At 41.0% G+C, this 72089-nt stretch overlaps 2 protein-coding genes across 2 annotated transcripts; one reads left to right on the top strand and one right to left on the bottom strand.

Annotated features, from left to right (window-relative positions):
* Positions 1 to 20235: 20235 nt before the first annotated feature.
* On the bottom strand, positions 20236 to 53745 carry Mcee (methylmalonyl-CoA epimerase). Its single transcript, XM_051206474.1, has 3 exons — positions 53663 to 53745; positions 31781 to 32118; positions 20236 to 20512 (listed from the first exon to the last, which is right to left on the bottom strand). Exons 1-3 carry the CDS (start codon positions 53718 to 53720, stop codon positions 20360 to 20362), a joined length of 549 nt encoding a protein of 182 aa, XP_051062431.1. The 5' UTR covers positions 53721 to 53745; the 3' UTR covers positions 20236 to 20359.
* A 477-nt stretch (positions 53746 to 54222) lies between these two features.
* LOC127238006 (U3 small nucleolar ribonucleoprotein protein MPP10) lies at positions 54223 to 69809 on the top strand. Its single transcript, XM_051206450.1, has 11 exons — positions 54223 to 54385; positions 56092 to 56770; positions 57560 to 57705; positions 58951 to 59119; positions 60660 to 60801; positions 62081 to 62148; positions 63375 to 63512; positions 65307 to 65417; positions 67504 to 67611; positions 68992 to 69222; positions 69590 to 69809. The coding sequence occupies exons 1-11, from the start codon at positions 54297 to 54299 to the stop codon at positions 69737 to 69739; spliced, it is 2031 nt and encodes a 676-aa protein (XP_051062407.1). The 5' UTR covers positions 54223 to 54296; the 3' UTR covers positions 69740 to 69809.
* The last annotated feature ends 2280 nt before the right edge of the window (positions 69810 to 72089 follow it).

Raw genomic sequence — 72089 nt, 5'->3', positions numbered from 1 at the left:
GAGTTTTGTGACCTCAGTTTCTTCAAAGACACAGAATTGTTCTTGGATCATGCTTTTGTGCTCCACCCAGGTGCAGTGGGCAGGAGTGTCTTTACTTCACATTACTCATTACAGCTGGCTATTGTTGTTTGTGTATATGCCTCTATGGACAAAACGTTTTTGCCATGTGCATCTCACCCTTGTGACTGGACACTTTACTCATGTGACTCTCTTAACCCTCAATGTATAAATTATCTGATGCTCTGAATAAAGGTGACTATTGCATGAGACCACCTCACTTATCAGCTCCTTTCTCCCAGGTCCCACAGCCTCAAGAGTGATAAACAGTATTAGCTTTGAGCAGGGATGTAGGCGCCTCCCAGGACACAAATACAGCATGAATCTAACCAAAACCCTAGCAACTTCCTTGAAGAAATTCACAAGCAGACTCTAGAATTGTAATAAGCCAGTACAGCTCTGAAATACAAAGCTTGGTACCTTACATTTCCTTATTTCAAGTAGTGTTTTTGCCAGGTGTGGTGGCCTACTCCCTTAACTAGTATTTGAAAGGCAGAGGAAGGCAGTGAATTTGAGGTCAGCCTGGCCTACACAGTGAGTTCCAAGCCAGCCAAGGGTACACAGTGAGAATCTGTCACAAAATAACAGAAAAAAAAGGAAAGTAAAAAGAATGTTTTAAAAACACATCACAAACGTTACAAAAATAATGCAGGCCATATGCACAGAAAGACAGATAGACCAACAAACTTGAATAGAATCCCAAAATGGAATCACCTATCTATAGGCAATTCTCTCTCTCTCTCTGTAAGTGTATCTATCTGTCCATCTTGCTGTCTCCATCTCTCTATGTGTCTGTCTTGATCTGTGTTTGTGTGCGTGTGTCTGTCTGTTTTGAGGTGTGTGTGTGTTGCACATGCTCATTGATGAACATATGGAGGCTAGCTATCTTCACCTTACTTTTTGAGACAGGGTCTCCCACTTTCAACCTGTAGCTTGCTATTTCAGCTAAGCTGGCTGGCCAACAAGTCCCCAGGATCCATAAGTGTCCGCTTCCCCTAGAAAACTCTTTACAAGTTTGAAAAACAATAAAAGATTGTTTGAATAAAGTGTGTCTCTACACAAAAAGATAGACTTTAAGTCATATCCTGTACTGTACATGACAAATAATTCCAAGGAACCATGGATCTAAATGTAAAGCCTGAACTCATAAAATTTCTTGACTCCTAGGAGGAAATTGTGACCTTGGCTCAGCAGAGATTTCTGGCAATAGACTAATGCATGAGTCATAGAAGAAGTAGCCGGTAAACAGGCTCCATAAAAATGAGAAACTCTGTGACATAGTAGATACCGTTAAGAGGATTAAAAGACAAGCCATGGAAATGGAAGAGAAATACATAACAATCGTATATCTGATGGGACATTTGGTTCTAGAAGGAAAAATACTTAAGAAATTATGCATATTATGTATGTACTGTTTATGATCAGCCCATACCAGTGATGCTGTGTTTAAAATGAATGTTGTAGTTTGTGACCTGATGTTGAAATCAGTGTGGTTGGAAAAGCCAGCACTATTGTGATAATAAATTTGAAACCCCTACGTAATGCAGGGTTGGGGGCTGCACAGCAAATAAAATTTCTCTCACCAAATCACTACACAAGCAGCAAAGAGTGTGAAAGGGCCATGGGAAGAAATGCCAGGAAACTGAGGTCAGCAGAGAGCCAAGCACCAGAACCCAGATGATGCAGAAGCTGTGGTCCCAGCACTATTTTCTCAGGGAACATGCAAGCATTTGTCATTAGGACTGGCTTTTGTTAGGCGGTATGTCTACAAACAGCATCTTCACTTAAACTTTAGGAAGTAGGGTGTGAATAGTTATTTAAGTACAAAAACCCTGAACATCCATTGTTTTAAAAAACTATAAATGGAGAAATAAGCCAGGCCACAAGAAGGTTTCAGAGGTCTCTGCTGACCCAGGGACAGATAGATACCTGTAGGTCCAACATCAGGCTGAAAGTGATCTGATGGGAGATGTCATTCTGTATATGTTTCTCATACTGGTTAATGAATAAAGCACTGTTGGCCAATAGGAAAGTAAGATAGGCGGGACTAGGAGACAAGGAGGAAACAGGAAGTAGTAAGGAGGAGTCAAGATGGAGAGCCTGGAGAGAACAAAACTGCCATTCCTCTGCTCCCGGTAAGACCACGTGGAAATACATAGAAATGGGTTAATAATTAAGACAGAGCTAGCCGATAAAAAACTAACACCTGGCCAATAACATAATATCAAATACAGAGTCTCTGTGTATTATTTGGGGCTGGCACGGCGGTGGCGGGAGGAAAAAACAGTACTACTTACAGTGATCTACTTTAAAAGGCAGAGAGTAGAGGGACTGATGATGGCAGAGTGTCTCCCCATCCCACTTGAGCCTGGATGAGGCTTTTAACCTAGCAAGAGGAACTCTCTCATACTGCAAAATAGTTTAACTATCAATAAATTTTCCAGTCTCCGCCACTTTGCAATGCCCAAGATGGCCCTAACAGAACAACAGGTAAAAATTTCATCCAGAAACCAAACAAGCAGCTGGGGGACAGCACCACTGGTAAAGTGTTCACAGCATAAGCATGAGAACCTGTGTTCCACCCTCAGGATCCATGCAAAAAGCTAGATCTGTAGGTGGAGGCAGATAGACCACTGAGGTTCTCTGGCCAATCAGATCTGTGTAATCAGCAAGCTCTAGGTCTCAATGAGTCAACCAGTAAAACAAAGGGGGTAACTCCTGAGGAACAACGCGGAGGTTAGCCTCTGACCTTTGCAAAAGCACACACACAGTATAAAAACTGAACCAAAGATGGTGATGACACTCAGGCAGGGGAGACAAGAATCCCCAGGAAATAATCTGGAGGAAGCTGAAAAATAGTGGGCACCCAAATAGCTGAACTGGAGCTCTTACCCAGGTCAGCAGCAGTGATAAGAGACGAGAAGCCAGAATTTCTTCCCCTGAGCACTGGGTGCTTGGCACTGACAACTGGCACAGACACAGTCAGGCCAGTCTGTTTCCACAGCTTGCACACCCACTCAGCTTTCTCTCTACTTCTAACCCATCTGAACTCAACACTCAAGGCCATCTCGGCCCTGCTCTATTCTCGCCAATTTTTATTTTATTGTTTTGTTTCCCTCTTCCACTTTTCTCCTTAAATCTTTTCTTTTGACTTTTCCTCTCCCCAAAAAAGCATAGTCTGACTATGTTTTCACGGTCCCTGTGTTTCAACCTCCCAAGAGATGCTCCACATTATTTGATAGTCTTTTTCTCTGTCTCCGTCTCTCTCTCTTTCTCTTTCTCATCTCCAGTCTGATTTCTCTCACCCCAGCCCCCTGTTTTGTCCCTACAGTTCTGCTTCCTATCCACACCTCCTCTACTTTAATCACTAGACTTTCATTGTATTTATTTCTTCTATTTCCTTTTTAGTTCCACTTATATACACAATAACTAATATGTTAGTGCACATAATACTATTAATTTTCTTTCCTCCTTAATCTGGTTGGCACTTTAGGTGTTACTGTTGTGTAATAAGCTATTATTCTGTTTTCAGAGTGGATATATCCCCTGGTAGTGACTGTTGTAACAAAGGAACTTAGGAGGTAGAAATAAGTCCTCTGAACTCTTGGCTTACAAAGGAAATTAATACCCCAACCATACTATGGCCTACTCCCTACAGAACATCACAATATGCCACAAATACTTCCAACTGAAAGAAGAAAGGTAACCTAAATACTTTTTAAGAATTGAAAGAGTGGTCTAGCTCCTGACACATGCTCCCAAAGCAAAAACACAATCAACATGAAAAATGAAGACATGTTCCCTCTAAGACCTACAGATTTCAGAGTAAACACCCCCAATGAGAGCTACTAAGATGAAATTGCTGATGAAGAATTCAGAAGATGAATGGCAAATATGTTCACAGAAATGAAAGAGGACATGAATAAATGCTTGATTTAGTTTTTGTTTGTTTGATTGTTTTTTGTTTTTTGTTTTTTTAAAGAAAACAGAGGAATGAAATATAGAAGCCAGTGGAGGATATGAAGATAAATCCAAATTAAAATGATGCTGAAAATGAAAATTTCAGTAAGTCCCAGCAATCAATGCATCAAGGGGAGGAATGCCAGGACCTGAAGATAAGGTGGATAAACTGGAACATTTAGTTAGGGGAAATATGCTCAAAGAAACATATGAATGGAATATGCAAGATCTCTGGGACAAAAAAAAAAACCAAATCTATGAATTATGGGCATGGAAGGAGACCTCTATGCAAAAGGCATACAAAATGTTTTTCAATATAATCATAGCAGAAATTTCCTGAGTCTAGGTAAAGACTCATCCATGTATTAAGAAACATACAGAATACCAAGTAGGCAGGACCAGAAGAGAAATCCCTTGTCATATTATAGTATGTATACAGAGCAAAGAAAGTGGTTTGAGAGCTACTTAAGAGAAACATAAACTCACATATTAAGGCAAACCCATCAAAATAACAGTTTGGTTCTCTCCACAGAAACTTCAAAAGCCATACAGGTAATGAAAGATGTATTTCAAGTCCTAATAGACCACAGTTGCCATCCCAAGCTACAATACCCAGCAAACTATCAATAAAAATATTCCATGATAAAATACCAAAGGAGGTTATGACCACTAAGCTAGCTCTCCAAGGGAATTGGTAGGAATTCTTCAGATCAAAGAGATTAAAAACAAACATCCAAGAGGCTACAAGGAAGAAATGAAAGATGCTAAAATTATCTTTAAGCAAAAGAGGATTAGGAAAATGCCAAAAGCTACAAAGTCAACAAACTGATAGGAATTAATACATTTTTTTTAATGATAGCTCTAAATATTAATGGTCTTGGTTCCTGCAATCAAAAGACACAGACTAGAAAATTGGATTTTAAACCAGGGTCTATCTATTAGCTGCCTTCAAGAAACACACCTTGCCTTCAGAGACAAATGACACTTTGGGGTGAAAGGATGGAAAGGGGCATTCCAAGCAAATGGAATAGAAAAGAGGCAGATGTCACTGTTCTAACATCTGACAAGATAGACTTCAATCTGAAACTACTAAGATGAGATGAAAAAGGTCACTTCATGCCAATTAAAGGGAAAACCCACAAAGTTCTAAACATCTCCACATCAAATTCAGGCCACTCAATTTCATAAAGCCACTGCTGTAAGATGTAATGCCACAGGTTAACACAGCACAAAAGAAGTGTGTAGCTACATCAGTAGCCCACTCAGATGAGCCTGACCAAAACTAAACAGAAAGGTTGTCTTTAAATGATACCATTGCTCAAAAGGACTTAACAGACATCCACAGAACACTCTGTCCAAGCACCATAGAACACATTTTAATCCGCATCTCACAGAACCTTCTCCAAAACAGATCAAGTGATGAGATTGAAGCAGTAATTTAAAACGTTCCATCTCAGAAAAAAATCCAGCCCCATGGATTTGTTGCAGCATTCTGGGGGTGGAGGTGGGGTGCTTTACAGAGCACACACAAATCCTTGACAAAGCATTTCATAAATTGGGAAAGAAAAGGTTTCCTATCTCTTCTCACCCTATACCACCAGGTGCAGCACATTCCCCAGTCCAGCTGCTACAGATGAGAGCCTCGAAGAGTTACATATAGACATGTGCCTTCTTAAAGATCCCAACCACCCTAGGACACTTCCTGTCTTGTTTGTTCTCTCTATCTATTCCTCGGATCTCTCTCATGTCCCTACTCAGAGAGGTCCTTTCACTCTCTCCCTCTACCCCCAATAAACCTCTGGTATTAGATCTATTATGTGGTGTGATCTCTTAGCAGCTCACCTTGGACCATCAGCCAAAGATACCTTTTTAGCTACTTTATCCTAACAACAACAACAACAAAACAAAAAACAAAACAATCCCTCCACACAACAAAAAAACAAAAAACAAAAAAAAATTATAGACTAATCTTTCTGATGAACAGAGACATGAAAGTTCTTAATAAAATACTTGCAAATCAAATTCAAGAACAAATCCAAAAGATAATTTATAATGGTCAAGTTGGCTTAATTCCAGAGGTGTAGGTCTGGCTAAAGTAAGGAAATCAATAAATATAACCAATCACATAAATTGACTCAAGGACAGAAGTCACATGATCACATCAATAAATGTAGAAAAGGCTTTTTACAATATCCAGCACCTTTTGTGATTAAAAACCCTGAAGAGACTGGACACAGAGGGACAGTGCCTCCATAGAGCAAAGGGTACACACGATAAACCTATAGTCAATGTTACAGGCACAAGGGCAAATTCCTGGTTCTTGACAAAGATTGTTTATGGTCTTTTTAAGGTAGATGAAAAGAGGGTTTTGCTCATAGATCACATTGTTGTTGAGGGCCCAAGCATAGCAAACATGGCACCTGCAGGCATTGCCCTCTCCGATTCCCTCTCCCTAGTTAAGCCATTGGATTCCTTTATTTAGGCATTTCCACATTCCTAAAGCTGGCCATCAAGTCCATTTCCTTATTTGGCCCCTTCCTTAAAGCTGACCCATTCCTGAGTCTGAACACCAAGGTCCAACTATCAAAATTCCCTATTTGGCTATCCTTACTACCATATCCAATCAGAACCTACCAATGTATCCTAGCACATCTTAATATGGACCCTACCTTTTTCCCCTTTAAAAATCACCCCTGCAAAGCCATTTGCTACTGTTTCTAAGCGATTCAGATTCAGCCACCTTACCTCTCTAATTTGCTTAATAAAAAATCCCTTTGTGTTGGAAACTGGTGTTTGGGTGTGGTCTGTGCCTAGTCCAGTGTCCAGAAAGGAGCACCCCTCTTTGCAGGTCCCTTAAGTTGTTCCTATAATAGGCCACCAGAAGCAAGCTAACTTTATATAGTAAAGAGGTTTGTTTAGCTCCGAGCTTTATGCAGGAGTTCAAATAGTATGGCACAGTCTTCATCAAGGTCTTTCTGGAAGCCTGACTCCCGGTGGATGATATTGACAGGAAATGGCTATGGTGTGGAAGGAAGTGATCCCATTTAGGGTCCTGCCATTCTTTCTGAGAGCATACCCAGATCACCCTTCCCCTGCCCAGAGGACCAAGCCTCAACACAGGACCCTATATGGGGCAAGCTTAAGCCATCTCCACACCATAACAGTTTCCTGTCTATTAAAGTTACATCGATATGTGCAAAAAGACAAATTCACTTTGGTTTTAAAAGGCAGTGTATATGGTTTTCCAGGAATCATAGACTTTACAGTTGTTTGACCATATAATATAATGAGAAGTTTACATGCCAGCCACTGCATACAAGGTTAGAGGACAACTCTCCGACTCCCTTCTCTCCTGCCATCTTGTGGGATCTGGATGGAAGTCAGGTCACCAGGCCTGCACAAAGGGCCTCTACCTGCTGAACCATGTGGCCAGCCTTTTTCCCTGGTGGTTTTATGGCGTATGTAAGCATTTCATTTGGAGGCTGCTGTTCCAAACCATATTTTGCTGCAGGCTTTCTGAAGGGTCTGTCTTATCTGTCTTTGTGGTCTGCAGAACAGACACTCCCACCTCTCCACACAGCCCTGAGCTGTGTATCTGACTTCTGTGCTTCTCTCCCTGAGGAACCCCCACCAGTGGAGGAGCCTGGCCTCCCAAATGGCAGTTCTTCTCCAGGGGGAGTAACCCTGGGTCCTGGAGTATGACGTTCTCATATGTTTTCTGGTGGATCAGGACCCATGGTACCTTGAACAACTGCTTTATCATGGCTTGTTCTGGTATACACCATGAGCATGTAGGGAGACATTTGCAGGGAAGATGTTTGAGCACCCAGAGCTTTCCTGAAGAGGAAATTTTCTTTTAGGTTTCTCCACCAGGCAAGGTTGTACTATGTGGCTGTGAGTTAGCTTTAGTTTTGAAGAGCTACATATCTGTAACCATTGCTCACTGATGTCTGGAAGTTGGCTAGGTCATGCATCCATAAACATACATAGGCTGCCCTGAAACGAGGCAATGTATATAACACATTCCAAGTCAAATAAAAAGAAATTGTCAACTTTTGAACTTGTTTGACACAGTAGACTGTTATTAACCAAACTCATGGAGACTGATAGATAAGCAGAATTTCATATCATCAATTATGGTGAAAAATACACCATAGGTAATCTCAGGATAGTGGCATTGACATGTTTGACGCATGTAAAACTGTGACAAAGAGCAAAGGAAATACATGAACTCCACAACCTGACAGCCACACCGCAGCTAGGCGGGCATGTAATCAGAATCTTCCCCTTGAGTGGAGGAGCATCAGCTGTCACGGCTCCCATGAGCAGATTCCACACAGCTTCCTCAGTCTCCAGGAGTCAAGTCTCTTCTCTGTTCATATGCAGTGCCCATGGAGGCATGGAACTTCCTATGCTCCCAAATGTCTCCTTCCTGCACCAATGCTGAGGGACCAATGGAAAGAGTGGCCACATTCTTGGCCTTCCCCATCTGTGCAGCCTGGAATGTTCATGAGCAATAGAGGAAGACATCACCAGGTCTTACTATGTAGCCCTGTAAGAGAAATGGCCTTGAATATTTAAATAACTTACAGTGTACAGTATGAAACAAAACGGAAAACACAAACTGTCGACAGGAATACACCTAATGCAGATAGACACTACATCAGTAGACAGATCCCCTCATTTGTAGAAGGGATGCTGCAAGACCTCAGTGGACATCTGGAACTGAAGATAACACTAGGTCTGTGGATGCTGTGCTCTCTCAGTAACAAGTGCAGGTGATAAATCATAATTCATAAATTAGGTCTGGTGAGAGATTACCCACAGCTAAAATTAAGAGAACAGTTGCAACACTATACTTTTGTAAAAGATGTTTTTAAAATTAGAATAGTTTACTTCTGGAATATTCCATTTAATATTTTCAGATCATGTTTGGCGTTGGGTAGTTAAAACCTCAGCTAATTTCAACCAGTTGTCTTTTTTTTTTTAATTAAATTTTTTTATTTTACATATCGATCCCAGTTCCCTCTCTCTTCCTCCTTTCTCTCTCACCCCTTCCACCCTCCCATCTCACCCACTCTCACTCCATATGTAGGGTGATGCCATCAAGGAGGGGTCAACTAATTCTGTCAAGTCATTTGAAGTAGGGACTAGGCCTTCTCTCCTGTCTCTAGGTTAAGGCAGTATCCCTCCATGGGGAATGTGTTTGCAAGGTCCTTTTGTGCACCAGGAATACATCCTGGTTCCACTGTCTGAGGTCCCTTAGACTGCTCAGGCCTTCTAGCTAAGACACATGTTCAGGGGGTCTGAGTCAGTCCCATTCTGGATTCCCAGCTATCAGTCTGGGGGCCCGTTAGCTCCTCCTTGTTCAGGTCGGTTGTCTCTATGTGTTTCTGAAGCATGGTCTTGTCCTCCCTCTCTACATCTAGATTCTTGTTCAGCTCAGAGTTTAGTTGTGGGTGTTTGCTTCTGTTTCCAACATGTACTAGATAAGGGCTCCATGATGGTGGATAAGTTAGTCATTGATCTCATTATCAGGGAAGGACATTGCTCAAATTGTTAGTTGGAGTCAGTCTTGTAGGTTCTTTAGGTTCAATTTTCTCTTCAATCCTATAATGGCTCCCTCTTTTATGTCTCTCTCTCTCTCTCTCATTCTTTTCTATCTTCTATTCCTCCCCTGACTCAATCTTCCTAGTCCCACGGGCTTTCCTCTCCTCCCCTTCTCTTTCTCCTAGTTCCCTCTCCACTCACTGCCCCCCCCCACTCCCCATGTGCTCTGGAGAACTTGTCCCTTCCCTCTTCTGTGAGGGACCTTATATGAATCTCTTAGAATCCACCTTGTATCCTGATTCCTCTGGCGGTGTGAATTATAGGCTGGTGGTCCTTTGCTCTGGGTCTAAAGTCCATATATGAGCAAGTACATACCATGTTCCTCTTTTTTGTGACTGGGTTACCTCATTCAGGATTTTTTCTTCAAGTTTCATCCTCTTGCCTGTGAATTTCAAGATTCCATTGTTTTTTCCCACAGAGTAGTATTCCATTGTGTAAATGTGCCACATCTTCTTTATTCATTCTTCAGTTGAGGGGCATCTAGGTTGCTTCCAGGTTCTTGCTATTATAAATAGTGCTGCTATGAACATAGTTGAATAGATGTCTTTGTTGCATGGATATGAATCTTTTGGGTATATGCCTAAGAGGGGGATTGCTGGGTCCTGTGGTAGACTGATTCCCATTTTTCCTGAGTAACCACCATACTGATCTCCAAAATGGCTGTATGAGTTTGCATTCCCACCAGCAGTGGATGAGTGTTCCCCTATCTCCACATCCTCTCCAGCATGAGTTGTCATTGGTGTTTCTAATTTTAGCCATTCTGGCAGGAGTAAGATGGTATCTCAAAGTTGTTTTGATTTACATTTCCCTGATAGCTAAGGATGTTGAGCACTTTCTTAAGTGTCTTTCAGCCTTTTTGATTTCCTCTATTGAGAATTCTCTCTTCAGTTCTGTACCCCATTTTTTAATAGGGTTATTTGGTGTTTTGTTGACCAGTTTCTTAAGTTCTTTCTATATTTTGGAGATCATCCCTTTGTCGGATATAGGATTGGTGAAAATCTTTTCCCAGTCTGTGGGCTGCCGTTTGGTCTTGTCAAGTGTGTCCTTTGCCTTACAGAAGCTTCTAAGTTTGAGGAGGTCCCATTTATTAATTGTCGATCTCAGTGTCTGTGCTACTGGAGTTATGTTCAGGAAGCGGTCTCCTATATACCAACCAGCTGTCTTATGCAGTTTGAAACCCTGCTGCTGGGCTGGAGAGATAGCTCAGCAGTTAAGAGCACTGGCTGCTTTTTCAGAGGTATTGAGTTCAATTCCCAGCAACTACATGATGGCTCACTACTATCTGTAACGCTAATGCCCTCTTCTGGCCTGCAGTCATGCACACAGGCAGAACACTGTGTACATAATAAATAAATAAATCTTAAAACAAACGAAAAAACCCTGCTGCCTCTCCGTCCTTAACCTCACGTTAAAGAGGAATTTGGGCAACCTGAACCAGGACATGTGATTCATACACGATTCACACATGCACACGGAGCACCTGCATGTGACTGCTTCATACATCTCTATCCCTAAACTTTCCTAGCTTCACACAACTTGTGAGAAACTTTTTTTCCCCTATCAGCTCAACCTCCCTTTCCACTTCCCACCCATTGTCCAATCACTGCAGGGTATGAAACTGAGTTCTCATCAGTGGGACAAGACACCCACTTGTAGATCATGGATAAATGCCAGAGGCCATTTGGGTGAGTTCCTTTGAGTCTTGGGTCTGCTGTTCCCTGTTTGTAAAAGGAGAAATAGCCTTGGTGGATTCTTTGTCATGTGTTCCTTTGTGGGACACAGATTATTCTTTCCCCAGCTATCAGAATTCTGCAAAAGGATGAGCTGAATAGCAGCATGCAGATTTAGAGAAGCCAGTGCACACACAGCTGCCTAGTCCATCCCAGAGTCGCTAACTCACATTTCTGACCTGTCCCACTTGTCAACTTGTCTAATCGTGGTATTATGTCCTGGATCTTTGATCCTGGTGGGTTTCTCTAGAGATGTAGCACCTAATGGCAAAGAAGAGAAAGCTTTCTTTTAGTAATTCTAGAACAGGATGCTTTAAAACACCTTTCAAAACTGCCACAAATGGCCAGGTATGCTGTGTTTCTTTAGTCTCAGCACCCAGGAGGCAGAGACAAGCAGTTCTCTGAGTTCAAGCTAAGCCTGGTCTATATTGCAAGTTCCAGCCCATACCATATTGTACTGTATTGCCCAGCATTGATGCATTCCCTCAAAGAAGGAAACAGTCACTAAGAAGAAAAGGAATTGCTTGCAGCTCTCCTGGGAAAGACTTGGGTCTGAATTAGATCCCCATAATCCATGAGTTTAGTGCCTATGCCTTGACTTCCAGGAGGTGTGTATACTTGTTATGATAATACGATGTCCAGCAAGTAAAGTAAATGACCTACTTGTCTTGGCCTTAAGTAAGTGAGCACCAATAGCACAGTTTTCTGAAGTGACACCCCGAAGCTCTCCTGTGGATGTCAACTGGCATATGCCTTTAATCCCAGCACTTGGTAGATCTCTGTGAATTCTAGGCCAGCCTGGTCTACAAAGTGAGTTCCTGGACAGCCAGAGCTGTTACACAGAGAAACCCTGTCTCAAAAAACAAAACAAAGCAAGCAAACACACAAACAAAAAAACCTGAATAAAACTGGAAATAAAAAACTTAGCATTTAGGATGCCAACAGATTAAAGGATACGGAAGAAAGAATCTAAGGTACTGAAGATAAGAAAGAAGAAACTGATCCCCCAGTCAAAGAAAATGACAAATATTAAAAAACAAAAAAACAAACAAAAACAGACATGAAACAATCAGGAAATCTGGAAGACTATGAAAAGACCAAACCTATAAATAATAGGTATAAAGGAAGGAAAAGAAACCCAGTTCAAAGGTATGGAAAATACCTTTTGATGGGAGATGCCATTATGTATATATGTTTCTCATAATAAAGCACTGTTGGCCAATAGGAAAGGAAGATAGGAGGGACTAGGAGACAAGGAGGAAATAGGAAGTAGAAAGGGAGCCAATTCTTAGAGGTAAAGAGGTCTTTTCAGAATGCTAAATAATAGGGCAATTCTCTAAGAATACACAACAGTCTCTGTTGTGTGCCTGGTTAACAGCAGAACATCTAAGTACGTCAGCAAATCTGAGTTTTTAAAATCAAGGTCCAAATAACTATGATAGTCAAAGAATTCAACTCCAGTGGTGAGAGAATCGACGGAGACAAAGCACTCATCAGCTGCCAGTAACTGACATCCGTTACCCCTCATCCAAGAGCAGAGTCCACATTCTTCCACAAGCAGCATGAAATTGTCACCAAACAGAGCACACTCTGGCTCAGGACACACAGTTGGCAAGTTTAAAGAGAGGGGAATCATACAGCTGATACTCTCAGGTCATCACAGGCTAGAAAGCGGTGACAGAAATGATTAGTAAGCACCAAAATGCTTAATGATTAAACATGGCACTTCTACATATCACAGATGGGCAAAGAAATAGCAAATTTAAAAATATTCAGAACTAATAAAAAATGCTGCAATCAGGTGGGAGTTTATGGCACTGAATGAATATGTTAAAAAAAAAATTCTAAAACCAACTGTCTATGCTTCCATCATAGGACCCGGGCAAGGAAGCAGTAACTAAACACAAAGCAAGCTACAACAAAGTAGCACTAAACATTCAGCAGAGGGGGCAAAGAAGTGGGTCAGTGGTAGGACACTTGTCAGGCACGTATGAGGCGCTGGGTTCAAATCCTATGTGGAAAAACAGAAAACAACCAAACAAGTAAATCCTAGAGCAGAACAGAGTGACATCACAAACAGGAAATGGAAAGAAAGTTGATGAAGTTAAAAGCTTCTTTGAAAATGAGCAACAAAAGTGGTGAGCTCTACTCAGACTCATTAAGAGACATGGCCAATGTAATTAATATCAGAAATGAAAGAGAGGCCACCATTAAAGATCCTCTGAACATTAAAACTATTTAAAAAGAGGTGACTCATCTCATGAGAAGACCTTACCCACATCAAGTACATGTATCTGCCATTTTCTTAAGCAGCCTGGGCTACATAGTGAATTTAGGCCAACCTGGGCTACAGTATCATATCCTGTCTGAAATAAAAAGTAAGGAGGGAAGGAAGGATGGGTGGAAGGGGAGGGAAGGAGGGAGAGAGGGAGGGAGGGAGAGAGGGAAGGAGGTAGAAAGGAAGGAAGGGAACATGCAATCGAGGAAGGAAAAGGAAGGAGAGAGGAAAGGGAGGGAGAGGAGGGAGGAGAGGAAGGAAGGTGGGGGGAGGAAGGAAGGAAGGAAGAGAGGGAAGGCAGGAGGGAAGGAAGGGAAAGCTATGGAGATATGAAACAGCCAGCTCAGAGGCATTTCAGGTATAAGCGTTTCTGTATACCTCAGTGGCAGGTGTATTCACCATACATATGTCCCAAGTATACAGCATGCACTACACAGAGCCTAATGGACACTGCTAGTGTGGCTGCTGCAGCAGAGCAGGTTTATCCATTGTAGGGAACATACACCTCACGGGGAAGAGGCAATCATGTCAAGTACAGGCTGGTACTGTCCTTTCTGCCCAATGTTGCTGTAAACAACAACACTGCCATAGAATGTGGAGTCTATTTGAAAAGAAAAAGTATATGGTATATATAGGAGAGTTAATTAGATGTCAACAATTTTCAATCTATTAACTATAAACTGTCTTTAAAAACAAAAGTATATCCAGGTAGTGGTGGTGAACACCTTTAATCCTAGCACTTGGGAGGCAGAGGCAGGCAGATCTCACTGAGTTCAAGGCCAGCCTGGTCTACAAAGTGAGTTCCAGGATAGACTCCAAAGCTACAGAGAAACCCTGTCTAGAAAAAAACAAACCAAAAAGACTAAACCATTTTATTTTAAAATTATATGACTATATTGAGAAAATTTTTCAAAAAAATGTAAGAATGAGTGAACACAGAGCTTAGGTACTTTTATTACATTGTAATTATTTTATTCATCTTAATTTTAATGTTCAAAGAATTCTAATCAAGCTTTTTAAAATTATGTAAATGTATTAGATAATGAGAATTTTAAGAAATAATATTACTATAAATTTTTTCTTAAATTTAAACATCCCATAAATATAACAAAATTAATTTTCTATTTAATATTAAATACACTTTTAAAGGTAAGCATTTTCTCATTACCCTGCCATCAAGGACCAATACTCTGAAGGCATTTTTTTCATAGATGTCTGTTTCCCTGTTTATTTCTGATATGAGGCTAACTTCCTCTAGCTCTGACCTTACTAATGAGTAGAAGAGAACATTATAGATGCTTGGGAACCTTTCTTTCCTGCTTTACCTAAGTATGGATGGTCTGTCCTTAAACCCAGTGCTGGCAAGAATTATGGAATTAAAGTCCAACTGGGAGAATTTCCTGAGGCTTGCATATGTGCATGGGGTTAAGAATGTGAATCTAGCAAAACCAGAGTGATGGATCTGGGAGGCTATACAACCTGTACATGCTCTGTTTTCTACATATTGTTACTAAATTCTAATTGATCTATAAATTTTATAAAATAGTTGTTGTATTTCCATTTTCATTTCCCCATGTGACTTGATTCATCCCAACGTGTAAGCTAATGGAGTGTTGCTGTTGTCTGCTAATGATACGATTTGACTCAGTTGTGACTAGAACATAGTCTTCATGCCTTCACTAACTCTGCATGTGTTTGATGACGATACCAGGTATGTTCCTCACATGAACAAAGTGAAGCATGTTCAGCATCAGTAGGTGGTAACCAGGCAATTCTTTATAGGGTTGTTTACTTGGCTTGGCATTTTTACTCATTGTTAGAAAGGAGCATTGAAGTTACAAATGGTTACTACATTCCTCTTTTTACTTCATTAGTTTTGAGTTCTGTTTCTGGTTGTATCATTTGATGTAAATTTTACTATTGTCTTCTTGTGCTTGGAGCATTCTTTACCATTACATGATGTGTGCCTTTCTCTTCCTGGCATTTCATTTGTTCTAAGTTTACTCACCCTACAGAAATACTGCCAGTCCAGTTTTTTTTGGACACATGTTTGTATGAAAGCTGTTCTGATCTTCCACTGTTAGCAAGTTTCTTAGGGTGGTGTTGGTTGGGTCATTTGTTGAAGATGCTTCCTTTTCTCCTGCTTATGTTTGTGGCATGGCTGAAGTTATGTGTTCTCATGTTTGGGCCTTTGATTTTATTCCATTGGTCTACATGATGCTTTTTGTGTCAATATATTATTTTTATTCCTGTGGCTGCTGGGTGTTAGTGGCACACGCCTTTAATCCCAGTACTCGGGAGGCAGAGGCAGGAAGATCTCTGAGTTCGAGGCCAGTCTGGTCTACAGAGGGAGTTCCAGGACAGGTTCCAAAACAATACAGAGAAACCCTGTCTCAAAAAAGAAAAAACAAAAACAAAAACTTTATTCCTGTGGTTCTGTAATATATCTTCAGATCAGGAATGATAACTCCTCCAGCATTGTTCTTTTTGCTCAGGACTGTTATGTCTCTCTGGGATCTTTTGTGGTTCTATATGAATCTTAAGATAGGTTTTTCTGTTTTTGTGATGAATGAGATATGGGTTTTGATTGGGATTTCATTGAATCTGTAAATAACTTTTGGTAAGATGATCATTTTCACATTAATTTTACCAATCCATGAACATAGGATGTCTCCCCATTTCTTAGTGTCTTTCTCTACATTCTTCATTGGTTTAACATTTTCATTATTAGACTCTTCACTTCCTTCATTAGGTTTGTTCCTAAATATTGTATTATCTTTGAGGCAACTGTGAATTGGTGTGTGTCTATGACCTCCCTTCACTGTACATTTATTGTTGGTGTGTAGAAAAGCTATTGATTAGTGTAAGTTGATTCTGTATTCTGTCACATGGCTGAATATGTTTAGCATTACAAGAAGTTTTCTGGTAGAATTTGGGGGATCTCTAATGTATAGTATCATGTTATCTGCAAGTAGAGATGGTATGAATTCTTTTCCTAGTTCTATCCCTTTAATTTTCCTCTCTTGTCTTATTGCTCCAGGTAGGACTCAGCAAAATATTGAAAAGGAGTTGGGACACTGGACAGCCCCACCTCATTCCCAACATTGGTGGAATTGCTTTGAGCTTTTTCCATTTATGATGATTTTGGCTGTTGGTTTCCTGTATAAAACTTTCATCATATTTAGGTATGTTCCCTCTAGTCCTTCATGCTCTAGAACTTTTATCATAGAGGTGTGTTGGATTTTGTCAAATGCTTTTTCTCCATCTATTAAGATGGTCATGTTTTTAAGTCTATTTGTGTGATTTATTAAATTGTCTTGTAGATATTAAACCATTTCTGCATTCAAGGATAGAGTCTACTTGGTCATGGTATGTAATAATTTTTTTTTGTTTTTGATTTTTTGAGACAGGGTTTCTCTGTATTGCTTTGGAACCTGTCCTGGAACTAGCTCTGTAGACCAGGCTGGCCTTGAACTCACAGAGATCTGCCTGCCTCTGCCTCCTGAGCACTGGGATTAAAGGTGTGTGCCACCAACACCCAGCATGTGTAATAATTTTGGTGTATTCTGTTTGTAAGTATTTTATTGAACATTTTTACTCTATGTTCATCAGGGATGTTGGCCTGTAGTTTTTTGTTTGTTTTTGTCTTTGCTTGGTTTGTGTATTAGCATGTTACTGGCTTTGTAGAAGGAGTTTGAGGCGCTCATGCTACTTCCTTCCATCTTCCCTCCCTTCCTTTCTTCTTCTTCTTCTTCTTCTTCTTCTTCTTCTTCTTCTTCTTCTTCTTCTTCTTCTCCTTCTTCTTCTTCTTCTCCCTACCTCTCTCTCTCTCTCTCTTCTTTTATAGTTTAAGAAGGAATGGTTGTAGATCTTCTTTGAAAGCCTGGTAGAAATCTGCTGCGAATATATCTGGTCCTGAAATTTCAGTTGAATGTTTTATTACTATTTCAATCCCTTCATTTGTTATGGGTTTATGTTGTTGGCATCTTCCAGTTTTATTTTGATGGCTTGGCTGAATCTAGAAATTCATCCATTTCTTTTAGATTTCCAGCTTGATGGAGTACAAGATTTTATAGTATCTCCTGTTAATTTGGATCCTCTCTTTCTCTTCGTTAGTTGGGCCAAGGGTCTGTCAAACACTTTATCTTCTCAAAGCACTATTCCAGAAATTCATTTTTGTTTGTTTTGTATTATTTCATTTCTATTTCACTGGTTTCTGTTCTGATTTTTATTATTTGGATTTCATTTGTTCTTGTGTTTCCAACTTTTTGAGTTGCATTATTAAGCCATCTGTTTGATCTATTTCTGATTTTTTTAATGTATGCACTTAGACAGAGCTATACATTGCCCTCTAGGACTGCTTCAACAAGTCCCAGAAGTTTTGTCATTTTGTGTTTTCATCTTCATGTAATTCCAGGAAGTTTTAATTTTTTTCTTGATTTTTCTCTTTGACCCATTCACCATTCACTAATGAGTAATATTTAAGAGTTTGTATATTTACTAGAGGTTTGTTTGCTGTCAATTCTGTTACATTGTGATCAGATAGAATACAAGGAGTGATGTTAATCTTTCTGAATTTGTAAAATATTGTTTTGTGTTCCATGATGTGGTCTATTTTAGAAAAGCATCCATGTATCACAGAGAAGATTGTGTATTCTTTGTTGTTTAGGTAGGATATTCTGTAGATATTTGTCAAGTCCTTTCAATGTATGATGCCAATTAATTCTGATATTTCTGTTTATTTTTTTGTTCAGATGACCTGACTATTGGAGAAAGTGAATTATTAAAATCACCTACTACTAATGGACTGATGTTAATTTGTGTCCTTAAATCCAGTAGTTATTTTTTTTTAAGTGATATTGGGCACCCAACATATACAATGATGTATATGTTTAGGATAGTCACATCCTTTTGGTTAACTGTTCCCTTTATTAGAATGAGGTGTCCTTCTTTATCTCTTATTAGTTTTAGTTTAAAGTCTATTTTGTCAGATATTAGGTTAATAGGGTCTGCTTGCTTCCTGGTCCCATTTAATTGGAGTACTTTTGTCTATCCTTTTACTCTGAGGCAGAGTCTATCTTTAAACCTAAGAGGTTTTTTGTTCTGTTGTAGACAATAGTTGATTTTGTTTCATGATCCATCCAGTCAGCCTGTGTCTTTTGATTGGAGAATTGAGGCCATTGATATTTAAAACTGTTATTGAAACATGTGTGTTAACTCTGTTCATTGTGTTGATTTTTTTGTTCTCAGTGCTACCTTGTATTTCAATAATTATGCTTTCCTGTTTCCTTCCATAGTCTCTCTGTTATGGTCCTTCCTCTCCTCATCCTTAAATATTGTTTCCTATATTTTCTTTTGGTTTGGTGTGTTAGATATAATTTTTTAAATCTGTTTATATTTTGGAAAGTTTTTCTTTCTCTTTCAATTTGACAGATAGTTTTGCCTGGCATATTACTCTAGGTTGGCAGTCATAGTCTTTTAGGACTTGGGATGTACTGTACATCCAGGCTCTCTGGCTTTCAAAGTTTCCATTGAGGAATCATCTGTTATTCTGATGAGGTTTGTTTGTTTGTTTTTTCAGTTTTCAATACACTTTCTATGTTATGTATACTTAATGTTTTAACTATGCTATAATGTGAGGACCTCCTTGTCTTGTGTATTTGATACTCTGTATGCTTCTTTTATCTGTATGGATGTATCTTTCCTTAGATTGGAAGATGTTTTCTATGATCTTGTTGAAGATCTAGTGTATGACTTAGAATTGTTTTCTCTTGTCTGTGCATACAATTCAAAAGCTGTTCTTGATCTCCTATTTTCTGTGTGCTCCTTTCTTGTTTGTTTGTTTGTAAAGTACTCATATTCCTTATTTATTTGCTCTAGATCTTCTACTTTGACTCCTGATAATCTATCTTCTACTTGATTCATTCTACTTGTATGGCTTTCCTTTGCACTTTTTAGTTAACTTATTGGGTTTTTCACTTCCATCCTCATTTCAATTTGAGTCCTCTTCAATGATTCTATTTCCTTGTTGGATTCTATTCTCAAGTCCTGGATTGTCTTTGCCATTTCCATCAGCCTTGTGTTTGTGTTTTCTTGAGCATCACTCGAGTTTTAGTTTCCTTAAGTTCTTTCTCTTTAATTTTATGTTTTCTTTAAACGTCCTAAATTCTTTGATGAGGTTTATAATTGTTCTTTTAAATTGTGTCTTATAGTTCATCTAGGAAATTCTCCTTGGCATATATTTCTACAGGGCTGGCAGGCTCTAGAGAGAAGGCACTGGCTAGTTCTTTCATATTGTTGTTGGTATTTTGCAATGGGATGTGGACATGCGGGTTTCTTTGGTTAGTTAAAAGTCTGATGTGGACAAAGCAGGTTGGGGAAGAAGAGATGGTGTTGGGGGTGATTCATCTTAGAGTTTGAAAGTGGATTGGGTGTAACAAAGTCAGATGGACTAAGGGGACTGGGGTAAGGATATACTTTCTGGTCTAAGCCAGAGGTGTAGAGGTAGATCTGGTTGGGTAGAAACGTTGGATATAGTGTGAGAGGGTCCTTGAGTTGTTAGATATGTAGGAGGGTACTAGAAGAAACCTAGAGATCAGTTGTCCATATATTTTAATCTTTCTGTAATTAATTTGAAGTTTTAAGTAGTGGAAGCAATAGCATAATACATGTGATAGTGTTGATAAGGGTTGTTCAGGTCAATTAAGAGTCTCACAATTATAAATTATGCTTGCTCCAGTTCTACAAGGACACCGCCACAGTCTTTGGGATGGAGGAAAATCACGGGTTTCCCATGAGCTCCTATTTTGGCTTCATCACTCAGACTTCGAATCTTCTTTTTCTTCAAATCCATCACAGCTGCATTTATATTGTCCACCTGGAAAAAGAAGAAAAATATGGGTACACCTGAGATGATGAAAATACCAAATGCCATCTGTTTCCTCTGCCTTTGGACAGGATTGTTCCTAAAGCATCGCATAGGCTGGGGTGGGGTAGCTCAGTCCTAGAGCACTCTCATAGAGTGTAAGCAGCCCTGAGTTCCACCCTTAGCACCAAAACAAAACAAAAGCACCCCACAAAATAAGCCTAACTTTTTCAGGGAAAAAAAAATAGATGAAAACTGCAACACCAAACTCCTTTCATATTAGTGCATACTGTAGTGCAACCTACACTGTGTATACTATACTTTAGACTTTCTTTTAACATTGAACAAACATTTTCTGAGGGAGTTGGGTTTCCCATCCATAATGGCAAGGGGAAGGGGGAGAGTTGTTATATGTGGATCTTAAGTTCCCCAAGGGTTCATTAGTAAACACTTGCTCCCCTGGTGATGCTGTTGGGAGATGGTGAGCCTTTAGTATGCAGGGCTTAGAGGGAGGTCTCATGGCATAAGAGCTATGCCTCTGAAGGAGACAGTGGAGCCACAGCTGGTCCTCTTGGTATCTTTTGCTTCTTGCCATGATGTGCTGCCTTATGACAATAGGGCATGGACTAGAAGCCAAGCCAGTAAGCCAGAATATACTTTTCATCTTTGCAAATGCATTATCTCTGCTATTTCTTGCAGTAGAGGAAATCTACCATCACAAACATCTACCATGTGAGTAATTAAAATAAGGTGGCCCGTAAGTTCTTAACAGTTTGCACTTAATAGGTACTCAGCAAATGTGTTTCCCTGATCCCAAGCTCCCCTGGCTCCCCTCAAAATCCTACCTGGTTATGACCTTTGAGATTAAAACTGGAAATGAAAACCACTACAAAGCTGTTATCAAAATGTTACTTCCATCTTAAGACCACAAACTTGTGATTTCAATTCTCAGCTGAGTCTCTTCCAGGGGTCCTGTGTATCTGCAGTGCTGGAGAGAAGAATCAGACAAATGATGGGGACATTGGGAGCTCCATGTGATAATGGCTTAGGCTGCAGGGGCTGGTTAAGAATATATGGAATTTTGAGTAACAACCCATGTATCTCCAGGGTTACATACAGATACATGTATTAGTCAAAGGGCTTAGAACCAATGGCACCCTAAAAGCTACAAGCAATTCAGAAATCTAGTCATTATTTTCTGACTCTGTTCTCTAGTTATGGGATGAGGGCTTTTTAGGAAAATATTTGATTCTAGGGTTATAGTGGGGAATATGGGATATGGGCTTTTAGTTATAGGAAATAAGGAAGCTTTGACGTTTTTGTAGTTATTTGTACACATATGAATGTTTTGTCTGCATGTATGTCTGTGCACCATGTGTGTGCCCAGTGCCTGCAGAGGCCAGAAGAGGGTTTGATCCCCTAGAACTGGAGTTATAGTCATGAGCTGCCATGTGAATACTAGGACCTGGAGTCCCCCAAAGAGCAACAAGTGCTCTTAACTGCTGAGTCACCTCTCCCACCGCAGATAATAAAGAGTATTTTTCTAATTCTATGGTATATCAACACACAGAGATTCAAATAGCTACTAAGAGCTGAAGCTACAGATGTTAAGTGTAGGCTAATGCAACTTTCCATTTATTATTATTTGGAAGGTAGTGAGGCTATCTTCCAAAGAGAGAGTATGGAGGGAAAAAAAGAATGATAAAAATGGCAGTTACCTTCCCAATTCAAGAATCTCAGTTCAACTAGGAGAAAAACATCAGGCAGCTCCACCAATGACAGCTTAAAAGGAACCAGAAAAGGTTCCAATGTGTCAAAGTCACCAACACAAGGAAAGCCTGAGAAACTGTCATGGGTAAGGGGAACCCAAGGAGACATGACAGCTGAATCTGGCATGAAATTCTGGCACAACAACAACAAAAGGATGCCAGATAAGAAGTATGGAAATCTGAAAAGAATCTGTTTTAGTTACTAACAGTGGCTTAACCTTGGCTCATCAACTGTGACAAATGTATCACACTAACAATAAGATGTTCTTTAACACAAATAATTTGAAGAAGACAGTCACATTTGTAATGACTGGGTCTTGTTAAATACTGGTTAGAGGAAGTAAAATGACATCTGTATCTCAATTTTGTAAGTTTGATTTATGGACTATGTATAGATACTCATTTCAGAGAGCTGCCTTTAATTCTGATTGGCATAATATCATCTATTGAGTACCTTTGATTGGTAAGGACAAAATGACATGTTGGAAATTATTTTAAGATAGTTTAACAAAGAAAAAGGATGTGAAAAAATCATGAAAACCGTTAAATCTGGGTGGTGGGAGTTTAGGGGATCATAATTTTTCTACTCCTCATGTTGAACTTTTATAAATGTATATATTTATAAGTATGATGCCTTTTGATAACCTCAAATGATGGCAAAAATTTATAGAACATTTTACCCAAGCATAACCAAGTTTAGATGTTACATCTTGTATTTTAGTGTATTGTTTAATAGTTTATAATTTAAGAAGTAATACTAAGCTAAATGCCTTAGCTTTGTTCAGTTGAGATAAAGCATAATGACCAAAATCAACTTCCGGAGGAAAGGGTTTATTTCACCTTATGGCAGGAACACTGCTTACTGGCTTGTTCCTCCTGGCTTGTTCTCTTGTTGAGAACCAGACTGACCCAAGGCTTTCTAGAGGTCCTGATGAGAGGACAGAGGGAGCATTAGTCTGGTGTCCTCAACCAGGGGCAGATTTGGCAAGGTCCAGACCTCAAAGGAGTAGAGGTTATAGTTTCTGAGGCTCATTCTCTTCCCCTGGGGCTATTCTTATCAGTCCTAATGCTGTGTCTGAGATATCTTGTGTTCTCTTTGCCTACACTGATTTAGCTCTCTGCTGACCTTGGCCACTTCCCCCCTGTAAACAGTATATAAGAAGCTGTGTAAGATTTCCCCATCCCAGCTTTTGCCTTTGTCTTCTTTATTCATCATCCCTTAACCTGGCCTCATTTGGAACTCTTACTCTTGAGGGTTTGGGTCATTTTCTTATACACCTTGAGTGTATAAGTGGCAACACTCACAATGGATCAGGCCCTCCCACATCAATCACTTAACCAAGAAATCCTCCACGGGACAGCAAACAGATTGACCTTAGGGAGACATTTGGCAGTTGGGATTTCTTCCTCTTAGGTGACTAGTTGAGGAAAACATAGCAAGCACGCTAACAAACACTCCTAAAATGTAACAAGTCACTTTTCAAAATCTTTCATTAATATTGGACCATTATCTATTTCTACTACTATTTCTTTCACTGACTCATTTGATTTTAAAGATTTTGCGCTATACCGACCCTTCTGTTAGTGTCATTGTGAAATTTACAATTCTTTAATATTAATTTATTTTTATATGTGTCTGAGTGTGGGTATATACAAGTGAGTACAGCTGCCTGGAGGCTAGAGGTATCAGGTCTTCTGGAACTATAGTTATAGGAGATTGTAAATGCCTGACATAGTTCTCTTAACCACTGAACCATTGCTCTAGCTCAGTAGTTCTCAATCTTCCTAAGGCCATGACCCTTTCATACAATTCCTCATGCAATTGTGACAATCATAAAATTATTTTCATTGCTACTTCATAACTATAATTTAGCTACTAGTATGAATTTGTAATGCAAATATCTGGTATTTCCAATGGTCCAAGGCCACCCCTATGAAAAGGTCATTTGACATCAGGGGTTATGACCACTGCTCTAGCTCCAAATGTACTATTCTTTAAGTATATTCTGAGTTGGTCTGTGATGGCTCATGCCTTTAATCCCAGCGCTCAGGAGGCAGAGGCATACAGATCTCTGTGAGTTCAAGGCCAGCCTGGTCTTCAGAATGAGTTCTAGAACAGACTCCAAAGCTACACAGAGAAAACCTGTCTTGAACCCACCCCCCATACACAAGATTATTTTGAATACTTTGCTTGATGATTACAAAAAGAATTAAATAAAACTATTTTTTTAATTAAAAAATACATGTAATAGCTATTAAGAAATGCAAAAACAAACAAAAACCCCAACAACTTGCTTTGGGAAATGAATTTTGACCCCCCCAAGTAATAAAAACAACACAGTCAGTAACACCCATCTTTAAAAATGCCTCCACTATCCTGCATACTTGAAGTAGGCTGCAGATAGCTCTCCGGGGTCCTGAATGACATTAGTGTAAATCTGGGTGTCTGATCCCCTCTTTAACTTCTTGCCAGCCACTGAGTGTGCCAGTGTGAGTCTGGAGCTGAGGTTGATTGTCCCTTTTTATGGTGAGTTAAGAAAGACAGTTATCAAAAATTGAAAATGGATTGTCAGAATTCGGCAGATTCAGGTAAGTTTTTTTTTTTTTTTTTTTTTTTTTTTTTTTAATCACCTTAAGCACTCAGTGGCTCCATTTAAAAATGACAACGTGGGGCTGGAGAGATGGCTCAGTGGTTAAGAGCACTTGTTCTAACAGGACCTAGTTTTAGTTCCCAACACCCACATGGTGATTCACTACCATCTGCGACTCCAGCTCCAGAGGACCTAATGCCTTCTTCTGACCTCTGTGGCATCAGGTAAGAAAGTGATACATGTACACACATACTGGAGAACACACACATATAAAATAGATCTAAAAAAATTAAAATGCAATGAAATTTTCTTTGCCGGCAGGCAAGTTTTCACCTCTCACCCTTAAAGTACATAATTCTCAGTTAAACAAACAATCAAACTGTTATGAACAAGTAATAATGTACACTTTTAATAGTACATGAGAATTTGATTGATTTAACAAAGACTTCATTCTACATAAAAATGTAATGTTGTTAATTGATAACGATAATGAATGAATTCAATCCTCAAACTGATTTAAATCTATTAACGCTTACTGAAAAGTCTAGATTAAATATTTATGTTTCAATCCTACCCTAAGGGCTAAATCTAAGTGAACTGTATAAACATAACATTACTGTGAGTAGGGCAGGACTGATTGCTCTGCAGTTAAGAGTGTTTGCTGCTGCTTTTCTACAACATCCAAATCTGTCCAGACTTCAGTTCCCAACATTCATGCTGGGTGGCTCACTACCATCTGTAACTCCAGTTCCATGAAACCCAGTGTTCCATTCTGGCCTCTACAGGCATGCCATAATAATAAATCTTTAAACAACTGTCTCTCTTCAGGGGCTTCCTGTGTGTTCCTAGGTATGCTTCAGGTGATACTTGTTCCTTAGTGTTGTGCCCAGAGTCAGGACCCCCCAAATACAACCAAGAGACCAAGTCCAATGTAAAAGCACACTGGGGCTGACCATCCTCCACAAAGGCAAGAGATGTTGACAACCCTGAGAAGGAGGTGGGGGCTTCTTTTTAAGCCTTACTGAGGGGAGTGTCTAAGAAAGTTAGGTCATTTTAGATATGATTGGCTTAAGCAAGTGGCAATTATATTAGTACGTTTTAATTGGTTGGGGCTAGTCAGGGGCTGGTCAGGGCTACAGTTTTCCAGTTTGGGGCAGCCCTGGGACTTGTCCTTGAGCTGCTGTGGCAGCTGGCTCAAGCCTGGCCTGTTCTAGTACTACATGTACCAGCTCTCCTCCTTGCTGTTGGGGGTGTTGGAGATTGACTGTCCTTTTTTTAGTGGTTTTTCCTCAGAAACTGCTTGTACAGTCTCAAGAAACTGAAATAGAGGCCTGATCTTTGAGAAAAGACTGAGCATTCTCTTATGGCATCTGCTTGGTTCTTTCACTAGGTTTCTCTATTTGCTACAAAGCCTAGTAGTGGCTGTGTCCAGCATTTCCCACTGAAATGTTCACCAGTTGACAGTAAAAACACATTTAAAGTCTGATTTTAATGATAGGTGCTACAGTTTCGCTCAAGTATCCCCCAGAGGCATGATCTCTAGAACATAGCTCTATTAGGAAGTGGTGGAACCTTATGGAAGGGAGATAGGTCACTGCAGATATGCTCTTGAGGGTTGTGGTGGTTTGGAAGCAACAGCCCCCATAGGGAGTGGCACTATTAGGAAGCTTGGCCTTGTTGGAGAAAGTGTGTCACTGTGGGGGTGGATCAAAAATGTTAAACATTAAGCTCCTTCTCCAGCACCACATCTGCCTACAAGCCACAATGTTCCCCACCATGATGATCATGGACTAAACCTCTGAAACTGTAAGCCAGCCACAATTAAATGTTTTTTTCCTTTATAAGAGTTGTTGTGGTCATGTTGTGGCTTCACAGCAATAGGAACCCTAAATAAGACAAGGGGGATGGTGGCATACTGTACTTTCATGTTTCTCTGTAATAAAATACACTTATAAAACAAGTTAGTATGTAGTGAGATATTCACCTTGTCCGCACCTGTGGCATAGACCATGCCCATTGGGGGTGGAGACAGGGCTGGATGTGTGGTGTGGGGGGGTGCTGGCTAAGGCTGAAGAGGGGGCTCGGAGAGCTCTCTTGCTTGCAGCACGGGGGCAGGAGTTCATCTGGAGGCATCCTTGGAACCAGGAACCTGCTGGTATTCATCTGTCTATGTTGTAAGTTATTTCTCCCTGAATAAACATCTATTCGGCCTATTTGTTTCTCCTAATCCTTATTAAACATCATTATTAGTATGTAATGAAATCTCATCAAACTGACCACCTGTTTTGCTTTGCCTTGTTCTCTGTAAATTTTGCCATCCCATGAAATCCCCACATCTAGGAGATGATGGGACAGTTACCATTAGCAGAAGGATTTCCTAAGGAGGGTTATTAGAGGCCAAAAAGAAAAAGGGACTTTTTAAAGGTTGTTTCACTATGTTGCCCAGACAGGCACAGTAACACAGCTTCGCAGAGTTAAACATAAGTAACATACCTTAACAAGATATTCCCCCAACAACTTTACAGATGTGTAGTTCTCTAAATCCTACCCAGAGTGCCTCCATTTTGCAGCCAGCTGCACCAAGCTGCCTATCTTCCAGAGTGCAGAAAAACAAAGCCACCCTTCCAAGGGATAGTGTTTTCTGAGGCCAACAGAATCCCCAGTAAGAGCAAGGACAGAGTGAACATAAACATAACTTTGCTGGGTCCAAGTTTGCTCATGCCCTGCTATCCAAGCCTTTGCCACTTCTGCTGTTTTCATAACAGGTGGTACTCTAAGTATATGGTGTTAATTCTGCTGTAGAATGGGAGACATGTAAAATAAAGGATTGGTAGGCAGGGTGCTGGCAACTTTGCAATTAGGCATCTACCACCTGGTAAGTTAAACCCATTCTATCCATCAAAGTGGAGTTTGATGAGTTGGTTACTCTTTGGGTTGTGGGTGTCTTTGAGTTTAGAGAGACATTTCTTTCATTTTTGCCTAGAAAAGTCATGCAACAAAAAAAAAATAATTTAATGATGTATATGACTAAACTGCTGGAGAAAGCTGAGAAAAGCCAGTGTGTGTGTGTGTGTGTGTGTGTGTGTGTGTGTGTGTGTGTGTCTGTGTGTCTGTGTGTCTGTGTGTGATGTGGTGCTTAGGAACCTTCTACCTTGTCAAATTTCAACAGTCTTGAGTCTTATGTTCACAAAGGCTAGACCACATTGTTGCTTCTTGCATACGTGAATGCTGCTGGTCCCAACGTCCCCATTACTGGTAATTAGGAACTCAAATCATTTTATAGTTTAAAAATATCCACACTGGCCTTTTTCTCAGAACACATTCATGATTACAGCACTTTGGAAATCATGGCTCTTTCCATTAAGAGTCAGGATCTAGGAGCTAGAAAGATGACTAAGCAGTTAAAGAGCAAAGCCACTCTTCCAGAAGTTCAGTTCCTGGCACCCACATGGTAGCTCACAATCACCTGTAACTGAAGTTCTAAGGGATCCAGTGCCCTCTTCTACCCTCTTTAGATACCAGGAGCATATTTATATGCAGGAAAAACCACTCACATGCTCTCTAAAAAGGCCTTCTTCAAACCTGCCTGTTACCAAGAGGCAAGGGTTAGCCCTTCTATTAAAAGTTCAGTTGAGCCATAAGAGCCCACTCAGTTCTAGTCACATGGGTGAGGTATCTGGGGAGGCACTGTGGTTACTGTTGACATGTGTCACAAGAAACCTTGAGCAGCAACTGTGCAGTAGTGTTCCAGCTCCCCAACACATGCTCCTGAGCAAACAAACTGGTGCTATTGATGTCACTCTACTACACAGTCATAGGAATTGGAACGCTGACCATGGAGAGGATTTCTGATCAGTTTTACCATGTTCTGTACTTTAGAAACCAGTTGAAGACCCAAGTCCTTCAGCCAGAACAGAATATTTCAGCTACAGTCCTGTAATACACTGAGGCTGACATCTCATTATTTACACTGACAAATATGTTTTCTGTTCAAAGAAAGGCAAGAAATTTTGTTCCACCTACTCTGAGGAACTAAGCCCATTCCATCTTGTGACATAACTATCTGACAATGCCATAGCTCTGAGAGAAATAATGACTATAGTATCTCTCCATTCAGAAAGAAGGTAAGGCTATCTTGGCAATACCTGTTTTTAAAAATTGTTAAGTTGGGGCTGGAGAGATGGCTCAGTGGTTAAGAGCACTTGCTGCTCTTCCAGAGGATCTGGAGTTCAGTTCTCAGTACTCAAATGTGATTCACAACTATTTGCAACCCCACTTCCAATGGGTCCTAGGCCCCTTGCTGGCCTCCACAGGCACTGGCTGCATGCATGGGTTGCACAGACATACATGCAGGCAAAACACCCAAACACATAAAATAAATCCTAAGAAATAAATAAGCCCTTAGTTGCTCTCTGATTTCTCTGCCTTTTGGCTATTGAACAGCAGTGCCTGAGGCAGTCCCATAAACCACATGTGACAGTTCAGGACAAGAAAGAGAAATCCATGAAATTAAGCCATTTTTGTGTGTGGCAACTTCAGGGCAACAGATGTGTATCAGACAAGTAGACTGAGCACTCTCCACACTGTCACATGTCACCCCTGCTTCATTTTATACTCATAGCATTTCTATTTCCCTCTTCTGATCTCTACTTCTGAATTTGCTGTTACTTTCCTGGACTTGCACTCTTCTTTACTTAACTGAACTTCTGACTCACAGCTGGCCTCCTTTGATGGCATGAGCTCTCTTGATGTGGAACCTAGACCACACAGTGGAGGAGAAAGGAGAGTAGACTCAAAGGCAGATGATCCAGCTTTTTTTTTTTTTTTTTTTTTTTTTTTTTCATCTTGGGGGGCTTACACAAACCCTCTGTCCACTGATAAAACCTGCAGCCAAAGCAACCTCCAAGGATGAAAGAAAGGATAAACAGAAGGCACTGTACACAGTGCCCCTGGCCTAATGCTGGATAGCTTTTCCAACCTCACATTTTAAGGTTTTGATAATACAATGAAGGCAACTGGCTAAGAGTTTATACCTTGGAAACAGAACAAATCTGGTTTGAACCTGAGCCCTGCCATATATACCTAGTGTTACTGCAGGAAAATTAATCAATTCTCAGTTTTTTTCCCCCTCCTGTCATATGAGTCATAGTAGCATCCTAATAGAGCAGCTATGAGAGTTAAAGAAAACAATGTACATAACATATTTCATTTATGCCAAAGGGTATGCATGTATTTGTTAGGTATTGTGATAGCCTTTACACATGCTACTCCCTCTGCTGTAGTGGCTCTCTCTCCCTATTCTCTGGAGGAATTCCTTCACAGTCATTATAGCCAATGCCCCATGATACCCTCCAACTCCTTGACACAAGCAATCAACTTCTACCTCATTATATTACTGATAAGACACACATCTTAATTCTATTATCCTAGTAGAGTCCACTTGACTGTTTAAATATCCCTGCCTCACTGAGAACATGGTCCAAAAATTCTGCTTAATTCCAGGTACTTAGCAGAAAGTAGGTTCTCATTGACTTCATTCTGGTCAACCTAGCTCTCTTCTGGATTAGGACTGCAACTTTGCCATTAATTTTGCCATTATGTCTTGCTCATCAATTGTCCTATCAAGTTAATTTAAACTGAAGCCTAACTGGCATTGCTGGTAGCCTTAAAGTCAGTTATCTCAACATGATCATCTGCAGATAAATTTTCTCTCTTGAGAATGCTTTTGTCAAACATTTCTTCATGCTTTTTCAGACACTGATAGCAAAATGCAATTTAGGCAATATTGGAAATCAGAGCCCAGAGAGATGGCTCAGTGAGTAAATGTGCTTGCCGCCAATCCTGATGGCTTGAGTTTCATCCCCAGAACACAGAGTTAAAAATAGAACCGGCTGCTTATGAAAGTCACCCTTTGAGTGCCACATGCATGGTGTGGTATGGGGGGGGGATGATTTTTTTTACAACTTCAGTAATTGAAAATAAATTGGTTTTGTAATAAGGAACAAGTTGTTCAGTTGTTTATTTATCTATTTGTTTCTTTCTTTTGGTTTTTCAAGACAAGGTTTCTCTGTATATCTCTGGCTGTCCTGGAACCCATTCTGTAAAGTAGACTGGCCTTAAACTCACAGAGATCCACCTACCTCTGCCTCCTAAGTGCTGAGATTAAAGGTATGCACCACTATTGCCTGGCAAGTTATTCGGTTTTTAAAGGACAGATCAAAACTATAAGAATACTTTGGCTGGGATGTAGACCAGTGTCTGGTACAAGTTTAGCTTGCATGAGGCCCTCAGTTCAATCCCTGGCATTGCAACTAAAACCTCAGCATGTTAATGAAATTCTTATTTCATAAACTTTCTTCATGTGCCTAATTGTCTCATAGTGACAGTGGAAAGTACATTCCTATTACAGAGTCCACATTTAATCAGTACATCCACTTTGGTGGCCTTTTTTAAGTCTATTGGATCTAGTTGTCCTCAAAGTACAATAATATTATTGTTATAGTTTCCTAAAAGGAAGGAGTGAATGATTGCACACTGGTACATGCACACACACACACATACACACACACACACACACACACACACACACACACACACACACACACACTCCTTTAAAAAAGAATAATAGTACCATTTAAAACTTAAAGACTGGAGGTGGAGAAATGGCTCAGCTGTTAAGAGTACTGGCTGTTCTTCCAGAGGTCCTGGGTTCAATTCCCAGCACCCATATGGTAGCTTACAACTGTCTGTAACTACAGTTCCAGAGTATCTGACACATTCATATCAATGCACATAAAATAAAGTTAAATAATTTTTTTTTTTAAAAACTTACTGAAAGTGTCTGGCCATAGGTAGCCTTATCAAGCACAAAGCATTTATGAGAGAGATCTCAAACAACAGATATTAAGCTGACAAAATACCTCGATGCAGACATGATGCATTCCTCCAGCCTTGTTCTTCTGCAGGAAGCCTGTGATTGGACTGTCACTCCCCAGTGGGTGAAGCAGTTCCATCTTGGTGTTTCCAAGGTTGACAAAAACAACAGATACTCCATGTTCTTGAAGAGGGACCGCCTCACTTACCTGGGCCCCCAGAACATCCCTATAAAACGCCGAGGCCTTTTCCAAATCTGGCACTGCTATGGCCACATGATTGAGCCGACCCAGGTTCCACACAGGATCTGACACTTGCTGCAGGGACTGTGACATGGAAAAACTTCTCCCTGAGGCAACTGGAGTTTGGATTCTGGAGAAAGGCCCTGAAATCAAACAGCCATTGATATTTCTCTTTTAAGAAGTCATGTACTTCTAAATTTAATTTTAAAAACTAAACAAGAGCTGTATACTGCACACACTGATATTCACAGCAGCAATATTCCCACAGGAAAACAAAGGGCTATCAGTCAGCCTACTGACACTATAACACAGAAGAACCCTGCACACATCATGCAGTTTCAAAGACTCAGTCTACTATCATCATGGCAGGGAGCACAATGGCACACAGGAAGACACAGTATTGGAGCTATAGCTGATAGTCTTACATCTTGCAGGCAACAGAAAATGGACTGAGACACTGGGCAGTATCCTGAGCATAGGAAACCTCAAAGCTCACCCCACAATGATACACTTCCTCCAAAGAGGCTATACCTATTCCATCAAAGCCATACCTCCTAATAGTGCCACTACCTATGAAATTATGGGGACCAATTACATTCAAACTATAGTTGCAGACAATGCAGACAAGAGTCTGTGGATAAAATCTTGTAGAGCAAGCAATTTGGAATAAAGAGTTTAAAATAATGTAATTTTCCCCAGGTTTTATTGAGGTAAGACTGACAAGTATATACTTAGAATTTATAACTTACAATTTATATTTTATAATTCTAAATAAAAGGATAAATTTACAATGTGATATTTTGATATATATGTATGTATGTATACATACATACATATATATAGATATATATATATCTTATGGATTACCACATCAATTCAAGTGTGTGTGTGTGTATGTGTGTGTGTGCGCGTGTGTACAAGTTCACAAAGGTCAGAGGACAAAATCAGGTGTCCTCCACTGTACTCTTGTATGTTTGCTTTTGAGTCAGGTCTTGCTCACTGATTGGCTAGATGCGGGTCAGTGAGCTCTGGAAATCTGCCTGTGCTCCTTCCCCAGAGCCACAATTAGGACCAATATGTGCAATCATGCCTAACTTTAAAATTTAAATAAAAAACAATCTTATTTTACATACCAATCCCAGTTTCCTCCCTCCAGTCCTCCCATTCTCTTACCATCTCCCCAACCGGCCCCCCATCCACTTCTTAGAGAGGGTGAGGCCTCCCGTGAGGGATATCATTTGGGGGAGGATCTGGATCTGGGCCCTCCCCCCTGCATCTAGATTGAGAGAGTATCCCTCCATAGGGAGGAAGGAGAGAGAGGAGGAGAACATGAGGGATCAGGAAGGCTGAGTTGTGGAGAGAAGAGCAAGGAAGGTGTTACCTTGATAGAGGAAGCTGTTATGGACTTAATGAGAAACCTGGCACTTGGGAAATACTAAGGAATCCACAAGGATCTAATTAATGGAAGAGAGGCCCTTCCCCTTAATGCCCTTCCCCTATAATGAGATTGATGATTACTTAAATGTCATCATAGAGCCTTCATCCAGTAGCTGATGGATGCAGAAGCAGAGATTCACAGCTAAGCACTGAGCCAAACTCCTGGAATCCAGTTGCAGAGAGGGAGGAGTGATGAGCAAAGGGGTCAAGACCAGGCCTAACTTTCTTACCTGTGTGCTGGGGTCAGCACTCAGGTCCTCATGCTTGCAGGCACTTTACTGGCTGCACTATCTCCTCAGCCTCAAGTTAACTTTGTAAAGATGTGTTTATTCTGACTCGAAAAGTCACAACTCTCTTTCTCTGCCCCAGCTCAGAAGGTATAACAGTGTTTCAGTCCTCAGACCTCCAGAATGTTTAATTTGTCATTATTCCATTAAGGAAGGATTACTTTGCTTGAATAAACTACAATGCACAATTATCTATTAATAAACTTGTAAGACACCAATAAAACAAGAGGGTTAAAATCAGGAGTGTAAAAAACAGGAGATATAATATGGTAGTATAAAGGGTTAAAGGGGAGTAATGGAACAGGAAGGGTTAAATTGAGTGGGGATAAGAGAATATGGGGAGGGATAATTAACACTAAAGATCATATGGAAACCTACTCCTCTAGGCGCGCGCACACACACACACAGACACACCATTTAAATGGAGTTACCCTATAATGGGGCAACAATGCCTCTATTTGATACACGAGATAACAAATAAAAAGCCCAGTGCCCACTGCCAAGAATGGGTTACCTCTTTTGAAGTAATTAGCCTAATGGGTATCATAGAGTCCCCAAACAACATGCTATTGTCAATGCTCTTGGTTACCCTCCAGAACTCTTATTGCTGATGACACCACATACTTAAGTCACAGGACATAAAAAAACCAAAGCTGGTACTCACTGGAAGCTTCATCATGGCTGACTATCTTTCACATGGTTAGGGGCTATGCACATTGCTGGAGGAGTAAAGTAATCATCAGTCTTACCTAACTGTGAACCATTACAGCTAAAATCACCAGCCTGACAAGGCACGCCCATGTTGCAACTGTGGCACAAATATCATGAGAATAACCAACAGCTTTCTGATGGGATTTAAGGGCCCACTTCACAAGTTGATACCATACCTGACAATGAATAAAACTGTGACTAGGGGAGCCAACAGTCCACACAACTTCAAGGAACTTCTTGGAGTGGCTCTGAACACAGGAGACCTGCCTATCCACTTATACACGTGGGACCACCCGAAATTTCCACCTGCTTGGTATGTGTCCCCACCGCCAGTCCTCTACTGGAGTCCCAGGCCCCTCCCAGAGATCCGCCTGTCTCTGCGGATCCACTCTAAGTTCCTGCTGGGAAGATCCTTGACTCCCAAAGCAGGGCCTCTGCTAAAGAGGCCTCAGACAGAGAGTGCCAGGTCCCAGTGAGATCCACCTATGGGTGCAGAAACATCCTGAGTATCAGCCCAGCCTTTGTCCTCTTATGCCAGCCTTTGGCTAGAGGTGAGTCTGGGCTCAATTTGGGTGGATTCTCCCCTACACTCTCCCCCAGGAACTCCCTGGGTTGACCCCGGATCCCCCTGCTCCTGTGTCCTGTCCCCATTGAGAGCACTCTTGGAGCTCTGATACACCCCTACCCACTCCCACCGCGAGCCTGCCCTCCTCCTACCCTGTGCCCCACCCTGCCCACTGTCCCACTGCTCTAGTTGAGCACTGGGACAGAGGGTGGAGCCAACAGTCCACACAACTTCGGGGAACTTCTCGGAGAGGCTCTGAGCACAGGAGACCTGCCTATACACACGGGACCACCCGTAATTATCATATACTTGGTCTCTGACCCCCACCGCTGGTCCTCTACAGGAGTCCCAGGCCCCTCCCAGAGATCCGCCTATCTCTGCAGGACCACTCTGAGTTCCTACCTGCAGGATCCTTGACCCCCATAGCTGGGCCTCTGCTAAAGAAGCGTCAGCTGGAGAGTACTAGGCCCAGGCTAGATCAGCTTATAGACACAAGGAACATCCAGAGTCATGGCCTTCGGGACCTTTGAGCCCCAGCACCAGTCTTCTACTGGAGTCTGATCGCTGACACCATCCCCAGGCTCCTGCCTGTGGAGAGACCTCCTAGAGAGCTTGGACTACCCAGAGCTACAGACATTGAACCTCTGACCCACATAAGCCCACCGGGGAAGTACCATAGAGAAAGGGAGAGACCCCACCAACTGGGAGAAGCTATGGGAAGACGGCAATACAAGAAAACACCTAACAACATGACACCACCAGAATCTAGGGAATCTACACCAACTAGACCGGAACACAACAACAAAGTAGATGAAGCAGAAGGGAACAACTTAAAAATTACCGTCATAAAAATGATACAGGCCCTCAAAGAAGATGTGAGAAAATCCCTTAATGAAATGGAAGAAAAAACAAACAAAAAAAGTGGAAGAAATAAACAAATTTCTTAAGGAAAGTAAAGAAAGTACAGAAAGCAGGTGAAGGAAACAGTTTAAGACTTGAAAACTGAAATAGAGAAAATAAAGGCAACACAAACAGAAGGAATGCTGGAAATAGAAAAACTGGCCAAAAGTTCGGGAACTACAGACGCAAGGATAACCAACAGAATTCAAGAGATGGAAGAGAGAATCTCAGGTGCAGAAGATAAACTAGAAGAAATAGATTCCTCGACCAAAGAAAATCATAAATCCAACAAATCCTTAACACAAAACATCCAGGAAATGTGGGACACTGTGAAAAGGGCAAACCTAAGAATAATAGGCATAGAAGAAGGTGAGGAAGCCCAGCTCAAAGGTGCCAAAACATATTCAACAAAATCATCGAGGAAAACTGTCCCAATCTGAAGAAGAACCCATGAAAGTACAAGAAGCATACCGAACACCAAATAGGTTGGACCAAAGAAAAAAGACCCCTTGACACATAATAATCAAAACACCTACATACAGAATAAAGAAAGAATATTAAGAGCAGAGAAGGAAAAAGGACAGGTAACATATAAAGGCAGACCTATCAAAATTACACCTGACTTCTCCATGGAAAGCCTCAAGGCCTGAAGGTCCTGGATAGATGTTCTATAAGCACTAAGAGGCCACAGATGCCAGCCCAGGCTACTATAGCCAGCAAAACTCTCAATCACTATAGATGGAGAAAACAAGATATTTAATGACAAAACCAGATTTTCCCAATATGTATCTACAAATCCAGCCCTACAGAAAGTATTGGAAGGAAAGCTCCAACCCAAGGAAGTTAACTATGCCCACAAAAATGTAGGCAAAAGATAATCTAACTACACCAGAAACCAAGGGTAAAGCAGGACAAATATATTCACAATACTACAACAACAAATCTAAAACAAACAAGCATCAAGAAACAATGGTCCTTACTCACCCTCAACATTAATGGTCTTAACTCACCTATAAAAAGAAACAGGCTAACAGAATGGATACAAAGACAGAATCCATCCTTCTGCTGCATACAAGAAACACATCTAAGCTTCAAATATAGATATTATCTTCAGGGTAAAGGGTTTGGAAAAGATCTTCCAATCAAATGAACCCAAGAAGCAAGCAGGTGTGGCTGTCCTAGTATCTAAAAAGTTAGACTTCAAACCAAAATTAGTCAAAAGAGATGAAGACGGTCATTATGTATTTATCACAGGAGAAACCCATCAATACAAGGTCTCAGTTCTGAACATCTATGCCCCTAATACAAAGGCACCCACATTCATAAAAGAAATGCTACTAAAACTCAAAGCTCACATAAAACCTCACACACTAATAGTGGGAGACTTCAACACACCACTCTCAACACTAGACAGGACCACCAATCAGAAACTCAACAAAGAAACAAAAGAACTAACAGAAGTTATGTCTCAACTGGGTTTAACAAACATCTATAGAACATTCCATCCAAACACAAAAGAATATACCTTCTTCTCTGCTCCACATGGAACCTTCTCTAAAATCGACCACATACTAGATGGCATAACAAACCTCAACAGATACAAGAGAATAGAAATAGTCCCCTGTATCTTGTCAGACCACCATGCCTTAAAATTGGAATTCAACAACATCACAAATCGCAGAAAACCTGCAAACTCATGGAAACTGAACAATGTGAAATTGCACCACACCTGGGTCAAAGAAGAAATAAAGAAAGAAATTAAGGACTTTCTAATATTCAACGAGAATGAGGATGCAAAACTTATGGGACACCTTGAAAGCAGTGCTACAAGGGAAGTTCACTGCACTAAGTGCCCATATGAAGAAAATAGAGGATAGTCACATAAGAGTATTAACAGCGCAAGACAAAACCTTAGAACGGAGAGAAGCGAATTCACCCCGTAGGAGTAGACACCAGGAAATAATCAACTTGAGAGCTGAAATCAACAAAACAGAAACCAGGAAAACAATACAAAAAAAAAAAAAATCAGTGCAAGAAAGAATTGGTTTTTTTGAGAAAAATCAACAAGATAGACAAACATTTATCCAAACTAATGAAAAAGCAGAGAGAGAATATGCAAATTAACAAAATCAAAAACGAAAAGGGGAACATAACAACAGACACAGAGAAAATCAAGACAATTTTCAGGTCATACTTTGAAAACCTGTATTCCAGAAAAATTGAAAATTCAAAGGAAATGGACAAATTTCTGGATAAAGTACCACTTACCAAAATTAAATCAAGAACAGACAAAGAACTTAAATAGACCTATAACCCGCAATGAAATAGAAACAGTCATCAAAAGCCTTCCAATCAAAAAAAGCCCAGGGCCAGATGGCTTCAGTGCAGAATTCTACCAGACATTCAAGGAAAAACTAATACCAATACTCCTCAAATTGTTCCACAAAATAGAAACAGAAGGTTCACTGCCAAACTCTTTTTACGAGGCCACAATAACCTTGGTACTCAAGCCTCACAAAGACACACAACTAAGAAAGCAAACTACAGACCAATATACCTGATGAACATCAATGCAAAAATACTCAATAAAATACTGGCAAACCAAATTCAAGAATACATCAGAGAAATCATCCACCATGACCAAGTAGGCTTCATCCCTGGATTGCAGGAATGGTTTAACATATGAAAATCTATCAACATGATCCACCATATAAACAAACTGAAAAAGAAAATCCATATGATCATCTCCGTAGATACTGAAAAAGCCTTTGACAAAATTCAACACCCTTTCATGATAAAGGTCTTGGAGAGATCAGGGATAACAGGAACATACCTAAACATAATAAGAGCAATATACAGCAAACCAACTGCCAACAAACTGAATGGAGAGAAACTTAAGGCCATTCCTCTAAAATCAGGAACAAGACAAGGCTGCCCTCTCTCTCCATATCTCTTCAATATCGTACTTGAAGTTCTAGCTAAAGCTATAAGACAACAAAAGGAGATCAAGGGGATCCAAATTGGAAAGGAAGAAGTCAAACTGTCTCTATTTGCAGATGATATGATAGTTTACATAAGCGACCCAATAAACTCTACCAGGGAACTCCTATAGCTGACAAACACCTTCAGCAAACCAGCAGGATATAAGATAAACTCAAAAAAAATAAGTGGCCCTACTTTATTCAGACGACAAAGAGGCGGAGAAAGAAATCAGAGAAACACCACCCTTTACAATAGCCACAAGTAACATAAAGTATCTTGGGGTAACACTTACCAAACAAGTAAAAGACCTATATAATAATAACTTTGTGGCTCTAAAGAAGATACCAGAAAATGGAAAGATCTCCCATGCTCTTGGATAGGTAGGATAAACATAGTAAAAATGGCAATCTTGCCAAAAGCAATCTACAGATTCAATGCAATCCCCATTAAAATCCCACCACAATTCTTCACTGACCTTGAAAGAATAATAATCAACTTTATATGGGGAAAAAAAAAAAAAAGACCCAGGATAGCCAAAACAACCCTGTACAATAAAAGAACTTCAGGAGGCATCACCATTCCTGACTTTAAGCTCTACTACAGAACTATAGTTCTGAAAACAGCCTGCTATTGGCACAAAAATAGACAGGTAGACCGATGGAATCGAATTGAAAATCCTGATATTAACCCACACACCTATGAACACCTGATTTTCGACAAAACAATGGGGCGAGAACAGTATCTTCAACAAATGGTGCTGGCACGATTGGATGATGGTGTATAGAAGACTGCAGATAGACCCATGCCTGTTGCCATGCACAAAATTCAAGTCCAAATGGATCAAAGACCTCAACATCAATCCAGCCACACTGAACCTCCTAGAAGAGAAAGTGAGAGGTACCCTTGAACAAATTGGTATAGGAGACTACTTCCTGAACATAACTCCAGGGGCACAGACACTGAGAGAAACAATTAATAAGTGGGACCTCTTCAAACTTAGAAGCTCCTGTAAGGCAAAATGGACAAGACCAAACGGCAGCCCACAGACTGGGAAAAGATTTTCACCAATCCTATATCTGACAAAGGGCTGATCTCCAAAATATACAAAGAACTCAAGACACTGGTCAATAAAACACCAAAAAACCCTATTAAAAAATGGGGTACAGAACTGAAGAAAGAATTCTCAATAGAGGAAATCAAAAAGGCTGAAAGACACTTAAGAAAGTGTTCAACATCCTTAGTTATCAGGGAAATGCAAATCAAAACAACTTTGAGATACCATCTTACTCCTGCCAGAATGGCTAAAATTAGAAACACCAATGAGGACTCATGCTGGAGAAGATGTGGAGAAAGAGGAACACTCCTCCACTGCTGGTGGGAGTGCAAACTCATACAGCCATTTTGGAGATCAGTATGGCAGTTCCTCAGGAAAATGGGAATTAGTTTACCACAGGACCCGGCAATCCCCCTCTTAGGCATATACCCAAAGGATTCACATCCATGCAACAAAGACATCTGTTCAACTATCTTCATAGCAGCACTATTTGTAATAGCAAGAACCTGGAAGCAACCTAGATACCCCTCAATTGAAGAATGGATAATGAAGATGTGGCACATCTACACAATGGAATACTACTCTGTAGAAAAAAATAATGGTATCTTGAAATTCGCAGGCAAGTGGATGGCACTTGAAGAAACTATCCTGAATGAGGTAACCCAGTCACAGAAAGAGGAATATAGTATGTACTCGCTCATATATGGATTTTAGATCTAGAGCAAAGGATCACCAGCCTATAATTCACACTGCCAGAGGAATCAGGATACAAGGTGGATTCTAAGAGATTCATATAAGGTCCCTCACAGAAGCGGGAAGGGACAAGTCCCCCAGAGCACAGGGGAAGTGGGCAGGCAGTGAATGGAGAGAGAGGTAGGAGAAAGAGAGGGGGAGGAGAGGAAAACAGGTGCGACTAGGAAGATTGAGTCAGGGTAGCAGTAAAAGACAGGAGAGAGAGAGAGAAAGAGAAAGAGAGAGAGAACATAAAAGAGGGAGCCAATACTGGTTTGAAGAGAAAACTGAACCCAACGAAAGGTCTAGAGACCTCCAAGACTGCCGCCAACTAACAATTTGAGCATCCATGGAAAGGCTACCATAAATGCCCTTCCCGGATAGTGAGATCAACAACTAACTTATCCATGGAGCCCTCATCTAATACCTGTTGGAAACAGAAGCAAACACCCATATGTAAACACTGAGTCGAACTAGAATTCAGATGCAGAGGGAGAGGACAAGACCAGGTTGCAGAAACACATAAAGACAGCTGACCTGAACAAGGAGGAGCTAACGGGCCCCCAGACTGATAGCTGGGAATCCAGCATGGGACTGACTCAGGGCCCCCTGAATATGGGTCTCAGCCAGAAGGACTGAGCAGTCTAAGGGACCTCAGACAGTGGAACCAGGATGTATCCCTGGTGCACAAAAGGACCTTGCGAACACATCCCCCATGGAGGGATAACTGCCTTAACCTAGAGACAGGAGAGAAATCCTAGTCCCTACTTCAAATGACCTGTCAGATCTACATGACCCCACCTGGATGGCATTGCACTACATGTGGAATTGCGGTGGGGGGATGGGAGGGGAGGGTGGTCAGGGTGTGAGGGGGCAGAGAGGGTAAAAGGAAGGGTCAGAGGGACGGAGAAAGGGAGGGAGAGAGGGAAGGAGGGAGGGAGGGAGAGGAAATGGGATCAATATGTAAAATAATAAATTAAAAAAAAAAACTGTGACTAGACAGGTCATAGCCCCTGGCGGAGAACCTTCTACTATCAGTCTGCTAAAAGGGCATAGTATTAAAATGATTTTTTTGTTTGTTTGTTTCTGCTTTTTGTCTTTTGAGACAGGGTTTCTCTGGGTAGCTATGGAGCGTATCCTGGCACTCGCTCTGCAGACCAGGCTGATCTTGAACTCACAGAGATCTGCCTGCCTCTACCTCCCAAGTGCTAGGTGTGGGCTACCACTGCCCAACTGTGATCAGAGAAGCTTCTATTTAAGTATATGGTAATTAATACACAGACTTGAATCTGGTCATGGCACAGAAAATAAGAGATCGCTCAGTCCTAAATGAAACATATAAATCATATGTCCTCCTCTAAAATTCAAGGGTTACTGTGGATGAGAGGCAGACAGGGTTTAAGAACTAGAAGCTGTGGATGACTACGAGGAACACAGCAGTGCAGTTTACAAATGCATTCAGAACAGTTATGACAACGTGCAAATGACCTGCACAAGTTCAATCCATACAGAATCCCAAAATGGAATGAAGCCCCACTGAGGAGCTACTGGCCACTGACAGCTTGTAGGAGAGAGAAAGTCAGTTTTCTTTGAGGGTGTCACCCTGGGTAGTGATACACACTTTAGTGGTATGTCACACAACCTCTTGCCTCTACTTCCTAAATACTAAAATCACAGGCATAATGCACCAGGCCCTAACTCACTTTTCACTCTGCAAAATTTATCACAAGGGGTATGGTTTCAGAAATGGTTGAAAGTATTTAGTTGTTTTCTGACTACTGATATTGTGATAGAGTTTTCCTGCTAGAAAGTATTACACACACCACTCTGTTCACTTTTTGGTAAAGAAATCTACATTACAGTCTTTCTGAGTTAAAGTCTTTTGCTTATAACCCACACAACAAAACAAAAGTCCTCTGACTCACATTCATCATGTTTAACTAAACAATAATGCTGACTTTGGGCAAGCTATAAAGCAGCACCCCTCACCCAGTACTATATGCCTCAAATTCTAGGAGTTCTCTATGTCTTGCCAACTGCTAGGATTCATCTTCAGTGGAGGGCAGACTTGGATGGGTAAATTAGATTTTTCCCTTTCCCAAGTACAGACCTTTGGTTTTATTTCATTGCTTTATTTATCAATCAATGCTATTATGAAATCTTGCCAAATCTGCAATCCTTCAAAACCACATTGTTACAGCACAAATGTTGAAATGGGAGGGCACAGCACCATAGCATGACTCTGCCTTTTAGTCTAAATGGCCATAAAATAGAGATGATGATAAAGGAACACTGAATACCTTGTGTTATTTAATCTTTACCATGACCCTATTGGTTGGATATTATGACCTCCACTTTCAGAAGTATAGAATTAGGCCTACTGAGATTAGGATCTTTTCTTCAACATCACTTTAAGTGGCAAAGCAGAGTCACTGTGGAATATTATGTGTTACATTTGTTTATGCTGTGAACATTTCTTTAATGGTGCAAAAATGTGTTGCTTTTGTTTTATGCTGCACTTGCTTAATTCTGTGAAGCCGTGATGCTTTGCCTGTCTAAAACACCTGTTGGTCTAATAAAGAGCTAATAGAGAGGCATGAGAAAGGATAAGTGGGGCTGGCAGGCAGAGGATAAATAATTGAAATGAGGAGGAGAAGGAATGAGGGAGAAAGAGAACAAGGAGAGGAGGATGGATGTCAGGGGCTAGCCACCAAGTCGGAGTGAAAGAAAGAGGCACAGAAGTAGGAAAAGGAAAAAAGTCAGAGGCAAAAAGGAATCAAAATAATTTAAGAAAAGCTGTCAAGAAACAAGCCAAGATAAGGCTGGGGCATTTATAATTAAGAATAAGCCTCCCTGTGTGATTCATTTGGGAGCTAGGTGGTGCCCCCCCCAAAAAAAGTCAAAAGAGCAAAAGAGACATAGAGTCAAAGAGTGTAAAAAAAAAAAAAAAAAAAAAAAAAAAAGCACAGAGCCTTGAGCCCAGGTTTGTCAGACATCAGAGTTGATCTGGGAAACTACTGTGCTTAACTCATTCCTTCATAGCTCCTCCCCTCCCCTCCCCTTCCCTCCTTTCCTTTCTCTTCCATGATGGGGATCAAACCCATGGCCTTCCATATGCTACACAAGTACAGCTCCATGGAAGTACACCCTGAGTCTTTCTCAACACTTTGCTTCACACACACACACACACACACACACACATACACACACACACACACACACACAGAGAGAGAGAGAGAGAGAGAGAGAGAGAGAGAGAGAGAGAGAGAGAGAGAGAGAGAGAGAGAGATATTTATTGTTTTATCTTTGAGATAGAGTTTCCTGTTGAAGGGGCATTAGCCCACTCAAGCATTCTCTCTGCCTTGCTAAAAACAAAAAACAAAACAGAACAGAACAACAGAAAAACAAAACAAACAAACAATCAAACAGTTAGATTTCATTCCTAAAGCCAGCCAAGGCTATTCTCTTATTTGGCCACTTCTTCCCCCTGAGGCTGACAACCAAAGTCCAGCAATCAGAAGTCCCCCTTGGCTCACCTAATGAACATGCCCAATTAAATTAAACACCTCATCCTAACATGGGGTTACCATCTTTACCTTTATAAGTCCCTTTACCTTTATAAACTGCCATTTGCCTATGTGCCACATCTGTCTCCTCTCTATCTAGAGGCAGTCCTTTGTCCTTCCAGAACAAATATCCCTGCTCATTTCCCTTGTCCCCTTCCCCTTCTCCCTAGTCCTCTATTTTCTTTACTACTGTACCCTAGTCCATTCTAACACAGACCTCCCTTTTTCTTTCTCTTAAGAATGACACCTGCAAGGTCATTTGCTGCTGTTTTTCTGCCTGTCAGAAAGCAGCCATTTTAACTTTTCTTCCCTACTTAAAAAAGGATCTCTCTGTAAAAAACAGGTATTTGGGTGTGGATTTTGCCTCATCAGGAGTCTGGGAGGGAGCCCCCACTATGTGTGAGTCCTCATCATTTGTGCTGAAAACCAGGACTGGCCAACAAACCCTGAACCCCTTTTCACAGTCCAGTCCTGCTGGTACTTGATTTGCTTGCCCAACAATGGCTGACTGGTAAGTCTTCACACCTTGCTGTCCTAAACAGTCCCTAGGTTACCAGGTGATACCCAGTAAGCGTCCACTGTCCCTGCTCTGTCCTGTGGGATTGGGGAGACTGAACCCCACCAAGAACTTCACTGGTTACAATGGACTCCCACAGACTGGCTACTAGTTAGTCCAGTCTGGTTTGTAGGGGGCTTCCCCCTTTACTTTGGGTGTCTGCTCTTAATTGTCTGTGAAATCCTGTCAACAGGTCCTGGATTCACAGACCCGCTAGAGTCACTCTCTTGGTGACAGGGCTTGGATGACAACCCCCTCCCTGCCAGAGATTCTGTTCGGGGCCTCTTGAGACACAGGTGACACTTTGCCTCTCTACCTTTGTCCCACTGATCATCTGCCATTAGTGATGGCATTCTGACTCACTAGCCTTTGGGATGTCTCCTACAGAATCACACCAAATCTCTTAAACTCATTCACTACAGTACCTAGGTTTGGTTCCTACCCCCATTGGATAATCAAATTAATTGGCCACCTAGCAGTTCTCTGGATCCTAGCATTAGTCAGGATCTTTACAACTTTTGTGAGTGCATAAGGAAACGGAAAGAGATCCTTTGTGTCTTGGCTTTCTCTCCTGTCTGTTGCAAGCCCTCTACTCCTACACTCTATGAACGTTTCCAAACTCTATTGTAAACCTTTGCACCCTTCCAGGTTTTTATTTAACTGTCGTGCACTGCAGGGACACTGACTGCCAAGCACTCAGTGCCCACCAGCTGCAATGCCCACCAGCTGCTGTCCATGCAACCAGCACCCACCCTCCTCTGTCTGGCCATAATTTGCTTTCCCAACAATCTCTCTTCTGGCACCTTCTCCACTCTTCCCCTACTCCCTGCACTCAGTCCAGCCTGAGGTGCTGCACTAATGAAGACTTAAGGTTTCTAAAGGTCATAAAAAACCAGACAAGTCAGTTAGGCAGGTCAAGGAAAATGAATGATATGAGGTATGCAGGTCTGAGATAGGCCTGAAGTTATGACAATATGTGTTAAAGTCTAAAAATATAAAAGTCTAAGTAAGTCATGAATGTTTGAGATGTAAAAGCTTAAGTTGTGATAAAGAAAGTAATTTAAGGTCTATAAAAATCTAGGATTTCTTTCCTTCTCTGTACACCACTGTTGGGGTCTCCCTCACCCACATCATAGTCAGAATGTACAACCAGTCCTGCAGATCTCTCCAGACTCCTCCCTTAACTTGCTCCGTTCAAGGATTTTTTTTTCTCATTCCCTCATGTCTGATTCCCTCACTAGGAAATAGGAAAGCACCGATGTACAATTTGCCTTTTCCTCTGACAGCTCCCAGGACACTCCTGCGGACTCCTCTTCCCTTCTTCAGCCTCTATCTGTACACTGTCACTCTCCAAAGTCCCAACCCCCCTTTACCGTCTTCCCACTTCTCAGTCATCCCATTGTATGGGTACCAGCACTCTTTGCTGCACATCATGAACAGCTCTCTATTAAACTCAATGACCCCTCTGTTCATATCTCCAAACCCCGATACTCCCTACTTAGGGAGTCTCTACCCAGTCTCTGCTCATTTCACTCTACAATACTCCCATTAAAAGAAAACCCAATGGCATGTTTCGCTTGGTCCAGGACCTAAGCTCTGTCAATGCTGCCGTCATGCCCTTCAACCTCTATACTATCCTATCCTATCCTCTACCCCACACAACACCATTCATTTCTCGGTCTAGACCACATTCTCACAATGGTTCTGCCTGGACTTGGGCAGACCCCAACACTCAACAATCCTGACAACTGCTGGGCTGTCCTTCCCCGGGGATTCAGAGACACTCCCCACCTTTTTGACACTTGCTACAGACCTGTTCTGCCTTCTCCCTTTTCCTCCTGGCTGTGTCAGTGTATAGATGACCTCCTCCTTCACAGTCCTTTCCTCTCTGAAAGCCAACTGACACTGCCTCATTCCTTTCTCTCAGATCCAGAGGTTAACAGATCTCACATTCTGAAGCTCAGCTCTCTTCTCTCCAAGTCTCCTATCTAAGATTCTATCTTATGCCAACCCAAAGACAGCACATTTTAAACCACCTTGTCCATCCACACTCCCTTACTACCCCCAGATCCTCTACATTCTCGTCAAAAACTCCCAAAGACCTCCTGCACCATCCCTCTCATACACAAGATGGTCCTTTAGCTACTTCTGCTTACACTTTTCATACAGATGACATCAGACTGACCCCTCCATTATCAATATGGTTCCTGCTCAAGATCACCTGTTCTCCACAAATCTCATCTTTCTTTTCACACTCCTATGTTTCCTCTGCCCAAATGATTGCCAAACATTCACCTCCAACCGACTCGCCTAAATTCCTTAGCTTTCCATATGTCCTCAGACATCACGTACTCTAAACAATCCTACACTCCCAACACAAAACACAGCTAAACCCAAGTCATCTCCTCTTTGACACATACAAACTCTCATGGCCAAGCCCTCACTTGGGTCAAGGTCATCCAGCAAGCTCTCTCCTCAACTTCACAGATCCCTCCTTCGATGCCTTCCACTGCTTTCTTTTTGCCTCTTTTCAAAGCCCTCTGGTAATCACAGTTCCTCTTGCCACTAATACCCCTGTTGCCAATGCCCTACCACCATTCCTGACCACTTGTCCCTTAACCATTCAAGTCCCCTTTTTGAGAACCAAAGCCAAGTACCCTCAACCTTTCCACAGTAACCCCAAACCTGTTACAGACTGTCCCACTCATCATTTGCCAAGAGCCTCCCCAGTCATCCATGGTCCTAAAATACTGCAGTTTCATAACTTATGTAAATGCCCTCAAAACTCCACTATTTTGATACAACAAAAACCTCTCAAATTGTATTCTCCCCTACACAACCAGACCCTGCTTTCAGATAACAATTGGTCCCCAATTAACTTTATATAGCCAATCTAAATTGTCCTGGCTCCTCTCAAGAACTTTCAGATAAACTCTAGATAAGTACTCCTGCCAACCAACACCCTAAGTTTTCCTGCCTATTGTGTATTCCTAAGGGTGGGATCTCCCCCTCTTCCCTGGTCTTGGGATCTTCTTCCCAACTACCAGAATGATGAATGTAACATTTTCAAATGTACATCCATTTTTTTTCTAAACTTCTTAACTTCACCTCTGCCCCTAGTCAAATCTGTCCCAACAGATTCCAAATCAACTACAGACTGCTGTAGCAACTTCAGGACCAGCCCCAGCTGTTCTTTGTAATCCACATCCTGGTCTAGTATCACAGACTACACTTTCCTAGCCTCAGATGGTCCTGCTGAACTTGGTCATCAGCTAACACAGCCTGCTCTTCCTTGCCTTGACCAACAACCCAGCTTCTTGGGCCCCCTAAGATCAACACCCCAATGTCAACAGGAAGTAGTCAGAGAGAGCGATGCCCACTTACCCAACACCCAGCCACTCAATAATAAAGCAAAAAGGTGGGAATGAAGGGAAACTAGCCCACTTGAGCATGTGGCTCTGACAGGCTTTGCCCTTCATCTCATTCTCTCTGTCTTGCCATAAACTGTTAGATTACAGTTTAAAGCAGCCACCAAGGTCTAGTCCTTTATTTGGTCATTTCTTTCTCCTGAGGCTGACCACCAAGATCCAGCAATCAGAAGATCCCTTGGCACACCTAATTAACATGCCCAATTAAAATTAAACACCTCATCCTAACACAGGGTTTGCCCCTTTACTTTTGCAAACCCCTTTACCTTTATAAACTGCCGCCTTCCTATGTGCCACATCTGTCCCTCTTGTCTAGAGGTAGTCCTTTGTCCTTCCAGGAAAAATACCCCTGTACCCTCCCCCTTGTTCCTTGCCCCCAGTCTCCTTTACCACTGCATCCTAGCCAATTCTAACAAAGATCTCCCCCTTTTCTCCTCCTCTTAAAAATGACACCTGCAAGGCCCTGCCTGAGTCAGAAAGCAGTCACTTTTCCTCCCAGTGTAATGAAGGGTATCTGTGAAAACAGGTGTTTGGGTGTGATTTGTGTTGAATCTGGGGTCTAGAAGTGAGCCCCTGCTATGCAGGAATCCCCTTCACATGTATCTTAGGTTGATCTCAAATTGGGTCTAAAGCTGTCTTAGATTTCTATTGCTGTGAAAAGACACCATGAACATGGCAACCTGATGGGAGATGTCATTCTGTATATGTTTCTCACACTGGTTAATAATAAAGCACTGTTGGCCAATAGGAAAGGAGGATAGGAGGGACTAGGAAACAAGGAGGAAATAGGAAGTAGGGAGGAGGAGTCAAGATGGAGAGTCTGAAGAAAGCAGTATGCCGCTGGCTCCCTGGTAAGAGAAATACATAGATCAGCAGAAATGGGTTAATAATTAAGATAGAGCTAGCCGATAAGAAAGTAGTAACTGGCCAACAGTATAATATCTAATACAGAGTCTCTGTGTGTTATTTGGGGCTGGCGCGGCTGCGGGACAAGACCGGGAGGCGTCAGGCAGAAAAACAACATACTCCTTACAAATGGCGCCCACGTGGCTATTAAGAACTTCCACTTAAAATTTAACAAAAGCTTAAAAAAGGGTTTTAGAAACATAAGAACAGAAATAAGCAAGGTTTCTTGGTAACAGCATTTTTCTCGGTTGGACTCTGACTTGCTAGAGACAAGCAGATATTCGCGTGGCTCCTTTAAGGGAAGGTTCCTGACTCAGCATAAAAGGAAAAAAACCGCACAGCTTTTAAATAACTCTGCTAACAGTTTATTGGTGTGTATGAGAGATGGCAATGGCTGTGACCACATCTCCAAGCCGGCAGCATGCTTTCTGGGTGGCAGCGCAGACCAAGGCGGTGAGCACAGCTTTCAGTGCTGGCGGTAAAAGTACCCGCCACCATCTTTGGTAAACCGTGGCTGACACAGCTATATGAATTTCATTTTAACAATGTTATTGTTTAACAGATAAAGACTTGTGGCCAGATGAAGATAAAAATTTACAGTAAAGACAGATTCATATTAAGAATCTAAAGGTTTACAGTGTGTTTTAAAATAAGGAGACATGGGAAAAAAAATAAAATGAGTTTAAAGAGACAAAGAGGAACTGGGTGTTGTAGCACACGCCTTTAATCCCAGCACTCAAGAGACAGAGGCAAGCAGATCTCTGTGATTTGTAAAGTAAACCTGGTATGCCGAGTAAATTCCAGGACAGATAAGAGTTACACAGTAAAACCCTATGCCAAAAAATGAAAAAAATAAAAGTAAAATAAACAGAGTAATAATAAAGCCACGTAAAGACGAAAAGCTCAGAGAGAATCTGGTTACTGTATGCTATTGTGTTGTCTCTACATTGTTTGACTGCTGAGAAAATAACAACAACTGATAAAGGAAATGCTGCTGGATTAATTCAATTTATATATTTTAAAAATGCTTTGACTCCAACATTTAAGTTCAAGGACAAGTTACTGGGGAAAAGGATTTCTATTTTTGTTTCCACAGAAATTGAAAAGCTGTGGATTCTTTCCAGACTAATGTGGTTTGAGCAAGCCAGACCGCCTGAAACAGAGAACCAGGTGATCCTACATTCAAAACAGCTGGATAAAGCAGCCTCGCAGACTACAGCCAGGATTTCTGCATCTTCTTAGGATCCCCATGACAGCGCCCCCTATCAGCAGGAAGTAGTTTGGAAAGAACGACGCCCAAATTCCCAAATATTGTTTATAAATGTTTGTTTTCATTTAAATGGACTTGGTTATAAATGGTTAAGGATCACAACCAATATCTTTTTAAAGGTAAAAAGGGAATTATGGTATAGATATGCATAGTTTGTTTTGGAATGGATTTTCATTTATTGATACAATTTAAGGTCAATTTTGTCATATGTATATTTCTCCTCTTGTTTGTATAGCTCATTTAGAAATGTAATGTATAATGTAGGACAGATAATAGATAATTATCTATGATAGTCAAAGCTTAGAGTTAAGTTAGGTTTTCAAGATACACAGAGATGTATTTGAGATAAATAGGCATTCTTCAAACCTTTCAAAGACCTACAAAATATGGCATTTAAAATGGTTTAGGGTTTTTCTTGACAGTGAGACATAATTGCTCTTGGCAATACCACCTGCACCAGAAAGGAAGATGAACATCGAAGAAATGCATTATGAAGTTTGCTTCCAATATGGCAAGACTAGCCATTTGGACAAGATACTGCTCTTGTCTGGACTGTTTGACTTTATGCTGTATAAATTGGACATGCAGGACCCACAGAAAAGTGACTGCTGATTCAAGATGGACATTGCTACAGAGATCCTGCTTCATGGAAGAGTCTGCAAGACTTTATGCAGGACACAGACAAAAGTGACTGACAAACTGCCAATACAAGAAGACAGTTTAAAGTTTCCTGCGTTGCTGAAGAGTCTGCCAGACACACTATGGCCTATGGGCTGAAGATGGAAGATTACAGAAGAACTTCGGGTGACCAGGCAATGAGTTGTCTCTGTCATTTCTAGAGCTTATATATTATCCTTCTGTGGTCTTTGAAGGAGTTGAAGACAGATAGTTATGGTTATAGTTTTCATTAGTTAGGATTAAAGATAAGTTACTTAGACTTTAGACACACAAAGATAGATAGATGATGAAATATTTTCTTCAAATCTTGCTAAATGTTAATGGACTAAATATTGTTAACTATGATTCTTACTTGATAACTGTTGTATAATATATTTTGCTATGTTAAGGTTAAAACCCTTGTTTTTATTTAGACAGAAAAGAGGAGATGATGGGAGATGTCATTCTGTATATGTTTCTCACACTGGTTAATAATAAAGCACTGTTGGCCAATAGGAAAGGAGGATAGGAGGGACTAGGAAACAAGGAGGAAATAGGAAGTAGGGAGGAGGAGTCAAGATGGAGAGTCTGAAGAAAGCAGTATGCCGCTGGCTCCCTGGTAAGAGAAATACATAGATCAGCAGAAATGGGTTAATAATTAAGGCAGAGCTAGCCGATAAGAAACAAGTAACCGGGCCAACAGTATTGTTTCAAATACAGAGTCTCTGTGTATTATTTGGGGCTGGTGGCATGGCAGCAGGACAAGACCGGGCTGCGGCAGGCAAAAAACCGTATTCGTTACAGCAACCCTTATAAGGAAACATTTAATTGAGAGGGCTCACTTATAGCTTCAGAGGTTGGGTCTACTATCACCATGACAGGGTTCATATGGAATGTAGGATGACGCGGTACTGGAGAAGTAGCTGAGAGTCCTACATCTTGCAGGTAAAGGAAGTTGACTGACTCACTGGGCAGTATCCTGAGCATAGGAAACATCAAAGCCCACCCCCACAGTAGCACACTTCCTCCAATAAGGCCATACCCACTCCAACAAGCTATACCTCCTAACAGTGTCACTCCCTATAAGACTGTGGGAACCAATTACATTCAAGCTACCACAGCCACTGAGGATTCTGGTTCTCCTGTCTATTTCCCAAGTGCCTGTATTACAAGCATATACCACCATGGGGGTTTATGTGGAGATGAATGAATACAGGCTTTGTGCATATGAAGAAAGCACTCTAAGAACTGAGCTATTGTCTCAACCCAGATCTCAGTTTTTAATGTCATTAATGTATGTCTGACAAGCAATGCCTGTTTTCCAAGTGAGAGTTTGCTATGAGAGAATATGTGATTCTGCATTAGTAGATATTTGAAAAAAATATGAAACATATGACGAGCTAAGATGGTGACATATATTTTGATCAGGCATACAGAAAGCATACCATCAGGAAATATTAGCAAAACTTCAGCATTAGATGTTAATCAGAAAATCATTTTAACTATTGTGCTTTGTCAAATTGGGCAGTTGTGGCACACACCTTTAACCCCAGCACTCGGGAAGCGGAGGCAAATCTTTGTGGTTCCAGGCCACCCTGGAAAGTTCCAAGAAAGCCAGAGACACACAGAGAGACCCTGTCTAAAATATACAAAACAAACAAACAAACAAAAACTATTGTGCTCTGCTGTCTTTTGATACCATACTTTTTCTCTTATACACACACACACACACACACACACACACACGTGTGTGTGTCTCACTGTACTAAACTGATAATAAGGCAGCAAAATCTATTAAGGCATACTTTTTTTCTTTTTCTTTTGCCTATGGCTCATGATTTTGCCTTGGGAACTTGTTAGGACAGACAAGGAATTTTGTGATTGGCCAGAAAGGCTAGAGGGATCAACAACAAAACAAAACAAAAACAAAAGAAAATTTCGTTTGAGAACCGACTTTGAAAGGTGACTAACAGTGTAGGTTTCAACAGATGAGCAGACAGAACTTTTCAGACAGGAAGTATAATACTAAAAAAAGTTCATTCCCCTGAGTAACTTTGGAGCATGCTAGCTAATGTAATGGGACCACACTGCCTTATATTTTCTCCCCAATAGAAGATCTCGGGCTGAGGATATAGTAACTACCACCGAAAGGAAGAAAAGAAAACAGAAGAGAAGAAAGTGAGACAGGCAAAAAACTTGGCCATCTGTCACCACGATTCTGCTTATCAATAAAAGATATGGAGGTCAAAAGAACTCAAAGAACTTACAAATCCTTCCTAATGTTTCTTTCCTCTTTATGTCCAATGAAAAAATATAATGGGGTAGGTAGGTGCGTAAAACATGCTTGGAGTCAGAGAGACTTTTCAGGACTTGCCACTTTGCTGGTTTCTCCTGTCTCCTAAGGCGAAGTTCCCTTCTGATTTACTACTGTCCCTGCTTTGCCTGTACTCGTGGGCAGATTCCCTGTCTGGTCCACGTTTGCCAAGGGCAACACAAGAGCAGGAGGAGGGTAAATAAGGAACTTCTACGCTAAGGGAACGCAGCTCTAGGAGTTTCAGATCCAGGCCTTGGTCACCCGTGGCCTCCCGTCCAGCGCGCCCCGCGCCCCGGCGCCCCTGACAATGCCCGCTATTCACCTGTAGCGCCCACAGCCAACGCGGCGGCCTTCACTAAGCGCTGCATTTCGTGAAGCATCAGGCTCACACAGTAACCTAGCAGGGCAGAGTTGACTAGGAAAGCAGCCAGGGACCGGAGATTGAGGCCCGGGGGAGTGTTTAAAGCTGAAGTGGGAGGGGAAAACAGGATGGGCGGGGCGGAAGAGATCTGGGAGAAGGTATGGGCGAGGGGCGGGGCGTAAGGCAAGGGGCGGGGCCACAAGGGCGGGAGGTTGACCGATGTCTACAGAGGGCGGGAAAGGTGAGTCAGTGGCGGAGCGAGCTGCTCTTCTGTTACATTAAAAACCTTATTGTATCGAAAGCAAAAAAGGAAAGCAATCATACAACACTTGTAGTTCTCTTAGAAATACAAAACAAGACATTGGTGAAAGAGCCGAGGCGACCGTGATAGCCAATAGATCTTTTCGGTTTGTCTGCCCGCCTCCACGCATGCCCAATAGAAGGTGCTCGCTGGTCTAGGTACCGTCTGGGTGCAGGGCCGGAAACGATGCGTCCCGGAACCTTTGGCTGTAAGCTTCAGGTTGTAGAAGGCGCCTGTTTGTCGGACGGCTTCCAGTCGGCTCTCAGCTCTCGCGTGCCGCTGTAGTTCCCAGCTATGGCACCTCGCGTGACCCGTCGACAGACCCTGGAACGGTGTCTGAGGGAAGTCAAGAAAGCCACCAGCCGACCCGAGTGTTTCCTCACGTAAGTGTAGATCCAGGCCTGGGAGGGCGGCCCGCATCGCACGCATGCCGGGCGGGCCGGCATTCGGCAACTTCTGAAAGACAGGAAGGGAAGTACAGGTCATTTAGCACCAATTTCAGACAGTTTTTGTTCTCTTGGCCTGTCGAAATTTTATCAGTGAAAGCGGTGCAGTGCAGATCTCCCCAGTTGTATGCTACTGAAATAAAACAAAGCTCCGTTATCAGAGGGACGTATGACACACATGCTACCTTACTCCGTGCTGATTGCAGTTTCTGAGTGTGTGTCCTCAAAATACCCACCGCTTACCAGTCATTAAACTGTATTGAAAGTATGTACTTGTTGCTTGTCAGTGCACTTTCACGTCTGAGTTTGAAATTAGGGCAGACTCCCATCTTCTTAGCACTTAGATTAATCTGGAAAAGTGTCACTCAGATTTATATTGCAGTTCTATACTCTTAAAATTACAGATTTACTGTGTCAAAAATAGAGCTTCACCTCCCTTCTATACTCTTCTCTCCCCTGAAGTCATTTACCCATTTCTACTAAGTTACGTTTACTGCCTCAGTAATTGGCAAATTCTGTCATTTCGTTTATTCATAGTCAGCTAGTCTACTTCCTTGGTGTTACCATTTTTCTCTGTCTTGTATTTCCTCTGTCTGATCCGTTAGTTAGCATCCTGTGGATCCTATCTAAATTATATTTAGGCTTTGATTCCTATTTGCCATACTCACTGTTGTGACTCCAGCATAAACTTCTGTCATCCTTTGGGAAGCTGCTCAAGCCTTCTCACAAACCTACCCTTATTGTTATTTCTCTTTCCAAATTGTACTTCATCATTTCATCCTTCTGTTTGCAGCTTTCTCTGTTCTCATTATACTTAATCGACAAGTTCTCATCTCAGAACCCTGCATGGTTTAGGTCTTGGTCCTCAAGCATCTGTAACTTCAGGTTTATACTCTGCTTCTTTAATCACAGTATAACTGTCTGGGTCTTGCTGTTCTTCATATTGCCTGAACTCATATCTGAAACCACAATACATGTTTCCAGATGTTAAGTAGGTAGTCTCTTTTACCTAGAGATATTAATCTGTAGGTCTTATTTCAGATGCCATATCTTTAGAAAAATTGTCCCAAACTTACAGCCAAATGGGAGTCACTTGCCAAATAAGTAATAAGATGTATGTATAGTGAGCCTGATCTACAAAGTGAATGCCACTCTTGGAGAGGCTCCAAAGCTACACAGAGAAACCCTGTCTGAAAGAGAAAAAAAAGAAAAGTATATGTAAGGTTTGGGAATTTGTTTTTGGAGACAGGGTTTCACTGTGTAACTTTGGCTGTCCTGGAACTCAATCTGTAGACCAGACTGGCCTCAAACTCAGAGAGACCCGCTTGCCTCTGCCTCCCCAGAGCTAGGATTAAAGGTATGTGCCACCACTGCCTGGATGCAGGTTTGAGAATTTGAGGCTGACTTAGTAGGTGTGTCCAAGCAAGTGTCTGAGTGATTGTTCAGCCTACAATGTATACAGTAAAGTCAGATTCTTCTGTGTGCAAGATGCACGGTATTGTGAGCCAAAGTCTTTACTTAAAATTTATGCTTCATTTACATTTTATTTTGCAAATAAGGTATGCTTTTTATTTTTTCTTTTATTTCAGAATGCTTAATATTATTGTGAATATTTCATTTCACTTAATCTCCTTTCTTAATAGGGTTCAAAATGGACTAGCATCAAACTTTACCTCCTTAACCAAAGTTCTTTATGACTTTAATAAAATATTAGAGAGTGGCCGAATCTCTGGAAGTCCTTTACAAAAACTTGAGATAAACAGTTTTGATGATGAGCAGATTTGGCAACAGCTAGAACTGCAGAATGAACCAATCTTACAGTACTTCCTGAGTGCTGTTAGTGAAACAATTGAGGATGAAGATCTCAGCCTTCTCCCAGAGAGTGAAGATCAAGAGTGTGAAGAGGAGGCCTCAGAGCTGGAGCTGGAGGTTGAGAGCCAGGAGAACCTAGAGACTGATGCAGAGGACGAGGAACAGCTGTCAGATGTGGGTGGTGATGCTCCTAAGGAGGGTCAGAGAGCCCAAAGCTCAAACAAGCCTGACCCAAGGAAAAGCCCCAGCTTCAGTGATGAGGATTCTGACCTGGACTTTGATATTAGCAAACTGGAACAGCAGACCAAGATGCAAATCAAACCACCTGGAAAACCAAGAGAAAAGTCTGTAGTGGATGATAAATTCTTCAAGCTATCTGAAATGGAGAGCTTCCTAGAAAAGGCAGAAAAAGAAGAAGAAAGACATGATGATGATGAGGAGATTGACTTTTTTGAAGACATTGATTCCGATGAAGATGGGGGAGGGCTGTTTGGACGTCAGAAGATTAAGGTAAGGTTTTAGGAAAAGAAACATTCAAATTAAATGTCATGTTTTCCTAAGGAGAGATTTAATGTGCCTCAGAATTCATTAGAGCACAAGTGTAGTATTGAAAAAGGAAATTGAAATTAATTTAAATGCTGAGCCAGTGGTACAGGAGTGTAAACACTGTAAGTGGGAGACTAAGGCAGGAATATTATGTGTTTAAAAGCAGCCTGGGCTAAGTGATGAGACCCTGCCTCAAAAAACATTCCTTCCACATACACACACCCCAATAAATATAAAAAAGAAACAAATGGCCTGGTGTGTGCCTTTAATCCCAGCACTCAGGAGGCAGAGACAGGCAGATCTCTGAGTTTGAGGCCACCCTGGTCTACAGAGCAAGTTGCAGGACAGACTCTAAAACAATACAGAGAAACCCTATCTTGAAAAGTCATACACACACACAAAAGAAATAAATGGCTGAGAGAGGCTTATAAAGATGGTTGATCTAATTGTTTGGAGGTTAGGTTTTTTTGTTTGTTTTTTGTTTTTTTTTTTTTTTTTATATAATGGTAATTAGGAGTTTTGAGATATGGAATAGTGTACTCTTATGTGTTATAAGTAGGTGTATATTTTCAATATTGTACTTCAGTTATCCTTAGGATTTTAAGGTTGTTAACTAGTTGCTAGTTTTGCTAGTAGCTATTTTTGGTAGTATTAAAGTTAGCAGTTTGTATGTGTATAATATACATAAGCATATTGAATGCTTTTATACAATTGTCTATCTTTAAACTTTTGAAAAAATCTTCTTTATTTTAGTCAAATAAAAGTTCCAGAAATCTGAAATACAAAGATTTCTTCGATCCAGTTGAAAGTGATGATGGCATCACTGGTGTCGATGATGAGCTGGGCTCAAACAAAGAGGAAGAATTTGCAGAGGAAGCAGAAGAAAGCATTTCTGAAACGTGAGCATTTTAAATCTTCCTTCAGTTTTTAGGCAGGAGTGGTCTAGTCATAGATGTAAGATATGTACTCACTTGCCACATATATAACAGAGGTTAAACTCTAAATCTAGTAAAAGAGTCTCTACTATCAGAGAGAAAAATATCTCTGAATTTCAAGGGACATTGCGATTATTTAAAGAAGAAAATTTGCACCAGCAGTAACAGTCAGCTTTTTATATTATAAGTAAGGACTTTGCAATTGGGTTTTGAGCCTATAAAACATTATTTTTGTTTTGGGTTTGTTTTGTTTTGAAACAGGATTTTTCTGTATCCCTGGCTGGCTGTCCTGGAACTTGATCTGTAGACCAGGCTGGCCTAGAACTCAAGAAATTCACCTGCTTCTGCCTCTCTAATGCTGGGATTAAAGGTGTGCTGCAATACCAAAAGATGTATGGGTTTTTGGTTTGCATGTATGTCTGCTCACCAAGTGTTGTGTTTGGTGCCTGCAAAGGTCAGAAGAGGGTGTCAGATCCCCCTGGGACTGGAGATACCAAGCTATCAGCCAAACGTGGGTGCTAGGAATAGAGCCCAGACCCTCTGGAAGAGCAGTCAGTGTTTCTTAGCCGTCTTTCCAGCTCCTAATGTTATCTTTATGTAAGCATTTTTTATCATGGGTTGACAAATAATGTATTCGATATATTAGTGCTTTCTACTCTGTTTCCACATAGCAAGCATTTCACCTAAAGATCTCTTCCTCAGCCAGGTGTAATGGCACTTGCTATTGATCATAGCACTTGGGAGGCAGAGGCAGGTGGGTCTATATGTTTTAAGCTAGCCTAGACTACCAAGGGAGTTCAAAGACAATCAAGGCTACATAGAGGTAGACCCTGTCTACAAACAAAAAAACAAAAAACAAATAAAAGAATCTCTTCCTTTTGGGCCAGTGAGTTGATGACTTCCTAGAGAAAAGCACTTGCCATGCATACCTGGTGACCTAAATTTGGTCTCCTAAACCCACAAAAGTTTTTCTCTGACCTCCATATGCATGCTGTGGTGGAACACATATTGACCTCACATGTCATGCATACGAAATAATAATAAATAAATTAAAAATGAAAAAGAAGATTCCCTTTTATTCCTTGGAGACAGCAACCCTGTAGTTCTGAATATTGAATGACATTAGGTATTAAGAAGTATTTTACAGTTGGAAATATTTATCTTTGTCTTGCTAGTGGCTTGTCTTTGATAACCATCTTGGTCTTATAGGGATGAAGATAACGACCTGGAAGAAAGTGAGGATAGTGAGCAGCATAAAGAAGGCTCAAAAAGAGTGACTTTCAATTTGCCAGAGGATGAGGCTGAAGACACAAGTCCCTTAGATGTAAAGCAAGAATCTGATGAAGTTAAATCCTCTTTTGAAAAGAGACAGGAGAAGGTAATTACATATTCAACATGGTGGAAACTCACTAACTAACCTACTTTTTTAAGAGCAAAGGTTTTGCTCCCTAAAGATTGTGTATACTGAGCTAAATGTTGTGCTTTCCTGTAAATCCAGTGCTTGAGAAACTGAGGTAGGAGGATTGGAGTTCAAAGACAACCTCTGCTACATGGTGAGCATCAAACTTGCCTGGGCTATGTGGCCTGCTCTTTCTCATTAAGAAAAAAATCCTGCATGTACTATATATAGATACCATATGAAAAGCTTCCAGTAATTTGTGTAAGTTAGTGCCTCCATTTCCTAGCCCATAGCCTTCATTTGGAGCCAGATTTGTAAAATCATTTTTTTCTCTGTGCTTGTTTTCCTGTCCGGTATGCTTCTGCTTAGTCATCCTGTGGCTCTAAATGAGTGCCAGATAGACAATATGCAACTTAGTTTTAGTGACTTTAGGTTGGCTCTTGTCCTTTGGTTCTGTCATTTACTAGTCTTAAATTTATATCACACAGAAATGAGAACAAGTAGAAAATGAAATATCAAGACTAATTTTTCTAAAGCAATTAGAATTAAGTTCAGGATTGTCATCGTGTCCCTAGAAAAGATAGGAAGTTAAATAACTTCATAATGAGTTACTACCCTAATGTCTTCCCACCTCACTCCTCTCCTTGACTCCCAAAAAGATGTGGTCTCACTGAGAAATTATATAAACCTTCAAGAAATAAATAATGCAAAGTTTAGTTAATACCCACATATAAAAAGTAAAGCAGAATTTGTAAACAGAACTAACCGTTTCTGACTCAACACATAAATGTCACATGGCCTTTGGCCAAATTCTTGGGTGTGATTTGTGAATCCAAAATAATGTGAGAGCAATGCCACACAGTCAGATGGGCCTCCGTCTTTTCATTCAGTTATGAGGTAATCAAGCATGGTTCTTGGCTTTAGACATGGAGGAGAAAATCATGATTGGTTCCAGGGATGTCAGGGAGATTTCACCTGATTTTTTTTTTTCTTTTTTTTAATTCAGTGAACTACAAATATACCAGGTCCAACTAAAGCTGCCATCATGGTTATTGGCAAGATTCTAGAAACATCTCTTTAACAAGACTAAGACAAACTGTCCACTGTTACCTACCACGTATTTTAGACTTGTTGGTGTGGCAACAAAGGCAAATGCTAAGCAAGGCTAAAGTGAAAGCATTGTTACTTACAAAGGATCCTGGACAGACCTCACAAGCGAGCAGAAAAATGAGTGGGAAAACAGGAGGACTCCGTAATATAAACCTGGCCTCGTGTCTGCTAATGTCTCTAAACTTGTCTGTTACAGGGTAGACTTGAGAAATTCAGATGTGGAGTTAAGAGCCAGGCTCCATCAAAGTGTATGCATATTCCAGACAAGATTCACATCAGGATGTTGTAAAAATTAATTGTGCTAGTGGCTTGTATAGATTTCGATAGTTTGAATAGAACAAAGCCCCCAAATAAGCTTGGTACATTTATAAGCATAGCATGTCAAAATAACACCTGTCTCATTTCCTAGATGAATGAGAAAATCGCATCCTTGGAAAAAGAATTATTGGAAAAAAAGCCTTGGCAGCTTCAGGGGGAAGTAACAGCGCAGAAGCGGCCAGAAAACAGCCTTCTGGAAGAGACTCTACACTTTGACCATGCTGTCAGAATGGGTATGGTACCTACTGAGCTGCAGTGTGTCTGCCTTTGTGCTTTTCCTGTAGTTCCATTTCAGAAGATTTTAAGCTGTTTTTGCTTTATCCCTGTCTTTTGTTTTAAATATTTGCAACCATACAGAAAAGTATCATGGTATGCCATTTAACTGAATTTGCCAGTTGCTAGCAGTTTGCTGTCTTTGCCTTGGGTTTCCAGTGTATGCCCCTCCCTCATCATTAAAAAAAAATTGTCAGGGGCTAGGGAGGTGGCTCAGTTGGTAAAGTACTTGCTCTGCAAGCATGTAGGACCCAAGTTGGGATCCCCAGAACCCCCACAAAAAGATCCTGTAATCTTAGCACTGAGGAGGCAGAGATGGGAGAATGGCTGGAGACTGCTGACCAGCTAGTCTGCAGTTGATGTCTGTATGTTCAGTTAGAGATCCTGCCTCAAAAAAAAAGGTGGAGGGCATTCTAGCAATGTAATCAGGGTTGACCTCTGACCTCCACATGACACTTATGCGAATGTGCACATGTATCTACTCACACAGAAGGAAAGCTGCCAATGTCTTGGCACTTAACTGCTAAGGGGGATGTCCCAAGGCATTGGGATGGAAATGTTTACATTCAAGTTTACAGATATAGCTCAGTTGGTAGAATGCTTGAATTCTTGGATATGATCCCAGGCATAGTGGCCTGTCTTAGCACTTGAGAGCTTGAGGCAGAAGTTCAAAGTCATCTTTGTGTTACTTGGCAAGTGTGAGTGAAGCCAGCCTGGGCTGTGTGAGACAAAGGCTCAACACATACATACATACACACACACACACACACACACACACACACGCACACACACACACACACATACATACACACACTGTCAATACAGAAAGGGGTGGGTGGGAGGGAGTTCCGCTTTTTTCTTTTACAGAAATAAAACGTAAACCTATTTGAACTTTTCTTTTTTTCTCTTTAACAGATTATTTTCTATGTTGCTCTGTCTTGAAACTTACTCTGTAGACCAGGCTTAGTGGATTCAAAAAAAGAACTTGCTTTGGTAGCCAGGGTTTACAGTTTAGTTGCTAACAATTCAGTGAACTGTGACAGAGTGCAGGCCTATAAACAGAACACTATAAGAAATTCTCTACTGTCTGATTTAGATAGACAAAAGCTGTAGGGTTAGCCTAAGAATTTGCACTTTTACTAAGTTCCCAGGTGCTGTTTATACTGTGGGTCCAACATGGATTTGAGAATCCCTGTTCTGGTGTGCATTGTTCTAACAAACTCACTATATTTCTTTTAGCCCCTGTAATCACAGAGGAAACCACCCTTCATCTAGAGGATATCATTAAACAGAGGATACGAGATCAGGTCAGTAAGAATGGAGTGGGTTTCTATTTAATTCCCACTGCAGTGTTTAGAAACAATGCTTTCTTAATCTTTATTTGATCCTCTTGACTTTAAAGCCCTGAGCCTGGATACAGGTCTTTTCACCTTCACGGTAGGATGTAGCTCTTTGCTCATATCCAAGAAAGTAGTGCCTGAAGGGAATGGTGGCCAGAGCCATTGCCAGTATCATCTGTTCTGAATCTCATGATGGGCATCTGGCTTGCTGTGGTCATGCCCATGACCCCCCTCTGTCTGGGCACAGTATCTGTTGTAATAAATCAAGGGTGGATCTTTTCAGATGTTAATGGCCCAGCACAGAAATTTGGGGAATTGATCTGGCTTTGTAAGTTAAGAATAAAAACAAGCATTATATGACAAGTATGTGACATTTGTCTTACTAGAGACACTTCCTTAATGAGTCTAAAATGGAGGAGCAAGAATAGGAGGGCACTATATGAGAGTATCTCGCAATTTGGAATGAAGTACAAAAACTAGGTTAATTTCATCACATAATAAGGTGGGCTGAAGAAATGGCTCTAAAATAAAATAAATCTAAGCGCTGGTGGTGTGGCTGTGGTAGAACTCTTGCTTGGCACTTGTGAGGGCAAGGAAATTAAAGTTGGTAACTAAGAGAAAGACTGATTTTAAAATAAAGGCAGAGGAGTATTTGGCTAATATTCTCTTTGCTCATCGTGCTTTATTATGTGCGACTTGGGGATGGGGAATCACTTCTTATTTTATTTTGTTTTACAACAGGCATCCCTGGCTGTCCTGGAATAATGTGCAGACCAGGCTTGTTTAGAACTCTCAGATCTACCTCCCTCTGCCTCTCAAGTTCTGGGATCAAGGTGTGAGCCATCACATCTAGCACTTTTTACATTATTATTATTATTATTGAGACAGGATTTCATGTGCCCATAGATGATGGCCCCAGAACTCACTAAATAACCTGAGATGACTTTGAACTTCTGATTCTCCTGCTTCAGCCTTTCAAGTGCTGGTATTGTGGGCAGGGCCTACTGTGCCCTGTTTATATGGGATGAGGATTGAACCCAAGGCTTTATTTGTGCAACACAAGCATTCTACCACCTGAGCTGTATCCTCAGCCCCAGACAATCACTTTTGAAGTTGAAAACTAATTTCTTTGCTATAATTCTTATGGCACATAGAAATAAATGTTGGATTCTATTAACATATTTTTATTCTAGGCTTGGGATGATGTAGAACGAAAAGAGAAACCCAAAGAAGATGCCTATGAATATAAGAAGCGTCTAACATTAGATCATGAGAAGAGTAAGCTGAGCCTCGCTGAGATTTATGAGCAGGAGTATATCAAACTCAACCAGGTTAGGTGACCTCCAAGGCAAGGCTGTAACTGCTAAAGAAATAGAAGCGGGGCCAGACCTTCAGTCAGTCCAGATCTAATGTTGCTCTCAGATACCTGTAACAGCAGGTGCTGGGAATAGAGGGCTCCTAATGCTCCACTGAATGCAAGGGAGTTGGGTCTCGTTCTTCAAAGAGCGCTGGTAATCTTAATTCATATAATCAGCTATTGACTTTCTGGCAATTCTTACAAGATACTGTAATTCTAAAACCCTGTTTCTTTGATACTTGAAGTAATTGGTGTACTTTGTACTTTTATGAAATTATCTTGATCTTTAGTCTGTTTTATTTCTTCACACTGAGTTATTTGGGATGAGTGCTAATGACATGTCATCTGACCTGGGCCACAGGCACAGAGAGCCAGTAACTTCTTACTCCTGTGTTATGTCTCCATCCCAAACCCCCGCCCCGCCTTTGTCTGAATTATGAAGAACAGAAACAAGCAAACAAAAGACCATCTTAGCTTTTCACAGTACACATTTGTGGACAGGGAAAAACAAATATAAAATTACCAGACTCAGAATTAAATGGCTGTCATTTCCATATCAGTGTGAGTAATCTGAATAAATCTTGAATAAATTACATTCATATAACATAAAACCATTTTTGACAGTTTGTCAGACATGATGGTGCACATCTGGAATCCTAGGACTCAGAGGACTTATAAGAAGGGTATTGTAGTTGGTTCTGGGCTACATAGTAAGACTCTGTCTTGAAAAACCAAACTAAGTAACTGAATAATTCAGAAGCACCTGCTGTAGTTTTTCTTTGTGGTTCCCACATCCTTGTTCACCAATATGCTTCCTGTTCCTCCCCCTCGCAGCAGTGTTACACCCTAGCTCTGTGAATTTGCCTATATAAATGAAGTCACACAGTTTATGAATTTCATTTAGCATTATGTCTTTATATTGGCAGCATATATCAATACTTCATTTCTGTTTTATTGCTGTATAATATTCCACTTTTGTATGTTTCACAGTTTCTTGATTCATAATTCAGTTGATGAGCATGTGGACTAGTCCTACCTTCTGTATATAATAAATCCTCTCTATCTGTCTGTCTGTCTGTCTCTCTCTCTCTCTGTGTGTGTGTGTGTGTGTGTGTGTGTGTGTGTGTTTATCTAGTTTCCCTGAGTTTATATCTAGGAGGGAAATGCTAACTCATTAACCTTCTGTGAATTGCTACCATTGGGGCTATATCATTTTACTTTGCTACTAGTAATTCTTAGGGTTCAAATTTCTTCATCCTCAACAACATTTGTTAATTTTCCTTAAATTTAGTGATCCAACTGTGAGTAGCTTAACTTCTAGAGGAAAATACCCAAGGCTTTAGACTATTAGTTCTAATGTCAGAGGTAATGGATAATAAAACATGTATCCCTTGTAGTCTTTGTTAGGTGTTGGCACCATTATGATGCTGATACCTGTAATTTTGCTTTTGGAACATTCTTCTTCCATTTTAAAACAAAGTAACTGTGTAACCCAAGCTGGTCTTGAACTTGTAGTACTTTTGTCTTAACCCTCTGAGAGTTGAGATTTATCATCCCTGGCTGGGGTTTTTATGTTTTTGCTTTTGAGACAAGATCTCACTATGTAGCCCTGTCTGACCCCAAACTCACAGAGATCTTGCCTGCCTCACAGTGGGCTGGAATGTTGCTGCATAGTTAAAGTTGTGGTTCAGAGAAACTATGTTGGCTGAATGTTCTGTCTGTGGTAAACTGTTAAACAACTCATCTGATACTGACCTTACTCACTTAGCAAAAAAATGAAGAAGAAGATAATCCAGAACATGTAGAAATTCAGAAGATGATGGATTCACTCTTCCTCCAGTTGGATGCCTTATCAAACTTCCACTTCATCCCCAAACCGGTATGTGAATGAATAGTTCAGGGGAGAAACAGCATCTGTGAACTAATAGCTCTGAGCTCTGGGGAGTCTCACATTTCAGGTGGTGTCAGGACACACTCCTCTACATTACAGCAGGGCTTCTATAAGGGAGGCTCACTGTTCCTGGGTTAAATCTGCCTTCTCTACTGCTTCACCCAGCTCACCAGCCCCGCCTGGTCACTTTCAGTTCTGAGCCTCAGTGATTCCTCCACTCCTGGCACTCTCAGTTGTGTGTAATTGTGTGATGGTGTCTGTCCCTCACAGTGATTGTCAGCTGCTGCAAGTCATATTAGGTGCGTTGCTTGCATCACTGTCGCTGCCCAAAACACGAAGGTGTTCTACTGTGTCCCTTTTGCAGATAAGCAGACTGAAGCTTGGAATGAGGGAGGGGCAGAACTAACTAATACTGGGCCCATGTGCTCTGTGCTGCTTAATGTGTTCTGTCCAGTCCAGACTTCTCAGTCCCCTTTCCAGTCCTGAGTTTTCCTGGGCTGCCTGAGAATCTCCTGACTCCTTGAAATTCTGTCAGCTTACAGCCATCTGTGGTTCCATGCAACAGGCTCGGACCACCTGTTGGTGTTGCTCACATGTTGCCCTTTAGTGTCTCTTGTGAAGGTGTTTAAATGTCACAAACCAAAGACTGATTTAGATGTCAGACGCATGCAGGAGCCAAAGGAAAACATCAAGTGTCTTTCTGTTGCTCTACACGATATCTTTTGAGACACGGTCTCTTCGTTGAATATTAAGATTACTGTTTTGGATAGTCAGTGAGCTCCCAGATTCTGCTGTCTCCACTTCTCCAGTGCTGTGCAGATATGCCCCCCCCTTTTTTTTTTTAAATCTGGAGACTAGTGATTTGAATTTATATCCTCTCACTTTTATAGCAACTATCTAACCCACTGAACCATTTCCTCAGCCTCTGTTTTGCCTTGGTTAAAAGATTTTGTTGTTTTGCATTTTACTCTTCTGGAATGCAAATGGCTGTTGTAGGTTCCTCTTTTCATATACCATATCTGCAGATATGAACTATTCACCAGCTGCCATGTTGTATTGCTTCTCTGTTTCTCTTTGATTTTTGCAGGATCACAGTATTAACAGTGGCTCAATTGGAAGAGATTTTTTTGTTTTGTTTTTTTGTTTTCATATTCCACATTTTCTTCTTGCTTAGAGTCTGAAATCCTGTTCTGTTTCTTAAGTGTCTTTGCTCTTATGACATTTCCCTGGAACATTGTCCTCTGGATGTAGCTTAGATGTTGTGGTCTTGAAATGACAGTAGCAATGATTACCCATATAGCCCTTCACAAAATTGAGCATTAACTTTCCCTCATATACATTATTTTAGTTTTTACAAACAATTTAATACCATTTCATGCTAATATATAAAGATAGGTTTCTAGTAGCTTGAATTGTTTATCAAGCAATCTATTTTTCTCTTAAGCATTTTTTCATATATTTCTTCGGAGTACTTAGATTTTTCTGTAACAAGGCAAGCTGATAAATCAATATATTTTATTAAGTAGATGGGATTGCTTAAGAATGTCCACATTGGTGATATGGAGTAATAGTTGACTCGCAGAAGTAGTGTATAGATCTGTAGATGTAAATGCTATTGAAATTGTTTGATGTTACCAGTTGTCATGACTGTCTTTCCAGTTAGTACTGTAATGTCTTAGTTTTGTTTTCAATGTGTGATTTTTCTTCTTCTATACAATACATTCCGACCACAGTTTTCTCTCCCTCCACCCGTCCAGCTTACACCCCATTTCCCCTCTCCCCCAGAAAAGAGCAGGCCTCCCAGGGATATCGGCTGAACACAGCACAATAAGATACAGTAAGAATAGCTACAAATCCTTACATCAAGGCTGGACGAAGCAACCCATAAAGAAAAGGGTCCTAAGAGCAGGTGAAAGAATCAGCGACACCCCTCTCTCACTGTTAGGAGCCCCCCCCAAAACACCAAGCCAACAACCATAGCATATATACTGAAGAAGTCAGCTCCATAGAGAACTTCTTGGACGATGTTTGCTTCATTCCCTTCTCCCCACTAAATGCCTCATCTTTTTTCTAGCCTGTTCCTGAAATTAAAGTGGTGTCGAATCTGCCAGCCATAACTATGGAGGAAGTAGCGCCCGTGAGTGTCAGTGATGCAGCCCTCCTGGCCCCAGAGGAGATCAAGGTAAGAAGCCAGTGTGGGATGTTTAGTGACTGCAAGGAGCTTCATTGTAGCTAGATCTGCATTCATTTAATGTGACTTCCCTTGAGTTTTAGTTTTTACTCTTGTGTATCTCAGTAATGTCAAGATATATTCCCCCCATACCTCTGCAACTGATTTGTACATCCATGGATTCAGCCAACTGCAGATTGAAAATATTATTCAGTTAAGTAAACCGAATCTATATTGAACACGTGCAAACTTTACAACAGCTATTTGTGTAGTGTTTTCATTGTCGGAGGGCTTCATGTAATCCATGCACAATTTGAAGTGTTTGGAGGCATGAGTGTAGTTAATATAAATAGTTCATTTCATATGTAAGATTTGAGCGTATGAGAACTTGGGGTGGAATTAATCCTCTTGTGAATATGGGTGCTTACATAGTGAGATGAGTAATTACTTACACAATACTTAGAAACTAATCTTGTGTATTTAGGCATCAGTGTAAGTTGCAGATATGAGGATTATTGTAAATGTTTTAAAGTGCCTGTTTCAGTCTTGTGAAAATCCAGTATATTTTAGTATTTGCCCACCTCCATGCTGATTTTGTTCATAGTAATCATAAAGAGCAGAATAATGCTTACTAGCATTGCAGTCTAGAATCCAATAGACCGTTTGGACCCTGGAACACCTTGGATGTACTAGGTGCTGACATCCTCTGACCCCTGAACATGGAAATTCTTGCCTTACAGAAACAGTGTCTTCTGTCAGGCCCATGTCTTCTCTGTTGGAGTAGCATCTGGATTTCTTTTTCTGTCTCACCTGTTTTGTTACATGTACAGTCAGCACTTCTGTCAGAGGCTTTGCAATCTTGTGCCTGTGATAACCTGGTATGATGAGCTGACAGCACAGGAGAAATGAGGATATCAGTCTTCACTGCAGACAGGGTTCCCTGCTTCCTCACTTCATTGATCTCTAGGACTCCCTCATCAAAACCCAGAGGCTGCCATTCACAGCTTAGAGCCAAGGCTGAACCAGACATGTCCTGTGACCTGTGTTTATTGGGACTGCCTGCTTGAGGACCTATCTCTGTGTTTCCTTTGTGAATTCATTTGGGGCTGAACTCTTACTCTGAGTTAGTTCTGGCAAAGTATAGGCTTTAGAGTTAGCAGAGTTCCTTGGAACCAAAAAGGTCTTGCTCTGAATCCTCACACACTGTGCCACAGACATCCAACCATTGGCCATTGTGTGCATACTTATTTTCTCATCCATTCATCGGCAGATGGGATAACCAGAATGATGGTTGTTTAGTGTTTTTATTCATTTGGTGAGTTGGGTTTTTTTTTGTTTTTGTTTTTTGTTTTTTTTTTTTTGTTTGTTTTTTGTTTTTTTTTTTTTAAATAGGAGAAAAATAAAGCTGGAGATGTAAAAACAGCTGCTGAGAAAACAGCTACAGACAAGAAACGTGAACGGAGGAAAAAGAAGTATCAGAAACATTTGAAAATAAAGGAGAAGGAGAAGCGGAGAAAATTGCTTGAAAAGAAGAACCCGGATCAGCCTGGGAAGTCCAGCAGAGCAGCAGCTACAGAGAAGCTCAAACAGTTGACCAAAACAGGCAAAGTGTCCTTGTTAAAGGTGAGTAGGGAGAGGCGCCTGTTAGGGGACTTCATGGCATGCAGTGGGCTCCTTCTCAACTCATTTGTCAGAGCTGCCTCTGGGTTCTGGAGCACACTGCTCAGCGGTGGCCTCGGCATCCTTCAGGCTTTCTGTAGTCGTTTACAGTGACAGGCCTGGCAGCAAGTTCTTTTCTCCTCTCTTCTTCCTAATGTACAAAGGTGTTGTAATAATGGCATGTATTTATTAAGGTTACTGACTTGAGTTTTTGTAGTGGCTTTTCATGTTTGTGCATTTATTTATTCTTGTGATCATAGTGACAGTTCTGCTTTGGGTTTTCTTACATAAGCATGTTTTGTAACATCTCTATGTTTTGTTTTAACTGCAGGATGAACGAAAAGACAAGCCCTTAAAGTCATCTCAGGCATTCTTTTCTAAATTGCAAGATCAAGTAAAAATGCAGATTAATGATGCAAAACAACCAGGAAAGATAAAGAAGAAAAAACAGGACATTTCTGTTCACAAATTAAAGCTGTAATATACTTGAATTTTATGTATAAATCTGTAATTTCTGTCATTCTGTTTTATATTAAAATTTTTGAGACCGATCTTAGTTTGCTTCCGTTGTTTTGATAAAGCCCATGACCAAAGCAACTTGTGAAGGAAAGGACTTACACTGTCACTGTCACTGAAGGAACACAGGACAAGAACTTGAAGACAGGAAGCGGAGCAAAGACCATGGAGAAACATTATGTACTGCCTTGTTCTCTGTGCCTTCTTCAGCTTGCTTTCTTACACAATCCAGAACCACTTACTCAGGGGTTGCACCATCTGTACTTGGCTGGGTCCTTCATCAATCACTAATCCAGGAAGTGCCCCCACAGACTTCCCTACAGGCCAGTCCTGTTTCATTTTGTTTTACCCCAGATGACCTTGGCTTGTGTTAAGTCGACAAAAATAAATACTTAAGTAGCCAGCAGAGACCTGCCTCTGCTTGATGGGAACTACATGAGACTTGACACTCAGGAGATGGGGGGGCTGGAGGATCAGAAATTCAAGGTTTTCCTTAGCTAAAAAGTGATTTGGAGGCCAGGTTAGACCACACCCCGCCCCCCCAACAACAAAAACCAAATAGAAAGCCTGTCTAGATTTCTCTGGGTGTGAAAGAGGTATGAGCTTCCCAGTCCCCTGCCTGCATTAGTGCTAACCAGCTGATCGCACTGATGTACCATGTCCTCTGTTATGAGAAGCACCCAGAGCCAATCACATTCTGCACAACCAGCTGTCTACATAGTCCTTTGAGGTCTTGATTTTCTTCTCCCACTATTGTGTCTGTTATTTCACAAAACAGCGCTTTCATGTATGTAGTTTACCTTTCCCCTTTGGAAAATCTTAATACCTGGACAAAGGGTTAGCACAGGCTAACATAGTAAGATATATAGAGGGCAGGTATATGATCTAGCAGGGAAGCCAGAAGCAACAGGTTCAGTACAGCTTGGAATACAGACTGGCTATCTTCAGAGTCCCCTGGGGTCACCAGGTGTCTATTGCTGAGACCTCCCCACTCAGAAAAATGCCTTTCACTGATAATGTCATGATTCACCAGCCTTAATCCAGGTGGATGGAGAATGAGACTTAAGATTAAGAATGACCAGAAAGGTTCTTTTTCATCTACAGAGAACAAACCCAATGGTGAAGATCTGTTTAGAGTCCTTTATTAATGCTGAACATGGCTGTAATTGGACAGAACTAGGTTGGGTAGGTCTCTGAGTGTGCATGTGCAGCTAAAATGAACTAAATTTGGGTGCTTTACAAATAATTTAGTTCATAACAGTTCAGACAAAGTGATGTCTGGTGAGGGAGACATTGGCATCAAAATGGAATTCTGTTCCTTTGTCCTTTGGTGGTTAGGTAGAAGGGCAGGGCTCCTCCCCCAAGCCTTGACGTGTGAGTGCCTGTATGTACACATGCACATTGGCTCCCTGGGACAGGAGCTGCAGATAGTTGTGAGACACCCAATATAGTTGCTTCGAACTGAACCCAGGTCTTCTGCCAGAGCAGCATGTTGTTAACCTCTGAGCATAGTCCCTATGCCCAAATTCTTTCTACAATGGTGCTACTTGTATCCACTCTCTTAGGGCTCTGTCCTCAGGATGTCACACAGGTCTGGAGGTAAAAGGACAGCTTTCAGGTTCATTCTTTCCTACCATATGGATTCTGGGGTTCTAATTCAGGTTACCAGGTCTTACCTGCTGAGGCATTTCCCTGTTGGCCAAATAGTTTTAACACATGAGTTTGGGGGACATTTTTTGAGTATAACATCACAAATATGACATTAAAAGTTTTCCCCAAGTTTGTGTTTGTTTTTGAGACAGGGCCAAACTGCAGCTCCAGGAAGCCTATGGAGACCAGGCTGGCCTCCAACTCAGCTCTAGCTCCCTCTGCCTCCCAATTGCTGGCTTAAAGCTGAGTACCACCACACCCAGCAACTTTTCCCGAAGTTTTATTCAAAATAGATTTATTGGTATATCCTTTTCCTGTGAATAAATGCTTTTGAGTAATCCTCTGGTCTCTCTATACCTTAAGGTGTGACTTTTAGTAGTGATTTGAATATTATGCAATCCTAGGGGTTTGTATTTTTGTGGATTTAAAATTCACATGATTTTTCAAAATTCAAATTGCTACACCAGGCTCTTGTATGTGACACATAGTAACTACATTTTAAGTCAAATGTGATTAATACTACTTTTTGATTATATGAATCAATGACCATTTAATGTCATTATTTGGTTTTGTTATTTATTTTCTCTTTTTTTTCTGACTTTCTCTGTTCCCTTTTTCCCCATTAAGTCAAATTAATTTTAATATGTTTATTATGGTTAACATAT

This window comes from Phodopus roborovskii, unplaced genomic scaffold (assembly GCF_943737965.1).
Source record: "Phodopus roborovskii unplaced genomic scaffold, PHOROB, whole genome shotgun sequence".
Classification (NCBI taxonomy): Eukaryota; Metazoa; Chordata; class Mammalia; order Rodentia; family Cricetidae; genus Phodopus; species Phodopus roborovskii.
Note: the sequence above shows the minus strand (reverse complement) of the source record. Positions and strands in the feature narration are given on the sequence as shown.

What these genes read in the sequence shown, in the direction of transcription:
- LOC127238006 (XM_051206450.1), top strand. Translation starts at nt 54,297, where the DNA reads ATGGCACCTCGCGTGACCCGTCGACAGACCCTGGAACGGTGTCTGAGG. An exon ending in GAAGAAAGCATTTCTGAAAC is followed by an intron (nt 57,706 to 58,950) that starts GTGAGCATTTTA and finishes TTGGTCTTATAG; the next exon opens with GGATGAAGATAACGACCTGG. An exon ending in AGTATATCAAACTCAACCAG is followed by an intron (nt 63,513 to 65,306) that starts GTTAGGTGACCT and finishes TTACTCACTTAG; the next exon opens with CAAAAAAATGAAGAAGAAGA.
- Mcee (XM_051206474.1), bottom strand. Translation starts at nt 53,720, where the DNA reads ATGCTTCACGAAATGCAGCGCTTAGTGAAGGCCGCCGCGTTGGCTGTG. An exon ending in GTTGGCTGTGGGCGCTACAG is followed by an intron (nt 32,119 to 53,662) that starts GTGAATAGCGGG and finishes GTTTGATTTCAG; the next exon opens with GGCCTTTCTCCAGAATCCAA. An exon ending in TGCATCATGTCTGCATCGAG is followed by an intron (nt 20,513 to 31,780) that starts GTATTTTGTCAG and finishes TTCTTTTTCCAG; the next exon opens with GTGGACAATATAAATGCAGC.